Genomic DNA, 72,089 nt, shown 5'->3' with positions numbered 1-72,089 from the left:
AGGTGATGAGAGCTAATTGATGCTGCACCTACAGAGAAGAAAGTGGTGGGATTGAAGCATGTTTAACTTCTCCACTATGTCAGGCAAAGGCAACATCAGAGTTGTGCAAGAAAAGCATCACATCAGGTCGTTTTCATTCTTCTACTTTTTCTGACATTACTCATCAGTCATTGAGCGATCTTTTTGTGTCGAATGGGCCATTGTTTGGGATTGATTTTGGCTTTTAGAACCATAATTTGTGACAAGCACAATCTATATATCACTCTCAAACACAATATTCCTGAAGGCATCCATCAGCAGAGGGAACTCCTTCAGCACCTTGGACAGAGCCCCAGTCCAGAAAGCGTGCACTAGTTTCTCCTGGCCCACCGTCCTATTCCTAAAGAACAAAATTGAAACTGAAAGGCAGAAAACCATTGCTCATTTGCTTTCCCTAGTTTAAAACTTTTGTGTCTGACCACACCAGAGTCATTGACATAGAAGCAGATTTTATGCCTTCGACAACAAATACAAAACATGTCCTTGGGAATGGAGCAGTAACGATTTTCTGACCTATGGGATAGATTATTAATGAGTTTTTTAAACATGAGAGAATACATTAGAGATAACTCCAGCCTTGCTGGTAAACTGTCAATACCAGACAGTGACATGGACTGGCTGGTATTTAGAAGTTTTACTTTTTGTGTCTGTTTAACAAACTAAAAATGTATCTCCCATCAACTTTTAATCCCACCGAAAGCTAGATGAAAATGGGATAATAGCTGTCCAAGCCATATCTTACAGCATATTGCTGAGAGTGATGGATTGCGGATTGAAACGAAAAGTTGACAAATGTCTTTCTGAATTCCTCATGATAAGTATCTTGACCACGAAGAGGCTCCCCACTTATTTATTAAAAATGTCTTTATGTTATCTGCGGTCATATGTGTATCAGACATGTCACAGCACAATAAAACGTCTTCGGAGTCTTTCAGGCTTAAATTACTGTGCACTTGCTTAATATACAGGTTTTTTTTAACAGTATATAAATACAGCATTGAGGTCAGAGAAAAACAAAAGTGTCTGCTCAACAACAACACAGTTTGAATAATGAGTGACATGACTGTAATACACTGAAGAGATATTGATTGTTCGGAAAAATATGCTGATAGACCAATCCATCATTTTCAAAAAGCTGCCCCATGCATTATTTAGCTCTGTCATGTTGACAGCTTTTAAGATGGTGATTTCTGACTAACCGATACATAAACACCAGCCTCTCCTTTGCTAGAGAAGTACCTATAGGCCTTTAGTGAGGGATGAATCTCTGTTTGGCTCTTTAACAATCAGCCATGCATAGAAATAATTTCAGCAGGTGGATTTTAATTCACAATTTCCAGAGGCGGTAATTATTCAGTTCAGTTTCTCTTTAACTCAGCAGTATGTATGTGAATGATGATGAGGAAAACGTCAAAAGTAAAACCTGGTGAATCACAATTTGACGTTTTTTTGCTCATTGGTGTTTTTTGTGGCAGCTGAGAAGAGAAACAAATGATCTGTGTCTGGCAGCTTTAGAGGATTTAAAAAATTGATGGAAACACACAGAAGCCTCCGCCTTAAGCGTCCAATAAAGAACAACATACTCCATCTTAATTTTGCTGAGTGTTTACATCAAAGCGTACGTATATCATAAAAAGAGTGAGCGTCAGCAAGAGATGTAATGGAAGAAATGGCTGTAGGACTGCTGCTGTCACCACAAAGATCTCATTTTTCAAGCAGAGATACTTCAGATTAGGAGTCTGATTCAGCAAATAAATGTTTTTTATATATGAGGACTATATGAATAATTAATATCATGTTTGTTTTTTCCCCTGTTACAAGTATATGTCTGTAGACCAAAGTGAATATCTGACTGTGGGTTGCTGTAGTTGGTATACGCTGTGTCTTACAGAATCTGGACATTTATTTTATCATTAAGAATCCTGAATTACTTTTCTTTTTGGTGTACTTACTTTACTTTTACGCTTTTCTTTTCTTTTCCCAAAAGACTTTTCCCTGACAGAATAGTTTGTATTCACATGTGTAGGCGGATTGAGTTTGTGCAAAGTGAGTTTTGAGTTGTGCCCCTTTTGCAAAACACATCTTCAGGCAGCATTGAGATATCTAGAATTTGTTCTTAACTGGTGTTTAAACCTGTTATTTACTGTAGAAACTGTAGAGAACTGATGTAGTTCATTGTAGTTGCACCTTCAATGTAGTAATGTTACGTTGCTTGAATTACCCAGTTTCTTAAAATTATATATATAAAAATAAGAAATGGGGCCAGGAAAGAAGAAAGTGCTATGTTTAGGTGTTTTAGGGAGGGAGTTTAAAGTTGGTACTGAGTTTATCTGGGAGAAATCATAACATAACACAACATAGGGCCAGAAACACACACCGTTTTTTAACCCTGTTAGGTGTAACACTGTAGTACCACTACTGTGCACAGTGTGACTTATTGTTACGTGGTTTACATGTGGTAACCCAGTAGTTTGCAGTAGCTGGTTGATAAATAGCACAGGTATTGTTAGATTCAGCTAATGGGATATTTGGATGTCTACGTGCAGGAGTTAGGATTCCTCAGGACAGGGAATATAACGTTTATCTTCCTTTGCTGTGGAGGATGCCACTGCTTTCAATGTCTGTGGAAAGCTCTAACTCAACATGACTGACATGCTGAGTAACATATGAACAATTATAGTACCAGTAGTACATTATTATGCCTCAGAGGTGGAAAATGTAGTCTTTATTAAATGTAAGAAAATACATAAAGTATATTAAAGAAAGCCTAGCTTCTTCACGTTGTGAAGAATGGATCCTTTTAACATTTAAATTTAGAGCAACACCAAAATGATCTGAGTTTTATTTCTTATGTTTAAACAAAGTTACAAATGCTTCAGTCAGTCTCACTGGATGCAGTGCAGGGAAAATATAAATAGTCTCACCGCTACAATGCTTGTGCTTGTCAACCGAACTAGACTTTAGCCGTACTTGGGTACAGTATGAATGGCAAGCGTAAGTGCGCCCTAAGTCTTGGTGTGTGAGACTACAAAGTGCTTTACATGGTTGAACCAGGATTAAAACATACTGTATGTTGGCCAACAAGCAACAAAAAATATCAGTGCAGAAATACTGCTCTACTGTTATTGTTGCAGGTGGTCTCCCTACCCCATATATTAACTACCATGCTTAGGTAAAGTGCTTAGCTTTTTTTAAACAAATTTCAGAATGGGCACCTGCCTCCATGTCTTCACTTCTTTATCTCCCACCACACTACACTACACCCAGCTAATCTGGAGCCGAGGCTTTATTGACTCTAGTCCGCCATCTCACAGCACCTTGTTTGATACCTGAGGGACATGCAGTAAGACTCGACCTCCCCTACATCTCAGTCACGACAAAGCTAGTTCACGTGGCCTCCAGTCTACCCTCTAATCCACCTATATAATTACAAATACCTCTCCCCTCAGAAGCCTAAGCAATCTCCCAGAAAACACACACAAGGCTGGAGGTGAGTGGTGGCAGAAACCAGATCAGGAGGCGTCTCTGCTTCATCAAGTGTTTCCCTATCAGAGACTTAAGACACTTAAACAGTGCATGGGCACACACACATACACCAAAGTACATTTTTTTCCCCAGATAGATTCACATAGATGTACACACAATACTAACAACTGAACAAAAGATGAAGAAGAAGAAAGAGTGTGATGAATAATTCTGTTAAAACAGCGAACCCACAGTTCTGATGATGATTGTCGGTACTGCTGATTGACCGATAAATGCATGCAAATCAAAACCTTTTTCTTGCTACCATTTAAATTGCTGTTTATCTCTCCGACTGGGTTGGAGTGATGGAAGAAGAGTTCCCAATCACCCACCCATCCATGCTTGAAGCCTCTGGAGGGAAGAGAAAAAAGAGGGGGAGGCTTAAGTAAACAGAAGAGAACAAATGAGCTCTGTGACGGCTCAGCAAGCACTGCCTCCCTCCTTGCCTGTCTGAATGGCCGTCCTTTGTTGATGGCTGAATAGGGGCTAAATATCCCTTGAAATCAGAGCCAGAACCACCTCTCTGGATGCTATATTCTGAGGCTAAAGCCTTTCATATGTAAATAGTAACTGGGTTAGGATTGGTTCTACCCCAACGGTTGGTGTGATATAATGGACATCACATTTGGGGTCAGAGGATGAGTAATGGGGCAATATTTGGGCTTCTCATCTTCAGGTGGCCTTTGGAGTTTTTGGGATTTTAGCGCTTTGTGCTTATTCACGCTGGTTCAACAAGAGCTCATTTCTGGAAGCGAGGAGACCAGGTGATGTCCCACGAACTTGTGTTTAGCATGGCAGGAAGAAATGTTTGGGGTGAGACCAGTGCTTGGTTACAATTCACTGAAGGATTAGTGTGTGTGTGTGTGTGTGTGTGTGTGTGTGTGTGTGTGTGTGTGTGTGTGTGTGTGTGTGTGTGTGTGTGTGTGTGTGTGTGTGTGTGTGTGTGTGTGTGTGTGTGTGTGTGTGTGTGTGTGTGTGTGTGTGTGTGTGTGTGTGTGTGTGTGTGTGTGTGTGTGTGTGTGTGTGTGCGTGCGTGCGTGTGTGTGCGTGTGCATGTGTGAGTGTGTCATGAGAACACGTTTGTGTGGCTTGGCAACCCATTCATTAGGACCTAAATCACCAGCTAATACCCTCTGAATTCCCTAAATGTGTTGGGCCCTCACAGCACAGGCAAACAATCTGTGGTGACTTTGGTCTGGTGTTGTTAAAAGGCAGCTGACATTTACACTGAACACACGCAAGTTGAAATACACCTCTCAAAAGCTAGAGTTACACCCACTGTACCATCTTCTCCTGTGGCCATTTTTACTCTAAGGTTAAGACACTGTTTACATGTGAAAATGAGTCCCATGCCAGTCAGCATTTCCAGGTTGTTTCATAAAGCGTGAACAAAGACAAATCTCTTTTCCTTCTAAGTGAGTCAGTTTCAATAACTAAATCATGGGTCATTGTTCATAAATGAACCAAGGTGAAGGATGATTCCTATGTCAAGCACATCACTGGTTTATGCATTTGAAGTTGTCTGGCAACTTTTGGAACTTTTTTACTTTGTTACATCCATGTTATGTATTGTCTTATTTTGGCTTATAAAATGAGCAGCGATATCTGTATCATAATTTTGGAGAAACCAGCCACAGTGCAACACAACACCCTGACCTTTCAGGTTCATCAACTCTGGAAAACATTTAAGAAAAGCACTGTTTTTTACTACTTGTCCTCAGTCCTAAAAGTCTTCCCAAAAGGGTCAAAAAGTAGGAACAGCATTACCGAAACTTAAATTTTTACCACCATGTACAGGAGCAGAAAATAATTATAACAATATGTAAATAGTGTCCTTCCCAAGGACATTACATTTTTTTATGCAGCCATTTTCTGGGGGTCAGGGCAAGGACAAATACTAATTTCCCTGCGACATATATTATCCAATGCACCCTTTTGATTATGCCACTGTACCTAAGCTGTCAGTACTCTGCTCACTCTTTTGCTCCCACACCTGCTGCCATACTTCTTACCTGAAAGCTAGACTGACTGCTGCTGCAGTTCATGTAACGTCGGACTGTGGCTTAATGTCATAAATATGCTATTGCAGCATCTAAGCTAACCTCTTTAGCAGCCGCCATTATAGTTTTGAACGCGTGGTCATCCCTCATGTCGTCGTCTCACCCCGCTCCCCCATCCCCTCTCAACTGCCAGTAGCTCATTACAGGAGGCTGATTGGCCAAATGACTTTCAGCTGTAACACCTTTTGGTTGGGGCTGCACAAGAAACAAAAAGTGAATTGGGTTACTTCGTATGTAAATTCCTTACACCAAACACTCAATGCTGTACAGTATATTCTACATTTAATGAATTATCGATTGCACTTGAGCAGGCTGACATAACTGTCTTTATCATCTGTGTTGTTCGAGTATGTAAAGATATCCTTACCAAGCAAAAGTCATTATCCTCCTGAGCAATAGAAGATTGTCAGCAGTGTGAACTCACATCTCTTGAGCTGCAGTAAAAATGTTATAAAACCAACTCATCTGTCACATAAGGAACAAGGAATAAAACAGAAAGAAATGGAATAAAAATCATGTCTAACAAAAACATAAAAATCATCACTTAAGCTGTCTCAGAATGAAGAGAAGACATTTCTGTCCTCATATAGAACTAAATTAAAATTACAGCAATCTTTCTGCAACCCACAAGGTTTTTTAAATGGAAAAACTTCACAATATCCTCACATTGGTAGTACTGTAATCATAGAAAAATAGACCCTAAAGCCTTGAACAATCCTTGACGGACACTCAACATTTACTTGAGAGCAGCCAGAACATTGGCTTTTGTCTGTGGCAGAAAATGAGGGCAATTACCTGTGCTTCTTATAATGCTCAATGTCTTCTGTAATCTCACCGCGGAGGGGCTGAAAGGAAAATATGAGGGGTTACTTAAGTACATCTCCACATGAAGTACAGACTTTTTTGTTTGGTGGAGGTAGAATAATAGAGGTCATCAGGTGAAGGTGATTCTCACCTGAGGAACATAGATGCTGTCAGCTCTCCGTAATGCGCTTTCTGGGGCTTTGTATAAAGGTGTACACAGTCTTGAATTGTCTAAATGTAATATTCTAGAGGGCAAGGTTGCAACACAAGGGCTGAGAGTGCAACCGGGGCTACTTCTCAATCTTTCCTCCGTGTGTATAATATCTGCAGAAAAATAACAGTATTGAACACAGTCATTTGGACAATTTGGACAGACATTTTAAACAAAAACTCGATCGTGCAGTAGATGTGTGGTGTTCATGATAATATCAGCACAAATCTTACCGTGATAGAAATGTGTCCAGCAGAAATTACACTATTTACATGACGACTAGATTGTAGTAGTATAATTATCACATTTTACTGCATTAGATATCTGAATTGTTGTGATTATAGTAAAACCCGATGCACATCCACATTTAAACATCTCTGTTTGTTGCTATTTCTGCTACATCTCCTAAAGTAGAGTTAAGTGGCAGCTTTGAATTCATTTGCATCTTGAGTGAAGGAGACAGAGCTCAGAGATAAATACACGTTGACATTCAGCAGACTCTTTAAACACCACACACAATTTACTGTGAGCTTTAATTCAATGCTTCATGGTTTTACATACATGCACAGTATACATATGATGTGATGTTCTACTTCTATGTAATCTACTTTTCCCCTTTAGACTGGCTACAACCAGTGTCTGGGTTACATATTGCCTATAATATACATTGGATCAGCAATGACTATATGTCAACATGCAGTATGGACCTGCAGCTTCACAAAGAGCACAAGAAAAACCTATTATGTTGTATATACAGTTCAGATTAAGGGAAACGATGATCTAGTCCGATTTCAGTGCATGAAATGTAAATTAATTAAAGATCTGACATGTAACAGTATGGCTCATTAGTAGGGGAGTTTTAGGGGAGTTGTACTGTAGTTTATCTCACTAATTAAACTGTCCTATTAGCAGATTTAATCGCTCATCCGGTCCCATCCAAGCACTTCTCTGAAAATCAAAGCACTCTAAAATCAAGCTTGTCTCAGTGTTTCTCAGCCTTCTGCAGCAAAGCAATCAACACATTTGCCCTTGCCTACCCTGTGTCAGCTCCCAAACACGTGTGCGTACCCCAGACCACTACACAAAACACACAGTGTAGTGTGTTAGTAGCTTTTTATCTATACCGCATTAGCATCTTTATATTAAGCAGTCATTTAAAAATAATAATAATTACTGTGAATCCATTTCATCTGGAACACTACACACACAGTCTGTATTTTTTTTCATGGTTCAGACTCGGCCTGTTAGTTTCAGTGAAATGACATCTTGATTTTGCTGCATGTTTTAGACAATAACGTGCATTTGGGATGAACGGTTTGCAAAATCTTGTGGAAAGCCTCAGACCAGAAGAGTTGAGGATCTTACAGCTGTTTCTGTGTCCACATACATTTATGCAGGGATGTGTGAATTATCATCATCATTGCTGGACTGGGTAGTGTTTGGACATCAGGATATAGCTGTGGAATTAATAGAGAAAGGTTGAGAGGTTTGTCAAATTATTACACACACACGCACACACACAAACACACACACACACACACCCACATGCACACACACACACACACACACACTGTTGCTTCTGACACACAAAACCCTCTTTTGACTCTTCCTGAGGACAATCGCTGTGCAGTGAGGTGAGACTGCAAGAGGAAAAGCATTTATCCTAGCGGAGTAGTGCTGATGACCCTCCCTGCTGGCTCCCTCTTGCTCTCTTTCTCCCTCAGGGATAACACAGGAAGCTTTTGTGTCGGCTGGACGGATTCGAAGGGGGTGGGGGGGAGTTAGCGGCAGGCGGACTGCTGTCACACCACACACAGCTTTTTCAGGACACAGGCTGTACTTTTGACATGTGTCTACTGACATTACCCATGATGCCGCCCCTCCTCTCCCTCTCCCCTGGCTAGGGTTGTCTCCTCGCCTCACAGAGGTAATGGTGTGTGAGACAGGTCGAGAGAGGGAGAGGGAATATGCTGTGTCTGTGTATGACAGAGAGAGAAACTCAGGCTGAGAAACAGGGTAGACAGAAAGAAGAAGAGCTCCTGCAGTTCTAGAAACTGCCTGTTTGCTCCGGCAGTTTTTCTCACAAGCAGATCTAAGTATAGTGCGTTTGCAAACATACTAAGGCACATATTTCTCTGAGATTCAGCATGTCTCTATGTGTGAACTATATTTTCACATGTAAGGCTTATTTTTCCTCACATCTATTTGAAAAAAAAAAAAAACAACGTAAAAGTTTTTGATGACGTCTTGATGCATAAATAATGGTCACAGACAAGTTGACGTATTAGTTTAATTACTGTTTTGTTTAGTAGCGCTATGGCATTTTATTCTAATGAAATAGCCACAGTATTTCCCACAGAATGTATTCTATTTGTAGAGGAAGATGACTGGGGAAACACACAAGCCAGACAGAAGTTAGCTTAGGAAAGCACATTGTTATACCACCTCATGAGTGACACCTTTGTTCGGCTCATTTTCTGTAACCAGTGAAAAGCACGGGGGAATTATCGAGCTAGCTAGCTAACTATCCAGCCTTTCGTATTATATGGACCTGCCGCCAGCTGTCTTCTGGGAGAAATCTCCAGTACGCATTAGCTTAATGGCTGCATGAGGCACTTGTCAAAGTAGCTAATAGAAGAGATGAGTACTCAATACGTCTAAATGGAGAACTCCATCTCTACCATTTACTAGTTAATCTACATTGCAACTTTCACCTATGGCCAAGAGAAAAAACCTCTGGATTTTCCTTCAAGCTCAGACATCTGGACGAGAACTGCTTCTCCTTTGTGTCAAAAGAATCTAGCTGTGGTTGTTCAGACGTCTGATCAGGACGTCTCCTGGTTGTCTCCACGTGAAGGTATTCGGGGCACTTCCATCACGTCTGTGTCAGAACTTACATGTGTTTCTATGTGCATGTGTACAAAGACGGTCCGGCCGCACGTGCATGTAAGATCATGTGGCTATGAAAAAACATTATTTCATGCATTGGTGTGAGAGCTGTGTGGAGGGCAATCACAGCCCACTTTTCTTTTGAGTACAGCACCTTTAACCTCAACTTCAGTCATTAAGTTTCCTAAATTAAACCACATGTACACTCCCTGATCCACCTTGTTATCACTTGTAAATGACTCATGGATGGTACATGTATGCATGTATAGCTCAGCCATATGTATAGTCTTACACCCACACAGTTAGGTGAAATACATGGCAAAGAAATCTCCCCATATTGCACCCCCCCCCCCCCCCCCTTCTCACGCACAGTCAGAAATCACAGCCTTACAGCCAACACCCCCACAGAGATGAGTACTCAAAACGCCTCAATCGAGAACTCCATCTCTACCATTTACTAGTTAATCTACATTGCAACTTTCACCTATGGCCAAGAGAAAAAAACCTCCCGATTTTCCTTCAAGCTCAGACATTTGGACGAGTACTGCTTCTCCTTTGTGTCAAAAGAATCTAGCTGTGGTTGTTCAGGCGTCTGATCAGGACGTCTCCTGGCTGTCTCCACGTGAAGGTATTCGGGGCACTTCCATCACATCTGTGTCAGAGCTTACACGTGTTTTTGTGTGCATGTGTACAAACCTTTCAGTCAAGGGAGGTCTCCAAGCAAATGCTGAAGTTGAAGCACAGAGTTTAAACCTCACCAGACGGGAGATTTGGATAGTCTTATCTAATGACAAAACTTCAATGTATAATAATAATAAGCTTTATTCATAACAGTGTTATGCCAAAGCTCATCACCCCTGAGTAGAGCTTTGATTCTCTGCCATAACCAGTCACACTGTAATTTCTCAAAATTCACTCGGGCTTTAAACAGGTCAGGTTCATGCAAACTTCCAAGATATCTATTCAACTTACACGAATGGGCTCAGGCCCAAAGCTGGGTCAGTTTTGGAGCGAAACTATTCAGGTTCATGTCGGGTCAGACGCGTTCATAGCTCTACCCCTGAGTAGCTACAATGTTCGTGTGTCTGAAGATATTTCTAGTGATTCATGCCAAGTACTCGTGGATTCAAGAAATGGTGCCATGACTGCTTTAGTCAGGCTATCCGAGGACTGAATCAAGGTTTTTTTTGACATTACATTTTGACTTTTTTTTTAACTTTTTCAACATACTATACTACGACTTTTTTTGCATACATGTTTTTATTACTGATTCAACTAAAATAGTAAATATAGCCGCCCCTGCCATCCCTCCTTTACAAAACATATCAGCATTTATCATCAGTGGCAGATTTGGCTGATTATTTGATTAGCCGCGCTGACTAAATCCAGTTCTCAAAGCAGTATTATATGCAGTGTGGTGTTTGACCGCTGCTTTGAATTCCTGTTGGTTGGAGTCTCCCTCCTCCACGATGCTGCCACACTGACTGCAACACTGAATGGGCAGTTTCCCCTTTTGCCTCTCGCTTTGCATAAAGCCCATAGAAATCCCAGGAAGAGACACACACTCATTTGCCTGTCACATTAACTTGGCACCTCACTTTCCTCTGGCTCCTTTAACAACTGTGACCTGCACAAACAAATGCACTGTTCATACAGCACAAAGCCCTGTCAGGCTTCCGGCTTCATTTCAGTTCTCCCTCTCTACAATGACCTCCTCTAGCCTTCCCTTCCTCGTCTTTTTTACATTGTTTCTTTTGGAATTTAGTTGCTTTATTGTATAAATTAACTAAAAACTAACTAGATACGTTGTTAGATTCATTAAAACAAACTTGTTTCTGAAACAAGGACTCTATCTCTAGTTTTAACACAGTAAAAAAATCTCATTAATTAATTTAATCTTTATTTGTATTGTTATGTGTTACTTTTATTTTATGTGTGACTGACAGATGTTACATACATCTTCACCGAAGTAGATACACTAACCATCTGATGGCATCTAGACCTAGTGCCCGCCGACATGGGATTAACGATGTGGCGTCCGATATAGTACATTTTTTAGCTGAAATGGACCTTTTCATTGTGGATTGTGTGCCGATTGTGCACCGCTATGACAGATACACAGCAGGCGACTGTCTAAAAAATAAAAAAATATTTAACATTATTATTTTGTATTAAATTGTCAGACAATTCTAGAAATGAACACTGAGAAAATAAAGAATATATGAAAAGAATAGATAAATAAACATCATGTTTAGTATGGGACCGGTGGTCAGGGAAGCTGTCCGACTGAAGCACTCGGAGTAGAGCCGCTGCTCCTTAGCGTTGAAAGGAGCCAGTTGAGGTGGTTCAGGCATCTAGTAAGGATGCCCCCTGGGCGCCTCCCTAGGGAGGTGTTCCAGGCACGTCCAGCTGGGAGGAGGCCTCGGGGAAGACCCAGGACTAGGTGGAGAAATTAGATCTCCACGCTGGCCTGGGAACGCCTCAGGATCCCCCAGTTAGAGCTGGTTAATGTGGCCCGGGAAAGGGAAGTTTGGGGTCCCCTGCTAAAGCTGCTGCCCCCGCGACCCGACCCCAGATAAGCGGATGAAGATGAGATGAGATGAGATGTTTAGCATCGGTAAATTGCTGACCATTTAAATAAAAATGAAAAAAATAGCTTTATGACACCGTTCCTAAATCACCCCAAAAATATTATTTTCTTTATATGTTCTATTAATACATCATGAATATCAGAAAACATATGCAACGATACTGATAGATACCAATATGTCTGTGATAAGCCAACATATGCAGATAACATTGGGCAACCAACATATACAGTATGAGCCTGGCTCTAATCAAGACAAAATCCATAAGACACATATCCATAAATTCTCATTATCAATGTATCAGTTCAAAAATGAATATCAACAGTTAACATGAAAACTATTGCATAGGTTGCATAGTGATGATATAGAAGACAGAGATACAGTCACATGATTATGTGGAATTAACAGTATTTTTAGGAAACTCTTCATGTTGGACTGTGCACAACATCTTTTTTTCATCCAAGTGGCACTTTCGATCTGTGATCCTAATTATCTGTGAGGACCTCCTCGTTACAGCTCCGACTGATGGAGGAGGAAGGAAGGAAGTTTATAATCATGTTCAATTAGTGCTCCTTCACATTTTATCCAAGCCTTTCCACTGTGCTAATGACTTATTTGTACCAATTATTTGCTTTGCTGAGCTTGTTAACCCCCGTGTTCACCTTGGCAGTTAAAGTGATTGCTGGGAGGAGTGTTTCACAGTTTCCCCTTTTTACAGGTCCCATGAAATGAACAGTTGTTACTTTGTGTCTGTGAGCCGCTGATCTGCTGTCTGTCACCGTTTATCACTTTCTCTACATCACAAGATGCATTTTTCTCTGTGACTGTGCACTCATTACACAACATCCTGTCTGTTGAGACACCAGTTTGAGCTATTATAAGTTCCCTAATCTTCCTTATGCCATGTCCTGGATGTGAGGGACGGGCTGATCCAATACTATCACCGATATCATGTTCATCTATCTGTATTCCAAAAGATGTTTTTACTCTTTGTTTATTCCTCCTCCTCATTATGAGTGGGTTATAGAGGAGTCGATCGATCCTCTACTCTAAAGTCAGTTTGTTTTGTGCATCTACTTTTCAACTCTCAAAGGTATTTTAGACTGATCTGAAGTGTTACGCCAGTCGTAGAGTAGTTTTATTGCTAGATTGGTCTGGACATCTAAGACTATTTTAAGCCTGAAAAGTTAGCCACCCTGCCCCCAGGCTGACTGTGGAGAGCCTTGTTATTTGGATGAATTTAGACGTCTATAAAGTCCCACTAGCAGTGAAGTCTAAAGTCAAAGTCTGTCTTTGTGAAACTGGCCCCTGGCCTTGATATTAAAGGAACATTCCCGGAAAAAGAGACATGTACAAAAACCAAAAAAGATTTGACATGGTTTATTTTGTTACATTTGGACAGAGCAGACTAGCTCTTTAACCCTGTTTTAAGTCTTTTGCTAAACTAAGCTAAGATAACCGTCTGATAGCTCCAGCTACGTATTTACTATACACATGAGAGTGGTATCCATCTTCTCTCACCTCAGACTTTTCCATGGCACTTTATTGACATGCTATACGATGAATAATCCATCCATCCATCTTCAACCGCTTGTCCCATCAGGGACGCTCGCGGGGGGGCTTACATCGGACATGAGGCGGGGTACACCCTGGACAGGACGCCAGTCTATCACAGACAAACAAAGACAGACAACCACTCACACCTACGGGCAATTTAGAGTCATCACTTAACCTAACACGTGCATGTTTTTGGACTGTGGGAGAACCCACGCAGACACCCTCTTGCTGTGAGGTGACAGTGCTAACCACCATGTCACAGTGCTGCCCTTTTTTTCTTCTTTTTTTTAACAATAATATGACTTTTTATTTATATTTTTATGACATAGTATACTATGACTTTTTTATGGCCTTTTTTCATTACGTAATACACGATAAGACTGAATTATTGGCCAATCAAAGGTTTGTATTCATTGCAGGTCAATTGGATTACATTATACTTTAGGGTTTATGTTATTCTGGCCACCCCCTGTACTGAGAGAAGATGGATACCGCTCTCATGTGTATGGTACACAGTCACTACTGACATAGTTGATATTCAGCCTACAGTCAGCGGGCTGTTTGCCTGCTACAAGAAGCCTTCTCCACTGTTTTGTTTTGTTTTATTTTGTATTGTTTTGTTTTGCTTTGTTTTGTTTAGAACTGAATCCTTTCATATCCTCTTCCAGTCCTTCCTGGACAAATAATTTGGAGTTTAGGCATTGTTTTTTCAGCAGTCTGTGTGATCAAAGACCGAGGGGAAGGCTTTTATAACAGTAAAAGCATTGAATTATACATAACTATGAAAACTCAACACTCACACACACACAAACACACACACTCACAAGCCCTTCTCTAATTTGAGCCCCTGATCCTGAGTGGGCTCTTGTGTCCGGCAGAGACTGATGAAAGCTTCTCATCTTAAGGACAGGTCAGAAGATGAAGCGAGGCCTGAGCGCTATCAAAGGGACCAAAATGACCTCTGGGAGCTGAAGCACCAGCGCGCCCTGCCTCTACACAAGCTCCCTTTAATCTCACACTGCTCTCTCCGCAAGCACTTGGTTATCCAGCGAGTGAGAGAGAAAGAAAAAGAGCGTCTCATTTTTTATCTCTTTGAAAAAAGAAAAAAAAAATGTGGCACCTCATACACTCCTCTCCATTTTTCTTCAGGCTACTTGGTTCAGCCCAATCGGTGTGGATACACAGAGAAGACAGATGTGGAGGGCTGTAACTGCTGAAAATGGGATGGAGTAAAGGAGCCGGTGGAAGTGGAAGATGAAAACATAAAAGGTCTGTCTCAGAGAGAAAAGGCTCATCATTTTGCCCTCCATTTCTTCTTGCGGTGTTATAAAAGAGAGATGAAATCAGAAGGCTATCAGGTAAAACCTTTGCCTCCCCGCTGAAATGGACCGAGGAGAGAAATGGAAAAGAGAGAGGTAGAGCGCCCCGCATCACTTCTCCTTCACAGCAAAAGCCCTCGACTGTCAAGAGAACAAAAAACATCTTGCATCAGGATTTAACAGGCCGAGCCTTTCAAAGTGGTTGGAAGCTTTTTACTGCAGCAGTCAGCTTTTAGCAGACATCAAGGGAAAGTGCTCTTTATGAATAGGGTGAAATGGCTCTTTAATGGGAATTCAAACGTGTTTCATTTGTATTTTTCGATAATGCGTCTAGATTTGGGCGAAGTGTCAAAACACATAAAAAACATCTTTACATTCAGTCTCTTTTTTCACGTTAAGGTAAAAACAAAATGGATGCGCCGAATTGTGTAACTACACTTACTACATGTCAGTATGTACCAGTGTATCAGTGTACATAATGGTAGATAAAACACACAGTCCTCTTTCTGCCTCCCAAAGTTTAACCAAAAGTAATTTGAGGCTTCGGCAGTTGCCATTAGTCAAATCTAGTGAGTATCTTCAAAGGTTTTCACACTTTTTATTGCTGTGCCTCCCTGTAGCTCAGAGAAAAGACACTGTCAGGGGAAACAGGCAGACAAAAAGAAGAGAATTGCACAAAAAATGACCAAATCAACAAAAGATACCCACTTAATTTGTCCAAATCTGACTTTCAAAGCTTTAAATTTTCCTCAGTTTAGCTTTAGAATTGCTCAGTATTTCTCTATATTTAACCAAAACCATCTTTTCTTAAAGGCACTATACTCAATATTCACAGCATTAATATACGTATGTAGCAGCAAACAAACATTTTCTCTGTAAAGATATAGTGGAGTAATGGCGTCGTGAACAGATAAGGAAGTCACTCTCCCACTGTGTGTGTTGTAATTTGAGCTTCTCTGTTGTTTGTTGTGATAGACGGTCCGGCCGCACGTGCATGTAAGCTCATGTGGCCATGAAAAAACCTTATTTCATGCATTGGTTTGAGAGCTGTGTGGAGGTAATCACAGCACCTTTAACCTCAACTTCAGTCATTAAGTTTCCTAAATTAAACCACATGTACACACCCTGATCCGCCTTGTTGTCACTTGTAAATGACACATGGATGGTACATGTATGCATGTATAGCTCAGCCATATGTACAGTCTTCCGCCCACACAGTTAGGTGAAATACATGGCAAAGAAACCGCCCCATATTGCAACCCCCCGCCCGCCCAACCCCCCTTCTCACGCACAGTCAGAAATCACAGCCTTACAGCCAACACCCCCACAAGAGTGAAAATGAATGCAGTCACCACCTGTGGTGGGAGCAGAACAGGGGAGTGGGAAAGGACGTGGGAGAGGAAGACGGAAAAGACATGGCGACTGTTCAGGGCGGTGAGTCAGTAAAACAGGATTCACAGAAACTTATAATTAGTCTAGATCATGGCTAATCTATGGAAGCCCGTGCTTGACAAAATACATGACAGCAAAAGCCAACGGTTGCAGTTTCTGATCGTTATTGGCATGTTTTTAGTTTTATCCTCAAATCAACCCACTGAAAGCCATAAATTCCCAAAGTAATTTCTCATTTTCTGAAGTGTGTGTGGGTGTGTGTGAAATGTGAAGGCGACTGAATGTGTCTCTACTGGTTCTGTGATTCAAGTGAGGCAACAGAGTTGTCACTGTGTGTGTGTGTGTGTGTGTGTGTGTGTGTGTGTGTGTGTGTGTGTGTGTGTGTGTGTGTGTGTGTGTGTGTGTGTGTGTGTGTGTGTGTGTGTGTGTGTGTGTGTGTGTGTGTGTGTGTGTGTGTGTGTGTGTGTGTGTGTGTGTGTGTGTGTGTGTGTGTGTGTGTGTGTGTGTGTGTCCCACGAACTTGTGTTTAGCATGGCAGGAAGAAATGTTTGGGGTGAGACCAGTGCTTGGTTACAATTCACTGAAGGATTAGTGTGTGTGTGTGTGTGTGTGTGTGTGTGTGTGTGTGTGTGTGTGTGTGTGTGTGTGTGTGTGTGTGTGTGTGTGTGTGTGTGTGTGTGTGTGTGTCATCCCTCCCACCATTACTCCTGTCAGCAAGCCTGAAACCACAAAGCATCCCGTCTGGAAACAAAGCCATTAACTCACAACAACCGTCTTGGTGTCTCTCACACCTTTTTTCTTCAGTTTAGATCTCCTCTCTCTTTCACACCCCACTTGTTTCATATCAGTGTGTGTGGTGACAATTTTGTATTACCAGTCTGTGTCACAACCATGACATTTAACAGTTCCCATTACCAGAAATTACATCTACAGTAACTACTTGATATCTCTGTCTGCAGTGGCATTTGTAGATTCACACAAATGGGATGCTTATGAAAAACTAGTCGAACACCAAGCTGTATTTTATAGATCCAGTACAGAACCAGGTTGGTGTTTAGACTGGCGTTTAGTTAAATATTTATACTGGTATATAAATGGAGAGTCTCTTGAGCCAACTCATGACCGACATTTTGGTAGCCTGTGAGAAACACGTAACTACTATCCCCAACATGTGCGTGAAAACTCTCTACAGCAAACTTGTTAATCAACCTGGCATGTGTTTTTATTTTTATCTATATAAACATATTTTGCATAGGAGCGTGGAATCTGTAGGCAACGGGACAAGATTTGGGTGGTGGAAGTGTTCTGGTTTTCCGTTTGAAGTCTGAGTAGTATTTACCAATCACGTTTGAGCACGCGCAAAGAGGTGGAGCGCATCAGCCGAAATGCAATCATGGAATATTTTAGTTTTTCATTCATTCATCTTCAACCGCTTATCCCTGTTGGGGTTGCAGGGGGGGCTGGAGCCGATCCCAGCTGACATCGGGCATGAGGCGGGGTACACCCTGGACAGGACGCCAGTATATCGCAGGGCACATAGAGACAAACAGAGACAGACAACCTTTTACACCTACGGGCAATTTTAGAGTCATCAATTAACCTAACACGTGCATGTCTTTGGATTGTGGGAGGAAACCGGAAACTCCACACAGAAAGGCCCGAACCTGTAACCTTCTCGCTGTGAGGCGACAGTACTAACCACTACACCACCGGGTAGCCCTATTTTAGGTTTTACTAGCTTTTTTTTAAATATTAATCTGCACTCATATGCACATATATGTTTATAGATACACCGCAAACAATGACCGCCAATCGCAGGAGTAAGTCTTGGCCCGGATAGCCACTGGCTACACCCGAGAGCAATTAGCCGTTTAAAAAAAGAAATACTTCGCTGTGATTCAAAAGTAAAAAGTGAAATAATGGTTATGATGATCATCAGGGGGTGGGGGGGGGGGGACCAGTAGCTCAGTCCATAAGTGGCTAGGCTGGGAACCGTAGGGTCACTGGTTCAAGTCCCTGCATGGACCATGTATGGATTGTGGACTGGTGGCTGGAGAGGTGCCAGTTCATCACCAAATCCACAACTGCTCAGGGGTTCCGTGAAACACTGACAGGGAATATCCTGCACAATGAATAATTTTGCTTTTGTTTTGATGATATACACTCGACACCTGTGCACTAAAAACTGACTGCTTTACAGCATACGTCACTGGGCTTAGGCAGACTGCGTTGCGTGTATCCTTGGCCTGTCAACAAATCCACTAGCATCCCCTGATCATGTAACCACGACAACTTTTACGACAGTAGTCAAAGAAAATACTGTTTCCCAACTATAGGGGGAGCCTGAGCGCAAATCCTACATTTTGTTGCTTTAAGTAAAGGATCTGAGTACCTTTACCACGTCTGCTCGACAGTGAACATGCCAGAAGATTAGCTTGCTAGCAGTAATGCTCATCTACACATAAACTACATACAGTAAAGGACTTTCTCAGCCTGCAACATGTTTGTTCTGACTCATAAACTCAAGTTTCATTGAATCCAATCTGAATCTAAACTTAAACATCTTTCATGCTGTTCTTTTTCCTCTTTTAACAGATCAACATGGAATTCAGGATCATGCCTAACAAACTTCACAAAGATGAGTCACGAGGACTTAAGGAGTCCACGTTAACACTGAGGTAAGCCTAAACGTTTACACTCAAACATTGATTTACTCTCTAACTCCTGGACTTTTGTGAGACATGATGTTAAAGGATGTGTGTTTAGACCCTTTGTTGCACCCCCATCCAATCAACCTTCGAAAACCTTGACCAGGTTTATAACTCCAATTTATTTACTATATTCTGGATCAATTTAAATATATTCAGTCTAAAAGCAGAAAAGTAAATGTGCATATTTCTTTAATTGTTGGATGTGATGTTGCTCTTAAGTTGCTAAAATCTCAGAAACACATCTGATGAACCATTGTCACTAGGTCAATCACAAGGAAATGGGCCATTTTACAAAAACAGTTTTATTGATTTATTAACAACTGTACATTTCTTTTCAGTGCCGACAGCAATTTGCTACATACTTTGGTGTGATTCAGAGGGGCCGACGCATTTCGCCCCTTTTTATTTTTTTGTGGGAAATGCTGACAGGATCAGGAGCACAGTGTACAAACCAGCATTATTCACTGTTCTCTGAGCGTCAACATGGGAAACGCTTGATTCACTAATTTCTGTTTACATTTAAGTGCCATTCCCTCCGTCCTCACAAGCATGTACATATCTCTCTGCCAACCCAACATATTCCAGGAATATTAAGATACAAAGGGCAGAAGGATTCCAATAGCGCAGATTGAACTGTTTGAGTTTAGTCTGTAGTCAAGAAATCAATGGTGCAATTCCACATCCATATCACGTCAACTTAGCAAAAAGCTCATCATTTTCATCCAGTTTGTGCCTGCTGCAGTACTTCTGCTGCCAACTGAGGTCCAAGGGTTAGGCTAAACATTAAACATCTCCCATAATCTAACAAGGTAAAACAAACAGGGAGAAAGATAGCACATACAGAGCAGTACACTTTAAAAAGGTCTTTATATTTATATATCTATATATATATAGATATATATATCTATATATATATATATATGAATTAAATTTACATCCATCTCTTTTCCTGAATCATAGTGTCCCGCTCCGTCCCACAGTGGTCCAAACCAGCCGAGGCTCTGCCGGAGTCAGAGGACTCCACGTGTTCATCGTCCGGTAAGAGCACTGTGACAAAAGGCCATTTTAAAATCTCCACAAAACGTCCTACCTACAAGTTTCATGCTCCTGTTTGATTTCTGAAAAGGTCAGCCGGGAGAATGTGCTTTAAGAAAATCAAGGAGTAAAATTGTTAAAAAGATCGTATCTATGTTCTGCTCTCCACTCAAATGTCATGGCATAAGACAGAGTGGGCCAAAAAAAAAAAAACTCACAAGTACACCCAGGACATGAAAATATATATATTTTTATAATATATATAAAATGTCTTTTATTTAATCCGATATGTACACTTTTCACAAAATGTCTCGAGAAACAAGGTTCTCAGAAATGAAGCGCCGCTTCATCAGGTTATACCCAAAGATTCTCAAGTCACAAAAAAAAAATGTGTAACCCAAAATGAAACCCTCCAAAACAAAAAGGACAGAAAAACTTCCTTCCAGCACAAGCGTCCATCTGCAATGACAGCTCCATCGATTTCCACCAGGTACGACTGCCAAATCAGTCTTTCGTCTCAGCATGTTGTAGTCCACAGATGGATGGTCCGAAGGGGAAAGTAAAAGTCATCAGAAGTGCTGAAGCGGAGCGGGAGCCTCCTTTCTCTCTAATAGATGACCTCATAGACGGTGGCCTTCTTGTCACCGGATCCTGTCACGATGTATTTGTCATCTGCTGAGATGTCACAGCTCAGGACCGAAGACGACTCCTTCGACTGCAGAAGTACGGGAGGAACTCAAGTTAGGGGAGTACACATTTTCATTTATATGTGGTTATACGTTTCTTTTTCTTGATCCTTTAATTAGTGGGTAGAGGTGGACTAGTACGCACATTTGTTCAGTCAGTATAATTATTGTTGAATTAGCTTCAAAAGGTGTCTAATTAGGTCTTTTTATGTTCTGCATGTGCTGAGACAAAGTCTAAAATTTCAGTGGTGCAGTTGTCTTCTTCTAACCCATTTAGCCAGAGCCTCTGATGTCTCTCTGAAAGCATCGTGGTCCAGAAAGAAACAATGAAGCAGTGTCATTGTTTCTTACTGATAATGAGAATTAACTGTCAGTCAAAAATCTTAAACTGCACTGCACATATGCTGCACTTGTCTTAATAGACTTTTTAAAATGTCCTTTAAGTTTGAGAATTGGGCTGAAACTAACAAGTATTTTTTTTTTCAATTTGTCGATCTACTGTATAAATAAAAGCGTATGGCATCTTCTCAGAGACCAAGGCGACATCTTCACAGACCAAGACACAAAGGTATCTATTTACAATCATCCAAAACAGAGAAAACTAAGTAATGTTTTCACAATTTAAGCAATTAATACATTATTGAAATAGTCGATTTGTGTCAGCCCAATTGAAGAATAAGCTTGTTTGAGGACCCAACAAGTACTTCTTCACATCTGAATTATCCGCATGATTAATGAGACAGCAGTAAAATTACATCCTCGTCTTGATTTAAGATCACTTAGTTTATGCAAAACTATAATGTTTCCTTGTAATTTAATTGTGTGTTTGTGTTTGATGTAGTTACCTGGAATATGCTGGCGCCATAAGGAGTCCTCCATGCGTTCAGCAGATTGTCCTTCCCTGTGCTCACAAACCATTTACCTGCAAACACAGAACAGACATCTTGAGAATATAATCTAAAGGTATGTGTGTCGATGCACATTCATCTTCTGAGAGTAGAGATTCACGTTATACCTTCAGCCCACAACAGCTAACATGTGACTAATATCCGTATCAATGGGCATAAACCTTATTAGGGAAAATACCATTACACAAAACAATCCTAAAATGCACAGAATGAAGAGACACACTATTTCCACTCTGATAATTATTTAAATCACCCTCTGATTAATTACCCAACTGACTAGTTGGGTAATGATTTAATTAGTGGCAGCAAGAGCTCTGAAGCGGCGAGCGTCATTTGAATTAACCAGTTCTGCGGTGGCAGTGATATGAGACAGTGCTGCGGGGGGTCTCGTGAGGAGAAATTAATACCAACATTTCTGGGGAAGAAAAAAGTGAGCCATAGTAAAACCTCATTTGTCTGAGTCTTGAACTCGACACCAGCTGTTCTGCCCAGCAGGCAAAGTGATCTCAACTAGAAAAGCAGTGACAAATTCAACAAGCATATTTGTAAAACAGCTTTCTTATTAATGCATACAGCTACATGTCTTTGTTAAGTGCAATTAAGACTGTGCAGAGTGGCGTGAGCAAGCGTCCAGCTCGCATTTCAAACCGGTTCTCACAAATAAGCAGCACTCACCAGGAGTTCTGTCACTGAACTTTTGAATCATCTCAACGTTTACAGAAATGGTTGTTCATTTGTTTTTGGTGCAGTGAACTTGCCAGTAAACAACTGTAGCAGTAAGATGTCCAGTCGAATACTGACGCTACAGCTAGACCAGTGGTTCTCAACGTTTTGGAGTCACAACCTCTCAGAATATGACAAACTAATCTATTATTTTATTCCTAATACAGAGTATATGCAGGAATCCTGAAGGTAAATTTTATACATTTGAAGACCTCATCGCCTGTTCGAGGTCTAACCTGTTACATAACGACGCACTTTAACTTACATTAACTATTCATTGATAGCAAGACAGGGCAACTAAATAGTCTTAGGTTGCGATAACTCCTTTGAATGAATGGGTGGGAACAAAGCCCAAGAGAATTAACCGAGTGACTAACCTAATCCAAGGTTTATTACAAAGAGTAAATTCAGACAGAAACTCAATCTTCTTCCCTGCTGCTTCATAGTAAAGTAGAGTCCTCCTACGGCTCTGCTCAACAGTCATCCAATAACCATGTCACCATCTAGTTTAAAAGATTGGTTCTAATCGAGATCCCCGGTCAGGATGTTATCATAATAATTAAAAAACATCCTCTGATAACCATGAATATCAGTACCAAATATAATGGCAGTCAGCCAGAGTTGCTTTAATCTACAGCAAAACTATACCTAACAAGGGAAAAACCAAAAAAAATACCTTTAAATCTCCATCTTTTTGCTAGTGAATGCCTAAATATTTTCTGCTATTCCTCATCTGTCTGTGTTAAGGAGCCTGTTACTCACCACAGTAGGCAAACTTGAGTGAGAGGACGCAGCTTTCGTGCAGGTGCAGCTGGTACTTGTCAGGTTTGGTGTGGTGAAGCACCTCCACGTTGCTGCTCTCCATGCCCACAGCCAGCCATTCTCCAGTGGGACAGTAGCCCAGCGAGAAGATCTGCAATCAGGACACAACAACAAAGTGTCAACAGTAATTCTACCATTTCAACCAAAAATGCACTGAATGTGTCAATGTGTGTAGTTGGAAGGGCGCAGTTGTTTTCTCTCTACCTGTGAGGTAAAGTCGTGTTGCTGGAGCTGTCGTCCCTCCCTCAGATCCCAGGAGCGGACAGTGTTATCGAGCCCTCCGGTCCACAGTTTGGTCCCATCGTGGGAGATGTCGATACAGCTGGCTCCATCTGTGTGGCCCTGGAACTGCCTGAAACACCACAAGGCACCAAACATTAAGTCAGGAACAGAGGGAAAAGCCTTCACAACTCTAACAATAAGGATGTCTTGTGTCTTATGGTGGCCGTTGTTTATTCTTCAAACACAATGAGCTGTGTGAGTCAATTAAGTCTTTCAGTATGTGCCTAAAGTGAACCTTATTGGTAAAAGAAAACAAAGTACTGACCTAACAAGGGTCTGGTTATGGAGGTCCCACACGGCGATGTTTCCATCCGAGCAGCAGGAGAAGCAGACCTTAGCATCAGGGCTTATTGCCAGAGCGTAGCAGGCGGGAGCAGAGGAAGTGAGCTCGGCCTTTATGCGGGGTGTCTGTGAGGCCAGGTCCCAGATGGTCAACGTGCTGGCCTCGCCACCCACTATTAGGGTGCGGCCGTCAGGCAACAGCTTGCAGGAGCGGATGTAATTGTCCCTGTTCTGGAAGAGAAACGAGTATTGTCAAGATCTTGATTTAATTTTTCTGTAAATGTGAATGAGACAATTTGAGGTTAGGAACAAACTCAATTACACTTCTGCCGAGCACAAAGAGATTAGCAGCATACACCAGTGTGTCCACATCAAGATCTCTGCTTAAACTCAAGAGGAGCTTTTCTTTTGCAGGTGATGTTTTCAGGCTGTCTCTTTTTTCGTGTTCTAGTGAAGATGTGGATGTCAGCTTTAACAAGAGATGCAGGGAGAGAGTGGGGCTGCAGCTGTTGGTCTGGCTCCAAGAGAGCAGCAAGACAGATCAATAAGAGTGTGGACGCTCTTGGTCGAATTAAAACAGCACCCCAATGGCTTTATAAGACCCAATTGCACTCTGGACGCACCTTAAGGGTGTTGGAGGCCATATGAGTTGAACGGCATGAAGTTGCAGTTCCAAAATGAGAAATGGGAGGCAGTTGGAAGTAATGAGCTGGGTAATGGCAGACAGGGTTGGCCAATCAGAACATCATTACTCAGCAGGCTTTTTTTCTCACCAAGGATTATTTCAGCACAGCACAGACACTTTGCTGAATTATTCACAGCTCTGTCTGTTGGGATCTGTGGGAGAGCTACGGTGGGATGTGGAGTCAGGCTGCGTTTGATGCTCAAGAAAATCTTAATGAAGGAGACCGATTGCAGAGACCTCATGAAACATGAGCACATTAGGTTTCTGTTCTAGGCAGATGCCTTTGAAACATCCACAGTAATAACACGGATCTGAAACTCTTGAACAAACACATTTACTGGTAAAACAAAAAGAAGAATGATTCGTTACCAGGCAGTCGAGTTGGGACACGGGGCTCTTGCTGCCTGGTTGGCTGATGTCCCAGATCTTGACACAACCCTTGCCGCCGGTGTAGACGTGACGCGTAGGGTTGCTAATGGTGACAGCGCAAACCACTTCACCGTGGCTCAGTGTGTTGATCTGGCGAGCGTGGCGTGGGATGCCCGGGCCTATCAGTGCATCTGGAGGGAAAGGCACGGGCTGCATCTGACCATCCGCACTCACATGAAAAGAATAAGCTCTGTGGGGAAGAGGAAGGGAAAAGACAGTCGGTTTGAGCAAAGCTGCATATGCTATTTGGTATTTGGCTATATCCAAAGCTGTTGTACTCACGGTTTTCCTCCAGAAATGGACGTGAGGCTGGCTGGCAGGCCTGGAGCTCTCATGTGAGGATGAGGGTCAAACCCTGCCTGCAAGAGCAAGAAAAAACAAGCATTAACAAGCAACTGATAACGTACAATGATAAATTAGACTAAGCTAATATTCAAATTAAAAACTATGCCTCACTTTATCTGCTAACGCCCTGAGGAACTCTCGTACCATCGTTTCCAGGCAAATCCCTTGAAAAGGCGCAGATTCAGCTTCATTGCATACAGAGAAGCTTTACACAAGGCTACAACATCCCACTTGCTAATGCTAATGAAAGCCTGGGAGATTTTCAAACATGGAGATGCATTTTTGGGGCGAGCCTTTTTTTTTTTTTTAAAGCCTTTAGAATGCTAACTAACTAACATCAAAGTAAAGGAGCCAGGCCGACTTTGTACTTTCTCATGTACACACAACAAGCTGCAGCCAGCCCAGCAGAAATATTCACAATGAGTTATGGAAATGCAGGATGAATGCTCAAGTTTCTCAAAGTCATTTGGCAAACAGATTCTTCAAAGTACAACTGTGGAGGAGAATTCATAGAGCTGTGGTGTAGAACTATTGGAATATATGAATGAATACATGTGAAGAGGAGCTTTGTTTATTCATATTTAGAAGCTGGAATAGTTACAATTGGCGAGCGTCCATAGGCGGCAGCAGCTGCAGCACTCATCTGTGGTGAAATGAGACCCGGATAGACGCCCGGGCTGGTCAGGGATCCGTTCATGTCATGATGACCCATCATCGCAAACGGGGAGGCATAGGGACCCGCGATGGACAAAGGTGTACGCAGGGCCGGGGCAGCTGGAGAAGAGAGAAGAGCTTTTAAATTGATTCATAGAAACTCTTCAGACGAGAGACAATAATTAACAACTGGAAACGCAAAACTAAAGTTCATTACATATCGTGTGATATGCTTGAAAGCTCCAGAGCAACTACTAATGAACCTATTGTGCCCGAGATCAAGAATGAACTTTCAATCTCAAGAGTATTTTATCATCAACTAATCTGCAGATTTCTTTCTTCATTAATCATATGTTCTATAAACTGTCACAAAATAGTGAAAAATGGCCATCATAATTTCCTTAAGGCTAATTTTGTCCAAGCAGCACTCCGAAACCTAAAAATTTTCAGTTTATCGTCTCATACAAAAAAGAAAAGCAACTCTTAAATTCCATCTTAAATCATTTTGCAAGCAAAAATACAAAATATCAAAATAGCTTAGTTGTTAATCAATAAATGGCTTCAGTTCTAAATGAGTAACAGTGAAGGTGTGCACAAGCATTTAAGTACCTAGTGCCTCCATGCCCGGTGGTTTGCCCATTGTAAGAGGCCGCAGTCCTGGAGTGGTGCTGGTTCCTGGTGTTGGGGCCTCGTTCCTCGGTGTCGGTGTGTTGGACTTCAGGCTCGGTGTGGACGACTTGTCATTCTAAAACAGAAATACTCTTTAACCTCTGGATGAAACCTTTTTTTGGATCCGCTTACTGAGAGTTGTGATGTCTCTTTGTCTCACTTTTCAGCCACACACACACACACACACACACGCACACGCGAAACATGCCAAAATCCCTAAGTGAGTCAAAAATACCCTACAAGCAGGGAAATCCAGAGTGACAATCTGAGTGGACGGCTCAAGGTAATCCAATCTAACACTGACACTTCATTACAGCCACAGTCTGTGTGTGTGTGTGTGTGTGTGTGTGGGGGGGGGGGGGGTATAAACCTTTGCTTAGAAGTCAAGCTTGTTAAGAGTGTCGAGACAAGCAAGATGGTGGCCCAAACACTTCTCTCATAATTAATCCATCTCTTTCTTCCTTTGCAGATGGAGTTCAAGTGGAGGGGAGGGCGGGGTGGTTTAGCCTGGTGACACACTAATGAAGGATGGAGAGAAGATGGGTGCCATGGTAGGAGGAGTGTAGTGATGTGGACTATAAATCTATCCTAATCCTCAGTGAAATGGTTTATGTAAAACCGATGCACAGGGATTGTTTTAGCCTGGTTAGTGAGAGCTTCAGTATTAGAGAAAGATGAGACGTAGCAAGAAAAGAGGGAGACAGCAGTTCCCTCGCTGCCGTGTCTCTGGGTTATTTATGGCCTTGGGCCGAGGAAGAAATGACCATTTATTGGGTAAGCCATAAAGGAGATTGAGAGGAGTGAGCCACAGGGTTTGATTTCCTGAGAGTGCATCTCTGCCCCTTCAAGCCCCTCATAGCAGTCAGCTGCTAAGCCTCCTGCGTATTAGTCCTTCACACAGACACCCACTTCACTTGACAAATGCCCTTTAGCATGTCAGTCCACCCTCCACTGTAACCGCCTTATTTCATCTCCTCTCTAGACTTTCAGCATGTCACTCACATGGGCGTGGTCCTTTGCTTTGGAGGACGGCGTGCTGCCCGAGGAGGCGACGGAGGCGGGGCTGTTTGGGGCAGCATCCTTCTTCAGGACTCGTGATTTATCCAGGCCGTTTTCTGGAGGGGAGTGAGAGGGGCTGACTCGAGGGGTAGCTGGATCCTACAGAGTTAAACGAGACAGACAGAGAGCAAGACTGAGCAAACAAACCGGAGGAAAGCCACTGGCGTGTACATGTAGGTCAAACAAACTGGGGCCTCATGTGCAAACACAGATAAATATACTTGTGCGTGCTCGTTCTCTCCCTCACACACATACACACACACACTTTTCATTCACCTGTCACTCCCTTTTCCCTTTGTATTCTTTGTATTACTTAATACATGAATGGCAAAAGAAATACAACAAGTAAGCACACACTCATGGCACACAATCAATATTATGACAGACATTTTGGCATGACTGCGAAAGGTGTTGAGGCGTCTACAGACAAATGACAAAAGAGTGTTTGTTTGAGGGTTTAGTTTCTGTGCAGCGTTCACACTGAGGAATGTGGCGGAGCAGCTCAGTTCAAACACAGTCTTACCTCATTGGAAACATCCACCACCAAGTCGTCACTTTTGTCTCCGTCACTGTCCTGAAATGAAGGAGTGACAGGCTTTACATTACAGGAAGACCACTAACAGTACAGTGAGCATAAACCAGTGCAGTCCAATTTTTTGACTGCTGGATCAACATCACAGACCAGATTTATGGACTTTTCAACCTGTTTTTAGTATTTATTTGCTTTACATGCTGTGAAATGAGACAGTTCTATCATTTCCTTATTTTAGTCAGTTGTTGATGTTTCAAGTAACTGGTCCATTTGGACTCAATTCATATTCATTATATTAATTCATATAATATCACACTCATCTGTAGACAAACTACAAATATTTGCACGTTCAGCTGACATGCTGCGGGCTGACTAAAAGGCTTAAGGAAGCAGTAGCTTAGCATTTAATCGGGATTAATTAATTGGAATTGTACCAACTGAACAGTGTCTCTATTTTACCTCTCATTAAAGCCAAATTACTCGACATTCCTTTTCTGGAAACTTTCTAGGAAGTTATAGACCCATAAAATGAAGCACTGACATAACTGTGGTGGTTATATAATAAGACACCAGGTAATAAACTGGCTGTTTAATAGTTTTCTTGCTATATTTTGGTTTGCTTGTGTTTGACTTCTGTCTTGAAGGGTTTTCAAGAGCGGCCTTATATAGTTAATCTAAGTTAAAATATAATCACTAACAGGCTCGGGGCCCCATTAACAGCTAGAGTGCAAAAGCTACACTACAAACAACAATACTAATAAACACTCACATATCGGCTCATGCTGTCTTTGTCGTCCACTTTGCGTTTCTTGGAGTCGAGGCTGTAGTCTGAAGATCCGCGGTGCTTCTCACTTGCTGCCCGCAGGCTGTCTGATGGCGACACCGAGTTATTCTGCCAACAACATGCATCAAGACCGCATCTTAGCATCCTCAAAATACTGTCAATATTCCCATAATATACTGCACCACGTGAGGATATGCTTCCTGTTAACATTACTGTGTTGCATCTCGCAGTATTACAGTTTCAGCAAGTATCATGTGAGAAAGGGAGCTCTGCCAATATTGTAAATGTCATAGTACTCCATCTGAAGCCACCTTGACATGATCTGGAGTAACAATGGTGTGATTCTTGTAAAGTAATCACATTTAGTGCGAGATGTAAGAAGAAAAAAATAGAAGTAGAAAGCACTGCCCCTTCATCTGCTCAAGTTTCAAGTGAATGTTTTTGGGCTTAAATGCAGAAACTTACAAACCCTCTGAAACCAAAAACTACCAAATGGTGCGTTTAAGTCCAGACATGGCTTCGAAGCCTTTTCCTTTGTCAGAGCAGTGACAATATTGACTGTAAAGCTAAAACACACACAATGCTGCTGGACTGAGCTGGACTGATTTGGGATAGAAGGTTCAGAAGAGGATTCTGAGACCGCTTAGCCACACTGTTGCCAAGGCAGTGGAGCAAGTAGGGAACAGACGAGGCAGCTGAGCAAACCCACAAAACGTCTCTGGAAGACAAAAGCATGAACTCGCAAGCAAGGTGATGCGCAGGACGGTTTTAGATGCGGTGAAGAGCAAATGTGAGGTGGGAGCAGAGTGCAGCATTGGATATTCAGAGTATATACACACACAGAGAGACACACACACAACCTGACATCTAATCCTCTTGTAGACCCTCACAGTGACCTGGTCAGAGACACGCTTGATGCAACATTAACAATTCAAACCAAACACAGCTCGCATTCCTGACTTTCCGTCTGTGACATGCAAGTACATGCAAATAAGGACATAACTGCCTAAAATATCGCACGGTGTAACTGTAAAACCCATGTTAATGACTGCTGGAGAGTCCCAGAGTGTGTGTATGTGTGTGTGTGTGTGTGTGTGTGTGTACGCTGTGGCAGGTCAGTGACTGAACAGCAGAAAATGACGGCAAAGTTCATGAAAATCAAGCAGAATAAAAAAGAGGAAGGAAAGAAAGAGGCCATTGAAGGAACCTGGACAAGAGTGCAATGTGAAGACACAAAGAGGGTGTTGCCAGCAGAGAAAAGAGCCATGAAAGAGGCAGAGTGAGAAAATAAGAAAAAAAAAAAAAGAGGAAGAAAGACAAGAGGGCAAAACAGGAAAGGAACTTGGCAAGCAATGAGAGCGTAGCAGTGTGGCAATGAGTTCTCCCCACTAGTGGGAATGCCCGGACAGGCTGGCAGTCTCTCAGAAGCTGCAAACTGGGTTTTTGTAGTCTGGGCACTGGTGTGGTGGGGTGGGGTGGCAGTGCCAAACAGGCCGACAGGGGGTGGGGGTGAAGGCAAGCAATCCCTGAGGCCAGCTGAGACTGTCAGCTCAACAAATCCCTGCCTTCATCAGAAACAGACAGATAGGGTGAAAGAGGGAGAAGGAAGATGTCTGACCTTTTGGCTGCAAATAAGGGAAGAGACAGACGAGCAGCAGAGAAAGGTAGCAGTTTGAGTGAAAGAATGATTTAAAAAAAAAAAAGACCTCCTGAGCCAAGGAGTGTAGAGTGTGACGATAAAAATCCCACTGTGGTTGCGCAGTTAATGGCACACTTTATGCACATTTCCACAAGCCTCCTTCTCAGGTCAGAATATGGACGTTTGTTCAGCTACTGTTGTGGAAAAGAAAGCCACACAGAGAGCTGTAGTCTGGCTTGGTGTGAAGGTGCCGTCTGAAATCTCTTGCAGCATTACAGCCTGTCTGTGTATCTAAGCCTGTGACCTTTAAAGGATTGCTTAGACTCAATAACCCTGCAGTTGCCTCGAACTCTGGTATCAGATGACCTGAGACAACAGGACAGGAAGACCGTGTGTGTGTGTGTGTGTGTGTGTGTGTGTGTGTGTGTGTGTGTGTGTGCGTGTGTGTGTGTGTAGTGGAAAGGAGAGAAGGGGGAGGGTGGCGGTGGGATCAGGTAAGGCAGTATTGGCAGCCGCTCGTCACCATACGAGATGGGGGAAGAGTTTGGGTTCCCTTCAGACATGAGTGGTCCCATTCAGGATGGCCAGTCAATGGGAACTCAATCTGTCTGAGCAGATCCAACAGGGCTTTACGCTCCAGCTAACAGAGCTTTAAGCCAGTCCAATAAACAAGGACTTTAATGTGAGAAGGAGGAGATAGGGACAGAAGAAGAAAAAGTGGAAAGGAGTAAATGCGTGAGATGAGAAGAAGGAGGGAGGGCAGAAAATAAAAATGTGGATATACAAAAGAAAAGGTGGATAAAATGAGTTGAGTATTGGACACATGCAACAGTGAATCCTCTAAAGTGGTGAGTGCAGAAGACAAGCAGAGTCAAAGTCGCTTTTAATTGTGCTGAAATTAAAGGAGGTAGCTGACTACTAATCCTCGCCCAGTGATTGGAGTCATTTTCCACCTGGATTAGATGGCACTGGCTTATTTGGCCAGACTTCATTATTTGATTTCAGCCCCCCCGGGAGTACAAAAATGTGTTACCCCCAAAGAGAGCACGAATTTCTGTTGAACAGTGGGCTTAAGTCTACGTAAAGCACACCTAATCACCAAACACAGTGAGCCAGAGACCGGCAAAGTCAGGAGACACACAAGACGGGGAGTCAACATACCGTGCTCGACTCGCGTTCTTTCAGAGGATTGGCCAGCGGCGAGTGAAAAGATGAGGGACCAGGAGAGAGACAAGCAAAACACAAATTAGTACAGGTGTCACCACAACTCAGCACTCCAATCAGATAATCAAACTATTATTATTATTCAGCTAAAAGATTTATGTCTGCTACTCTGCATAGATCACGCTTATAGAAGTTTATACATTGTAATTAATAGCTCTATTAATGCTTAATAAATCATTTACTGACGCTTTATGAATCAGATCTAAGCCGTTATTGAGGACAACTTGGGCCTCAGATTTCCAGGTTGTGAAAAACTGACAGACTTTATTAGTTCATCAGGTAGACTCTTTATGGACCGTTTAGCCAAATCCATTTATTGACACAACATTTACATCTGCAGACTTATTACTAAATACTTGATTTAATCATTTAATTTCACGGGTAAAGTCTAGTTCGTTTGACCAGTGTGAGTGCAACCGTACCGCGTCTAGGAGCAGTACGCTTGCCGTTCACGGCCCGTTTGGGAGAGGTGGTTTTGTAAAGCACGTTTGCACATGTACGAGCACAAGCATGCGCACGTGTACGAGCACGAACACGGGGCCTACGGCGGTTCTGGCGTTATTTTAGATGCGCCTGTTCGGACATAGAAAAAAAGAAGGGCGGACCATGCGCAGACATTTAAAACAATGGCGGTGAAAGGATCACGTTGGTGTGATGCGGAGGTGGAGTGTTTACTGCAGATTTGGTCGATGAAAAAATTAAAAAACAGTCGACAGGACGCACAAAAACTCTGAGGTCTATGGAAAGATTTGAAACATAGCGACGCATCGCGATGACGTCAATCAATGCTTGTGACGTGTTACGGCGTGATGACGTATAGGCAGCAAGAAGCATTCGCGCGAGGCCCAGGTAGTGTGAGTACAAACGGGCCTGGGCCGCGGGGGGAGAGGGAGGGGGACAAGTACCCTAAAGCATGGGGCATGGTACGGATGGACAGTGTGAGTGCGCCCTTAATGACCGAATCAATGTGTAACTGAAGTTTATCACCCTTTGTTAATTATTATATAACAGAGGATTTGATGACTTGACAATTAATGACAAACTAAAAAGACATTTAATGGCTTGTAACTGATCCTTAAAGCATTATTATTTTTTATAGGACCATAACACAACTGATAGACGTTTTCCCTAGGGTGATTAATTCAAGCGGTACTGAATTTCTAATAATAAAAAGGTCGTAACAATTTTTATATTAGACAAACATTACCTCCTACATTTCTGATAAATTACTCAACCTCTTGCAACATTGAGACTTAATATTTCTACACTACATAAATACTGACTCCCACCATAACTCTGTACACAAACACATTTAAGAACATGTTTCTCTGATAAGTGTGTGTGTGTGTGTGTGTGTGTGTGTGTGTGTGTGTGTGTGTGTGTGTGTGTGTGTGTGTGTGTGTGTGTGTGTCAGGCTGTGCTCCTCACCTCTGTGCTCCAGGTCATGGTGGTTCTTCTCATCCTTTACAGGCAGGTGTGCCTGGCTGCCAAGAGCACCCAGAGCCAGCAGGCCGGAGCCAGCGCCCGTCACAGGGGGGATGCCGGGCGGCTGCAGCCCTGAGGGGTGTGGAGGCAGCTGGACTGGGGGGCCGTGGGCTGCGTGAGAGAGGTGCTGAGCCTGAAGCTGCTGCTGCTGTAAACAAACGCACGGAGACAAGACAGAGGACAAGTGGGTCGGCTGGGAAGTGAATCCATGAATGACCGCACTCTACTCATGCATTAGAGCTGGCTTTGACAACATTTAGTTCAAGGCCAAACCGTTTATGCATAATAGCAGACTGACAGTGACTGCCAACATGCTGATCCAGCTCATTCACTGTGTGAGAGGAAAACCTCATTCTGCTCATAGCTGGAAATGAACAGTACGGTTATCGTCTGTCTGAAAGGGTTAGATAACTGAAACAAAATACATTCATTACATGAATTAATTATTACTTTATCTCCATTCATAAGGTCTTTAGCATTTGTCTGTGTATTATCATCCTAAAATAGACCATGTTTTGTATCATGAGGCAGAAATGTGTCACATTTAATGACTTCAACCACATTATAGCTGATTTATAACGTTAATTACACACTAATGAACAAGGAAGGGAATCGAGAAAGGGAATTGTATGCCTTTGTACTTCAATTCCTTCTATTGATGCTGTCATGTTTTTCTGACAGTTACACACTGCAAAACATTGACGTCAAACTCCTGACATGGCTGGAGAGGTCATGACGCAGAGAAGAAGCGTTTAGCGTAGGCAGGCTCGGCATTTATTCTCTAAAAACCTAAAACTTAATAAAAAAGAAAACGATACATCCATTCTGTTCAGACTCAGATAACGCAGTTGTGTCGACGCTGACTTTTTAGTTGACAGAGTCTAAAACACAAATATATTTAATGTAAAATGACAAAAAACTAAGAAAAGCAGCAAAGCATCACATTTAAGGAGCAGGAACCATAGGATATTTGATGTCTATGCTTGGCAAATCAAACCATAATTGTTGTGGATTAACTTGTGAATCAGCTCTGTGCAAAGGTTTGCACATGAACTAGCTGCACCTGAGTTCCTCCAGGTTTATACTCCTCTCACTCCGTGCTCTACACTTACACTTCTACACTGTCATTTTACAAATTGCTTATCGTTTCTTATTTATGGTGCGAGATCTTTTATGTGACAACTATGTTGAACTCAACAACATGTCACGTCTGATCGTCAGAAATGATACCGAGCGTTTTTGCTCTCTACCAAAACACACCGTGCTTCAATCATAGTTGGGACGGTTAAAAATCAATAGGTCTACACTTGAAAACCTCAAAACCTTTCAACACTCTGGAAAACCAAGCAAGCATACCCACTCCTCCTGCAAAATGCTGTTAAGCACAGACACTGTGGAGAACACACACACACACACACTTCCCAAGAGGCCGTGGTTGTCTGTGTGAGAGCGGCAGTCAGAGAGAGTAGATAGACAGGAGTTAAATAGCCACTCAGGCAAGAGGGAAGCAAGTGCTTTAAAACAAGGTTAAATAACACTTAGCACATCCATCAACTGCCTCTCCAAAGAAGAAAAAAAAAACTTGATTGCTATTCTGCTCGCTGGATAGAACTCCAATAGCCTCATCCATACATTCATTACATAAAATGGAGAAACTAGACGAGGGTATATCTAGTGGCTTACCACATTTAAAGGTTTATTTAGCAGCTGGCCATTATTCAGGCAGCTCATTATGTCGAGCTGGACCTGAAATCGTACTATGATAGCAGCAACTGAGGGGCAGCATTGTTAATCGATATTGTACTGGTGTGCCGCAGAGCCTATTTGTTGTGGAAGAAGGAAAGCGAGCAAAAAAAGAGAGAAAGGGGCAGCCAGAACAAGGAAAGGAGGGAGAGGCCGAATCAGAAAATAACAAAAGAATGAAAGAGAGAGTGAGCGAGGGACTGAGGCAGGGACGTCCCTATTGAGTGTGCCTAATGAGGAAAAGCGTGCAGGGATCATTATCAAGAAGCCTCATTAACGAGCTATGGCTGAGGAGAGGAGAGGCGAGGGAGGGGAGAGAGAAAGAGGGGGAAAAATTCAGAAAATAAATTGCTTCCAATTCAATATTCATGGATAAAGAGCTGGCTTCCTTTCACACTTATCTTTTTTCATTATGTGTAAATGCCGCCGCAGCTCAGGCAACTTCCACAGGAAACAGGCAATTAAAGTTAACTAGGCGAAGCTGGCTCCCTGCAGAACAGTACTGTCAGGTGGAACAAGCGTCAACAGCACCAGCACAAACCAGCTGGCAGACCGGCTTAATAAGTCTGGCAATGATCGCCACATTACCTACTTATCCTGTGCTTTACAGCAGCTTCTGTGGCTCATCATAGTTTCTTCAGTTGGCACGACAAAGATCCGACTACATCCTACGCTAAAAACAGACCTGAGCGAGTTCAATAGTGACGGGAAGCGTTTTTGAGGTTAGAAATAAAGTGCCGTCGAATCTGTGACACCTGAGCGAGGCAGACAAAGGACAGGATGCCAAAAATATCCCAACACACCCAAGTCATGCTTCCCTCTCCTAAGAGGCATCAGCTCCCCTTCACAAAAGACGCATGTTAGACTGTCAGCGGGCAATTCAACACACGTGATCAAAACAGATGCTTTCTCTATGTTTGGTAACCTGAACACTGACCATGAATGCTGGGTGGATACTATGAGGCGGCGGCTGCTGCTGCTGCTGAGTCAAAGGAGAGAGGAAGAGGAGAGATTCAGTCAGAAATGACTCAAGCAACAAGCAAGGAGAGGACAATGAAAACTTTCCAGAGTGAATGGGGAGGTCTTCAAATTGCTCGTTTTGTCTAATCAACAGTCAAAAACATATCAAAAATATTCAAGGAAACTCAAAATATTCACATTTTAGAGGATGAAAGCAGCAATGTTGAGTTTATTTTCTTTAAAAAATAACATAAAATGGAGAATCAGAATCAAATCATTGTTTCAACCAGGGTCTGAAATGAACTTTATTCACTGCCTGCCACTGTGACAGTATGTTTTTGTCTGCCACTCAGAATTTTATCCCAAAAAAACACAACTTTAAATACATGGTAAATTCACAGTTTGAGTTTTTCAATTTATGAGCAGCACCTAGCTAGCTTAGCTTTTTAGCTAAATTGGGACACTTCTATAGACTTTTGAAGGTGGAAAATCTCTAATTTGATACAGTAAAAACACTTGATTTTGACGCGGAGACGGCCTCAACTCAAATGTATCGTCATGTTACTCATAGATAATGAAAGCGGTAACTTTCTCTGACCTCCAGATAGACTTACAGGAAGCAATTTAATCATTATAGGCGTTAAAGAATCGATTCAAGAAGTCGTTTATAAAGAATCACGATACGTAGGTGAATCATATGGATCTTTGGCCTATAGCGTTGCTTTTATACAGCAGTTAGGAGCGACTTTAAAACGTGTAGCTCTATCAAAGAATACCCTAACATTTCATAAACATGATTTTCTGTTCCTGTTCACCAGAGAGGCCGATGGTCTGTCAATTTAAAACACCACTGCCAACAATTTACCTGCATTTGACGAGCGGCAGGTGCAAATTTCAAACTCTGGTCTCAACTCTAATGAAAACAAGTTAAAATAAAATAAAAACTACTAAGCTTGATTCCAGGCTGATATGTTTTAAATAGCATGAAATACAAGTTAAAAGGTTAGCGACCCAAAATAAAGAAAACCATGATAACTCCACGTACCATCATCCTGAAACATGACAACATGACAAAACCTGAGACATTAACAAATGTGTGGATGCTTAGAAGTCAAACCACGTGTCTCTGTGGAGTCTCTTACTTTATAAAAAGGCCGACTCATTCAAACCAGATGAAAATATGACCTTTTTGTAATAAAGTTAATATGCAAATACAACATTCAAATTTCTTCACAGAGGAGATCACTGTTAGCAAAAACCATAATCAGGCTGTAAAACTTTGCGTCGTGAGTTCCACAGCATTTGAATAAGGGTTGATGATGAGCAGCGAACCACCTGTTACTGGCTCGTTAACCATTATCCAAGTACAAGCTTGGCCTGCGTTGACTTTATGGAAATGAGACCTCCGACACTTGTCAAATCAAACTCCTATCGTGTGTCGCCCCGGGCCAAAACTTATGCAAAACATGTTGTAGTGCGAACGAGACATTTGCATCTCTGTCTAAGTTTCCCTGTCTCCTTAACGAAGCTCAGCCAGCTCCAGTTATAAGTAACTCGAGAAGTTAAGTATGATGGAAACAATCTGTTAACGTCGGGTTCTTATATATTAACTACTAGTTTACTTTGGACAGTTTACAGGTTTTTCTGTCCTGGTGCCAACAGTCAGAAAGCTGTCACATCGCCTGATGAATACAAGTGGATTTTTATAGAAATGATGCTACATTTTAAACAAATAAAACCTATATCTTACTTTAAAACGAGGATAAGAGCTGTGACAAATGATAATATAGTCATTTTGATCAATGAATCCTTCAGATCTATTAATAGTCAAAAAATCATGAAGATTGCCCATCTCAGTATCTCTATATTACTTGTTTTATTTAAGCTAAAACTCAAAAGATATTTAGCATTTTTGTTTGATAAATGACACATGATTATTTAGATTAACTGAACAGTAGGCAATTCATTTTCTGTTGATCGACGAAGCATTTCAGCCTCATGTAAAATAGTAATATTCAGTCCTAGAGGTCTCTATTTGCATATATAGTGACCACATTGGGTCTCAGTCACACCAAGAACCCTAACTATATCATTTATAAAGTCGTTCTAACTCAAGTGGATGGCTCCAAACCACAACTACGACGACAACAGTGGCGAACGATATCGTCAGGGTCCCTTTCAGAGCGATTTGAAACACTGACAGTGTTTCCTAAATGCCATCAAACTAGCTTATATAAAAGAGGTTGTCAGAAAATAGCAGATGCAAAATTTATAAAGCAATTGATTTAGCTTTTATTTATCATTCTTATTAATAAGAAAAAGAACCGTTGCAAAGTAGCCGCTGCTGTACGTACAGCCGGAGGCGAAGAGAGAGACGGTGTTGATTTCAGTACGTAGCCGACACTTTGTTTCTTATCATAGATTATTGTTTGAACGTGGATTCGGATGGCCTTTGAATGACAGTAATGCAGAAGATAAGGCTCAGTTTTATTGTTCTTCAGTGTGGATGCTCGGTTTTATCATTATAGTTCTTGGTGTGGACGGCCCTTAAGTGTTTGTGTGTCTGGAATCAAACCTATTTTCTGATCTTGCTGCTGTAGGAAGCTGCCTGATGTAGTCTGATGCTCTCTGAAAATCACCCGAGTGTAAGGACACCACAGCAGCTCCGCCCCACTCACACTGCGGGGACATGGAGATTGATCACCTGCCATGTCTTCGCCCCCATAATTAAAGTCTGTTTTCCTGTGTGTGTGTGTGTGTGTGGCCCTGCCCACCCTTAATGAAGGCAGGGTCACTCCTGTTGTTTCACTGAGCTGGTTGAAAAAAAAAGAGGAAACAGGAAGTAATTACCTTGAAAACTGGGGGTTGTGCTCCTGGCTCATTTAACCTTAATCGAATTTCAATATCTGCCTCTCATTAGACTTGACCCTCTACCACCGGGACGAGCTAACCGCTGACTAACCTCTAAATACAGAGAGCTAATCAAAAAGGGTCAGCTATCCATCTGCTCCAAGCTGGCCATTAAAAAGCAGCCAGGCTAATAGTTTTTAAACAAAAGCAGATGGAAGATCAAATCGCTACAAGTATTTGGACAGAGTGGATTTTGTGCGTGTTTACGGTTATGGCTACTATTAAGAGGTCAATTACTGATTTTTGAAGTGCACTCCTCTATTGAAGTTTAGATTGTTGCAGATGCTCTCAATTGAATCAATCATTTTAATATAATCAGGGTAAAAATAAGAATGTTTATACCAAAGTTTGTCCCAGACCCTTAAAAAAAACCTACTGAGAAACACTGGAATGAACACGTGATATTGTTTGGATCGTAATATTGAGCAGCCGAGTGGAGAAGAAGTCGCAAAAATCCGATCTGACTGTTGACAGCTACGATATCTGTCTTTTTAAATCAAAAATGTAGAAAATATTAGGGTTCCCAGATGCGATTATAAACTGAACTATTGTTTTTAACTGTCTGTCAGACAAAATAAGCTATTTGAAGACTGACTCCGGGCTGAACTGTGACGGGCATTTTCTGATATTTTATAGACTAAATGAATCATTGATGAATCTAAAGACCAATAGGCAGATTAATCAATGAAAAGAATCATTAGATGCAGCCCTAGCAACAACAAAAGGCTAATTTAGTCTGTTTATAACATGAAAGTACATGGCTAGCAGTGTGTGAATGCTCTTGAGTCAGAATAACAGTGTTCCTGCTACATCCACGCTGCTGTAATCTCTGTTACAACCACAATGCTTGTCCCAACGGCTCTAATTCCTCCTTCTGCAGGGTCAGAGGTAAAGGGGAGTCTGTTGGCTGGAACCTTTTATCAGAGATTAAAGTGAGAAACACTGTGATGGGATCTCAGCCTGGACTGTTACTATATTAGTGTGACTCTAATATACTATATTATAGGAGTGACTCTACTATACTATATCATCAGAGTTACTCTACTATACTATATTATAAGAGTGACTCTACTATACTATATTATCAGAGTGAATCTACTATACTATCAGTTGCTACCATATCAGATTTACTCTATTATTCTATACTATGAGATTGCTCTTTGACTCCACCTGAGGAGCACAGCTGCTGTGTGCTGACAGGTCATGGTTAACAGACAATCAGAGAAATGACAGCAGTGAACCCTATTGACAGCACTACTGCAAACATTTCAAACTTAAACAAACACAAAATACACCACTGAAGACAGGCAAGTCTGCACTAGTGAAGAGGACATGGTGCTAGTTTGTATTTAGTCTGAATGTCCAAATGCCTCAGACGTGAGGAAGAAAACGGTTACAGCTAATTACACTCTTTTCCTTTTCACCCCTCTTCTCCCCATGAATCTATTAGCCTTTCCCAGGTTATCCTTCACATGCAACACTTCAGCTGAAGCGAATAAAAGGTGAAATAAACCCGCAAGCGTAATTTAGCACGCTTGAAATGTCTGTACTGGAGTGCCGGCCCTCCTCTACGTGTGCAGTTTTGCCCCTGGCCTCAGGTCAAATAAAGGAAGAAAAAGGGGGTATACACACAGTCAGAGGCAGATTGGGAAGTCCACGTACCCCGATGATCGCATTCAGCTCAGTCATTGTCACCTGCTTGGCCCGTTCAACAGCCTGAGCTACCTGCTGTTGGTGCTGAAAGACACAAAGACAAAGATTAGATCCCTGATGGAGAAGAATTGAGGGGAAATATGCTCCATAATGCACAAAACTTATTTACGCGTTATGGAACACAATAGTCCCTCACAGCAGATATAATACAGTATATAAGAACAGGGGGTGTTGACGATTAACCAATGATTCATCACTGTTGAGAATTGAATCATATTTATATAGTGAACAGTGTTTGTGTATCCCTGAGGCACCATTTCCTTCTATGTGAGTGATTTCAGCAGCTGGACTAATTTCTCTGAGTGACAGGATAACTGTAGCTGTGTTTCCATTCAGGATAAATTTGAAGAAAAAGTGAACTAGGCTGCATAGTTTGTTTAGGAGTCGACATTATAGGCTTTGCATGGCTGTAAATGCAGAACAGAAGAAGTCAAGGTTGTTAACCGGGAACAGAACAAGTTGCCTCTGTCACCTAATAATCTACGATGTGAGTTAAATGTTCAGAACTAATTCGGCAAAGGTGTTTCCATATCTCATTTAGCGCATCAACCCTATTTTTAAAAAAGGCAAAACCCGTAAAAACTTTTATGCGCATTTGAGGATGTTTTATCGGATTTTGACGACGTTTCCATTCAGCTTTTCTAATGCAAATCTTCAAAATGTGCATTAAAATATGTGTATGGAACATGACTTGTGCCGAGCTTTACTGTGAGGAATGAATATAAAACCGTTCAACTGAAATCTTTTTGTTAAGGAGATGGGGACAGCCGATTTCAGTTTCTTCATAAAGATATTTGAAGCTTAGTTGCTTGTCTAGTCTCGGTGCAGAGCTGCACTCTTTGGTGATTCAAGTGATTTGCTTGTTTTTATTTAATTTATAATTGAATGCATTATTCAGTGGGGTTGTGTTTCTAAAATTGGCAATTCAATGACCTTATCTTGGTGAACATAATTGCTTAAAATCTGTATTCCTATAACACATTGACTGGATGTCTTGTACTATATAAGAGGCCTCGTTTCACTCCTAAACATCCCTTTGACAGGCTCTCTGCACAATGTCAGCCTCACAATTTCCTGTACATTTACTGTGCATGGTGAATGAAATTACTCTAATTCGTAAATACTGTAACCTCGAGCGACACTCACCTCTTGTGACAAGAACGGCATGATCTGAGCCAGGATTGCATTGAGACGTTTGGCAATCTCAGTCTGTAGGAGGAGAGAGAGAGGACATGTAAGAATGATAGTCTTTCAGTATACTGCAGGCTACAGGCAACACTATAAAGTTCAACTGCCTATAAAAACAAAAGGGTGCACACACAAATATTGCAGCATCCATCTGGATAGACCCTGTATTTCTTAACTAAATAGGGGCCGCCTTAGAACAAATTTACTTTCCTGCCTCCATTAGACTCAGGCCTTATTTCATTAGGAGGCTGAAATATGCTAATACCATCTGGCTGGAGAGACCCTAATGAGGTCCATACTTCATAATTACGGCCCATAGAGAGGGGGTGGGGCAGGCTGAAGCAGACAGGTGAACTCTGGTCCTATCTGTCAGAGGCATCTTGGCTATCGACCACAGAATATTAGCTGGGAGCGTAAGATGATACTGCAGGGCTCGACCAGCATAGAGCACTTTAAAGCGCTGCATTTGGACAAATGGATATGCTGCGCTGCCCGCCTACCGCTCTTGAATGTCCCCAGACATTTTGCCCAAACCCATTTACTTTTTTTAATCTGTACTTTCTACATAGAGGGGTAGGAGAAAGAGGAGGAGGGGGAAGAGAAAGAGAAGGAGGAAGAAGAGGAGGAGAAGGAGAGAAACACAAAGGTGGAAAGCAGAATAAAGGGATGGGGAGTGTGTGGGGGTGATGAATGGTGCAGTGAAACGCTCTGATTTGACACTAAAGTAATGTAGTTTGACTGAACCGGGGGAGGTGAACTAATTGATTCTGAGAGATTAGGGGTGGGGGCCCAGCAGGTGTGTGAGGGGTGAAGAGGTCCTTCCCGCCGTTTTATACGCTGCTGCATTCCTCTCATTTTCTCCCTTAACCTTGTTTGACTGTGAAAGGGGGAGGAAGAGGAGAGGGGAGGAGAAAGAAAGTGGAAAAGGGGGACAGGAGGTGCCGGTGGCCCTTTTTCACAGCTCTCTCTGTCACTCTTTTCATTTTGGAGGGGAAACAGGAAAAGAAGGAGCGGAGGGGGATCTTTGCTGGCCTGTCAGGAATTATCTCACAACCTCCTGTCTGACCTTAGACGCACTGTGCTTTCTCTCTCTCCATCCAGCCTCCCCCCCTCCCAGCACTCCTTCACACCCCTCCCTGCTAATCTCCACCACTCTCCTCTGTGCCCTCCCTCCTTCCTCCTCTTCCTCTCTCATCTTCCCCCTCTACTGTTGCTGGGGCAACGCTATCTGGCACGGCTGATCGTTATGTAAATTGGGCTGAGGCCCTGACCAGAACAGCCTGTAAAATCATATTAGGCGCAGCAAAGAGGCAGGTCATTAAATTGAATTTTCGGCCTGTCGATCTGATCGGCACGGGAAATTAATGAGGGATAACTGGGAGATGGGAGGTGGGGAGGAGGGCTGAGAGAGAGAGAGGGGAATAGAGGGGGACTGAGAGAGAGACAGGGCTGAAAGAAAGAAAGAGAGAGGGAGACGGAGCTCTATGGAGACTCATAAACCATCATCATTAGCGGGGGCTGGATACAATGACACACAGTAGGATTAGAGTGTTTCAGTATCACACCACTTCTCTGGAAATGGCTGTAAGGGGAGCAACATGGGGCTTGTAGGAAACAGCGGTATTCTGATACACTCGGCTATTAGAGCAACACCATTACAAACCCTCACCACAAACCGATTCACAAAGAAAGGCTTCCATTTGTTCATAGCAAATCACCACTCCAGAGCCAAATGCATTCATGGGATTCAGGTGCACTTTGCCTTCTGTGTTGAATTGTTTAGTGCTATGTGCTAAAAACACAGGTTCATTCTGACAGGCGAGCTGGAGCGCCAGGTGCTCCGAGAGCTGAGATCATGTTGAGTTCGGTTCAAGGTTTTTTAAGGTTAAATGTTCCCGAACCCTAAGCTTCCTCTGAAATTTAGTCAAAACATTACTTAGGAAATAAAAAACAATGGAACCGACTTCCTTTGCATCCATTTTTCCTTTTTCTTTTTGTGGCCCAATTAGTGACAGCGTAAATTTGACCATACCTCAGCTACAATTTAAGAGAATGTGAGGGCAAGCATGAGTCATGCATGAACCATAACAGTTGCCTTTATCAGCGACATCTCGTCCTTCCTTTTCAGATTGAGTCTCTGCACTCTGTTATGACGGAGTTCACATGTCGGGAGGGGCAAGTGGGCACATGGCTTATTTACACAACTTTTTCCCAGCCGGGAAAATACTCATAACACATCACATCCAGTGACACAGAGCTCTCTTAAATTACTCCCGCTTTACTTTGGAGGCACTATATTCCACAGTGCGTTTAGTGGCAGAGACAGGCACTGCAAAGAGTTATTGTCACTTAAAGGCACTGAAAACAGAAGCCTTTGAGCCGGCAGAAGCTTTTCACTGCAGCGCCACAATTACAGGTACTCAGGGTTGTCTAGTAGCACCAGAGCTTGAAGAGGCTCTCTCTCCATTGCATCCCTCTGTCAATGGTGCATTGAAAGCCATTTGGCTGTTTGTCGCTCTAGGCATTAGCCCCCAAGTGGAGAGCAGAGGCTCTGACGAGGATTCAATTGGCGAGGAAACCAAGTGGCATATGATGGTGGTGTTGGTGGTGGTGGTGGTGGAGGGGGGATGTTTGGGAATTATCTTCTCAGCCAGAGCAGAGGAAGAAAGAGGCACTTAGAGGTATCTTGTTCATTACAAATGCATGAAGAATATTTTGCAAGTGCATGTCATTCTATTTTGAGCTTATACACGCAAAACTGAAGAGACATCCTTTCCTACAGGGGAGCACATGGAAATGAGCAGTTTTCCAACAGATTACATCTGGTTTAAAAACGTCATGTAAACAATATTCTTTAAAGATTTCTTTTTGAATGATGTAGTTTTAGTGTTCAGACACAAACACACACAATGTCGTATCTTTGGTTTAACCACAACAACACTAACACATAAAACCATTATCAGTTGGTTGAGTACACACACACACACACTCACAAACACCAAGCCACTAATTGTGTCACACTGTTCTACCAGCCCTTCTAACCTAGCTATCAAACTAAAGCAGGTTTCACAGCCTCCAATAGTCTCCTCGAGCTCCCTTGAGAGAATGTGTGTCCTCGTAGTCGGTTTGTTTTGGCTTAGAGACAGGTCGGCCATCATCACCTTGGCAAACAATTCCAGGAATCCTGTATAAATTATTCATTTGCACAAGCTCTCTTTCTTCCTCTGCTCCTCCTTTCACCCTCTTCCTCCATCCAGGAAACGGACTCTCCTTGATAAGGCACTTTCTCCGTTTCCCTCATTTACTCAACAAGTGAGGAAATGGATACTTTACAACAAATGCACAAAATGGCTACCTGTGGTGCAACAAGTTAGCAGCCACATATGCTATTGTAGGGCCTTCTTTGATGGTTCTTCTATTTATGTTCCTTTTGCTTTCAATTTACCAAAAGAGAGAAGTGAAATCAAAATGCAAGCAAGCGTACCAGAGAGATAAACACGGACCACAACAGAGAACAGAGGTAGTGAAAAACAAAGCAGCCCCCACCACACCCACACCACAAAGTCAGCAGGGCATGTTGCTGAGGCAGCCTAATGAGCTGCGCTAATTAAAATCACTTATTGACAGCAAGCGAGGGTGATTACCTCCACCCTGCACTCTTTGCCATCATAAGAGACACTGTCAAAACAAATTACCCCCCAGCAACCGCACAGATCCCTTTGCTAGCAACCATTCAGCTCAGCAGAGACGTAGGGGAAGCTGTGTGTGTCTGTAGGAACTCCAATTACTGTGTGTGTGTGTGTGTGTGTGTATAAAAAGACAACTACTGTTACCATGTAAGGGATACAAGTATATATTTATATGCGCATATGTGTTGGGTTTGTGCTCATTTCCCTCCTTTTCAATCCAGCTTTGTAGTGATAACAACACAAAGTGAGTTTATCACGTCTTTTTTTTTTTTCACGCTGCCATAAATCTTCAACACGAGCAAAGTAATGTGCCTGCCTGCATCCAATAATCCAGCCTCCATCCCTCCCCTCCCTCGCAATAACATGGGCAGCTAAGGGCTGTCTGTTTACCTCTCGCTGATGTCATCAAAAACACGAGAGATAGAGAGAGAGAGAGAGAGAGAGAGAGAGAGAGAGAGATGGCAGGAATCATGCATTATTCAGAGAGCTCCGTTGACTCCACGGGGCTTATTGATAAACAAAGGAGATTCACCGGAGAGGACCAGTCGATTAACCCATTTACCCAGAAGTCTCTCACTTTTTTCCTGTCTCCATCCCCCTTTGTTTTGTCCACTGCCACCAGCATCCACCCATAACAACCAGCTCCACCCCCACCCTGCAACCTCCTTGTTGGTGATAAGTGCCTGACAGGGTGGGCGGGGGTTATACCAGCTAGTTAGCACACACACACACACACCTACAAGAAACGTCTCCACCTGATGAATTGTGCAGTGTGCTGCTCTTCCAACTGGGCTACCCTCCCACTGATGCCATTAACCTTCTGGATCTGAGGGCCATGAAGCCTCCGCCCCGCCCCACCTCTCTCTCTCTCTCTCCCCCTCTGACAGACTCCCACTCTCATACATCATATCACACGGCTAATGACACAAAGGCCATCATTCACATCACATCGTTGGAGTGTGTGTGTGAGTGTGTGTGAGTGTGTGTGGTGGTGGTGGTGGGGGGGGTTACAGACAGAGGAGGGGGAGGCAATGAAACGACATAAGGGCAAGAGGAGGAGGTGGAAAAGGAGAGAAGAGGAGGCAAAGGTGACTGGGTGAAACAGAAGGCAAGCCAGAATCAGAGAAAATGGAAATGTAAGTGTTGAAAGATAAAAGAGGGGCATCTTGAGATTACGGTAATCTTTTTTTTCTTCTTTTCAAGCGAAGTGAATAAAAGATTATGCTAATGTCTGTTAATAGAAAAGGAAATGTGGGTTTCACACGGCTGACTTACAGGCCTCAGGTCAGATCTTTAGCTGAACACAGTTGTTTTGCAGCGTTGTTTGTTTACAGGTGTAATCTGACTTTTACAGAGCATTTAGGACCACTGTGTCTTGTCCTAGCTCCACCAAAAGTTAACCAGCCAAACTGCACGAACCCTTCTTATCCAGTAGACACATCTAATAACTTCATATGAGATACTTAAATTTCCACCTCCACCCACCCTTCGGGTGTGGAAGACACTAAACGTGCTGTTATGTGACACAGCATTTCTGATTCAATGCAAACTGTGGGCTGCAACGAACAATTATTATAAGTCATTGACAGCTTGTTTATGTCACAGAAGACCAAGATGTTCAATTTATAATAATATAAAACTAAAGAACAGCAAACCTTTGAGTGAATTATTGACTCGTCCAAATTGCTTTACAATAATTTTCTGTCTAATTGTCCTTCAGTAAATTGTTTCAGCGCTACAAAAACACACACTGAGTAAGAACACTTATTTCCAATAGAAGTACCATAACAGACAAAAAAAAAGGTAATTGAGGAAAGCACTTAATGTGGTGCAGAGGAATATCAGAGCAGCGGACAGAAAAGCACTGCTGGAGCCACTAAGCTCTGTGCCTTGCTGGGGGCATTCTTGATGAAAAGCTAACTGAGTAGTTGGGTTGATGGATGGTTTTCGACAAACATGCCTCCAAAACTCTGGACGTGACAGGCCAAAGACAAACTGGAAGCAAACCAACGAAGAACCCTGATGCGACATGGTCACTAGCTCTAAGGCGAAGATGACGTTAACATATCTGCGCTCCCGTTCTTTCATGCCTCCAGACTACTGAAATGGCTCCTTGGGTGGTGAAGGGGAAACTGCGGATATTTTTTTTTTTTTACCCTATTCATCTGGAGAAGTCTTTCCACTGCAGCATGATGCCCAGTGTTGGGTGGCAGCTGAACTAATGAGCTTTTAGCCCGGTTGGCACTGGGGAGGCAGACACAGAACAGTGCAGGCATACGTGCATACACACACACACACATTTAGAAGGACAATCTCACAAAAACACATCCTCTCAGACAGCCTGCCAAATACTTCACTTTAATCTTATCAAACCATCCCCATCAGGCAGCGTGCCCTTCGTGATGTTTAGCCTGTCAGCATTTTCACCACAGGAAGCCAGTATGTGTATGCATCCTAAAGCCATTTAAGGATGAGGGTAGAGAGTAAGGTCAGGTGTGTGTGTGTGTGTGTGTGTGTGTGTGTGTGTGTGTGTGTGTGTGTGTGTGCGTGTGTGTGTGTGTTTATATTCCTCAGTCACTAGGGGGGGAAAAAAACAAGAGTGTTTTGGCTATACACAGATCATCCCTGATATGGCTACATACCTGTTTGTGCATCTCAATGTTGAGCCCATAGGACATCTCATAGTACTGTAAAAATAGATGAGAGAAGAGAAAACATTAAAACACAATAAAAACACCCTAAAAGCTTTGTTTCAAAGATTTTTCCATGATGCCTTTTTATTTGCAAATTAAATCAAATAAGTAATTAGACATGACTCCAGATATTGATCCTTCATGATGTATTTATACAATAATATATAATTAAGAACAACAAAACAGATATTTTATCCGTCCCTGTGGTGAAATTAGTCGGCATCACAATCACAAAGGCATTTCAACGTCGTAGTTACCAACAGTAATAATCAACACATACCTAGATCTAAAAAGGTCACAGACACAAAAGAAAACACATATGAATACCAGGTTATTTGTGACTTTTCTCTACTGAGGAACAGAGAATTTGTCAGGCTTTCAAAATATGGTGGTCGACTGGAATGACATATGTGTCCGTCCTCTGGAGTGACTCCCAAACAATAAAAGAGACAAGTTGAATACTTGTTGCGGCGCAAAGGGCAAGCTTTTAAAAACACAGTGACATTAACTGAAGAGGCTGACAACTTCATGTTCTTTGTGCAACCACAGCTGACAGACGACCGGCTACTGTGCTCATTTACTCCTAGTGGGCACTGCCAGTCTTTGAGCTGAAAACACTGCGTGGCTTCCCAAACACGGCCGAACGCCAATGCGATGATTGAACGCAACATTATCTGCTGATGATTGCCAAAAAAAGCTTGTGAGCCCACCAACAGATACAAACTAAAGCCTAGCAGTTTTGTCTGCCTTGTTTATCAAACACATAACAACCAGCTTCCATTTATTATACACACTCCCACCACCTTCTGGTTCCTCACGGGGAAAATAATATTTAACAAACGTACTGCTGCGTTTGGTTAAAGTCATTCTTTTCATGTACAAACAAGATAAGCACACACATACAAAACGGAGAGAGAGAGGTCTAAGTTACAACACTCGTCAGATAAAAACTGTTCTTTTTCCATGCGTGCACGCACACAACGCAGCTTCTACTGAATTAGAAAGAACCTTTGAGTTGGGTTGTGTTTGCAGAGGTATGCCACGCATTTCTTTTGTCTATTTGATCATCTGGGAGCTCTAAACTGAATGTAATGTGTTGTAATTGCAATATTGGAACAGTTTGTCATTGAACCCATCACAGCTCTTTGATAGAAAACAAACACCTATCTTAGCTCTCAGTAAGGTTTCTGGAAAACTATAAAAGTGCTGGCACACAAAGTAAACACAGCAACACGAAAGGGCTGTGCTGCTGTTTAAGAATCCCCTCCGGACATTTATTAAGTCCTACAAGCAGTCTGCGTAAAGTGGAGGAGTACAACTTGAAATGGGGGAAGTATCATTCGTACACTTTGGACATTTAATGGCGTCCGGCTCATAAACGTAGCATTTAACTAGAAACATGATTGAGGGATACATCTTGGTAGAAAACGGTACCTATGTGTAAGCAAGGCTGTAAGTTCAAGTGCTCTGTGCGTCACTGTCTTTCTTTTCTATTATTATTTTGTCTTTTTTTTTTACGTTTCATTATTTTCTAAGTTGTATTTATAGTTTAGTTTTTGTCCAAGGTCGCACGATGTCCCCCTCTGATTCAATTTTGTTGCACGTGTACCTTTTGTGGATATGTGTGTGTGTTCAAATTTTCTGAAAACAATAAACTGTTAATCATACAAACAGTCTGCGTGGAAGACTTATGATGTTTTTCTGCAAAAAAAAGTATAATTTATCCAATAAAGACTTTAAAAAGATATATACATATATTACTGCATTAAAAATGATATCTATGATTATTAAATGTTGTCATTTCTTCAGTTTTTCCTGCATGTCTCCTACTTCACTGAAGCCCATTCTCAGTGTATGCCACATCACACCTGTATACTTTGCTAATTTGACCAGGATTGAGTTCAAGCGAGTTGTGACATCACAAATCAGGCTCGTAAACCCGCCCCTTCAAATCCGATTTTCAATAAGCCCAGAGAAACTTTCCACTTTCAGCAGATGATTGTGAAAACAGCCTTCAGTCTCAAAAGTCTGCACGGTGAAGCTTTAACATCCAACTGTAGGAACTACAAGAAAATCATAGTTTTTTAACTGGAGGGGACTTTAATATCATAGACTACTGACTTTTAATTGGAGCTGCAACAACCACTACTACTTTTTTAATCATAAAAAAGACATTTTCCTATTTATTTGTGGTCTATAATGTGTTTAAAAATGCTCATCATCATTTCCCAAAAACCCAACATGATGTCTTCAAATGTCTTGTTTTGTTCAACCAATAGTCCAAAATCCAAAAGTATCCAGTTTACAGTCATATAAAAACACAGAAGGGCAGCAATGTGCTACATTTGAGGAGGTGGAACCCGGAAATGTTTGATATTTCTGATTTAAAAAATGACTTGAAGGTCTTAAAATACTTTCTTTTGGTGAACTAATCGATTAAACTAGATGGTGTGACATCACACTGGCATCTTAAAAAAGCCTGTTGTCCAAATTAAAGATTAAAATCTTTATTTTTTGTCTGATGAAATAAAAAACAGTTATCCTGTGTGATGTTCTGCATGTATTTCCAATGTTATGATAAAAAAGTCTAATTTATATTGTGTTATTGATTTCAACGACAACATTTGGCCCCTACAAGTCATCCGTTATCTTTATGGTTGTTCTCTCCGTATCTGAGAAACCCCTGGGTGTGTCAAAAGTGCCCCATAGCTCACCTTGGGTGAGTTAAGAAGTTAAAAAAAAACCCACAGGAAACCCTCTGATTCATGCACAAAGCCAGCAGACCAGTCATTAACCCCCAGTGGGTCATGGTGGGTGTGTTAGGGAGGGGTCGTGGAGGGTCATAAAGCATGCCCCAGAGCCACAGAGGGGGGTCGTCACACCCCACAATCAATAGCTGGACATTTGACCCCTGCTGGAGTTTCAACCACCTCCTCCACACACCCCCACCCTGAACCTTCTTATCCAATGAAAACGGCACATTCAGGCGTGAGTCAACAACACCAAATACTAACATGGCTTTTGCAACAACAAAAAAAAAAACACACAAGGGCTGCACCACCTGTGACTGTTCACCTGGGGCTAAAGGGAGGATACGGCATTAAAATCAGATCCAGTGCTTTTACGACGGCTGCTCTTACCATGACGTAGTGACGCTGCATCTCTGTCTTTTCATTGGCCAGTTTATCGTACTCCACTTTCAGACTTTAGGAAGAGAGAGAAATAAAATGATGCGTTTATATAAATAGCAAGTTTGACATGTCACATGCAATAAAACACTGTTTGTTGTGTGCATTGTGCCAAGTTCAGAACAGATATATTTGTCTGTCAGTGTAGATTTAGACAAAGCTACAAAAATGGAAGGAGACAGAAGCAGCTTCCTCTTCCTACTCTTTCCAGGAAGTGGATGCTGTTTACAGTAGTCATTACCTGTGGTACTGGGCCTGCAGGAACTGAAATTCGTCTTTGATCCTGTCGCAAGACTCTGCAACTGTGAACTTGAAACCAGGCTGCCCTGGCTGGTGAGGTGCCTGAAAAAGGTGCAAAAGTTGGAGATACCACAGGTGTAAACAAGTCTATCACAGTCCAGAGAATAGTCTCATCTTCCTCTAACCGCAGCTGCCTCCTCTCTCTCTCTCTCTCTCTCTCTCTCTCTTGGTGAACTGTGAGGTTTTACTCCCCCCTCTTGATGGTTGGTCCTCACATTTCCCTTGAGCCTTGAGTGGCCGGTCACCTCAAAGTGATGTTATCAATGAGGGAGGGGATTAAACCACCTTTTAAGAGGAGACCAGACTAGGCTGCAGTGAGAAATAAAATCTGATTATAGCAGGAAGTGATGATCTACTTCCAGGAGTTCAACCAAAAAAGCTCTGATCTTGTGGCCAATAAACAAAGATCTCAGCTCCTTCTAATGCTGCGGGAGTGGAGCTGCCTCCTCAGCACAGCAGCACCATAAATAGTAAGGTGTGGATCAGCAGCTCCACACTGACTGGGCTAATTAGGCTGTACTTTGAAGGGCGGTGCATTTGCATCATTTTACAAACGGTGACAAAGACTAGCTACTTACCGGATGCCGGCCTTGTGGATACATGTCGCGTCCTTTACACACAGGGGAATTCGGTGTGTTTTCTCTCGCTTTCCGTTAAGTGAAGGTGCGGTAAAATCACCGCCACCCCCTCCCCTGTAAACGCAGGATGGCGGCGGACAAAGCCCTGTTCTCGGCTGCGAGGCGCACACTCAAGACCCCCCACCCGCGGACCACTGGATGGATCACTTCGACTCCTTTTGGTGCCTACAAACAGAAAAAAATGAGACACAGCTGAGGAGCTGGATCACTCAGCAGCAAAGCCACCAGCGCACCTTTGGTTGTAAATCGACAGGAATTAAAAGCTTTATGAACTTAACCGGGCTGGTTTATGATTCACTCTGTGGCAAAATGAGATTAACACGTTGGATCTTCATTATAACCTTGGTTTTTTCCCCTCATATAATAAACAATAAAAATAATCTATCACTCTGGATTTTTGCATTAGCAGTGAAACAAGGGTGCCAGAGAAAATGTGTTGGATCCGGAGCATCTCACAAACCCCCTAAAGTTGATACTTTTGGTCACAACCTCGGCGACATTGATACTTTGTTTCTGTCGTGAATGTAACGAGTTGTCGTCCAACAAAGGAAAGAACACACACACACACACACAACTGGGTTTGTTTTGATGGTCCGGGGGGAAAAAATCTGAAAACAAGGAGCTGCTGCTGCTTTCAAAGTCGGCTGCCATAAAGCCACACCACCACCACCACCAGCAGCAGCACCAGCAGCAGCAGCAGCAGCGACACCACCCGCCTTGTTAGCGGCTCTCTTCATGTCGCCCTATTTTACCTTTGTCTCCGGGCTGATTCCTCCGCTCCGCTCTTCTGCACAGGTAAAAGAAAAAAATAGTATCCAGACACACAAAAAAACCTTAATATCCTTCACTTGTAACCTTCACCACAGGGCGGAAAATGTCCGTCGCCGTGTCTATTTTGCACACACTTCTTCTTCTTCTTCTTTATGCCCCCTTGAGAGTCCTTTAAAACCCCGGTGATCCCGAGGCGGAGCGCGTCTCTCCGGTCCGGTCGGGCGTCGCAAGAAAAGCCCTCGTTCCGGACAAGTTGTTGCCCGCATATAACTTAAAAAAAGCTTATTAGATCCAGTAGAAGTACGCGAATCTTCCAGTAAGTCCAAAAGATAATTTGCTGGCGACTAAACAGGGTTTTTTTTTTTTTTATGTCCTTACTGTCGGGTATAACCCAGTTCCTCCGCAAGCGCGCTGTACCACACACAGACTGTGCACTGACACGAGGACCCGACTGCCGAGAGAGGGCTCTGCTCTCAACCAATGGGGTTCACAGAAGGAGTTTAGCCAACGGTGGCCAATCACGGCGCGGCTTCCCCCACGTGGGGGTTGTTCGGCGCGCCGGCTCTCTGATTGGACCGCGATGTGTGTGACCTCACATGTTCGCCATTTTGGATCTGAAGTGACATGTTCAACTTGTTCAAAACAAAACGGTGATATGTTTTTATATATCCGTGCATTTCACCCAGGTGTTTCACACTAGGAGTGTTTTCACCTGTGAGTTTTTAAGATTAAAATAAGATGCAAATTAAAGCTCTTTATGTTGGTGTAACAGGAAAATAACCCCACTAACCAAACACAACTTTAGCATTTTATTAAAAAGCCATATGTGTTTAGGACCGTGCGCGCTTAAAAGTGAAGCCATTCTTGAGTAATGTGAAACCGGAAGATGACACTTTCTGCAGGAAAGGCCCCAAAAAAAGAAATAAATCCTGCAAAAAAAGAAAAATAGGAGCTCATGGAAATGCTCTCAAAAACCCGGAGTCTACACAAAAGGTGCGCATACTGCTTAATCTACAGCAGAGTGTCTTTGGAGTGACTTGAATTGATCGACCTATTTCTAACGAGACCTCAAGCATCTACACGCTTCCCTATCAGCAGCACTAGGTAGGCTACAACACGTCTGCGTGTGAGGATATCAGCCTATCAAGTGTTGCGCACCGTGGCCGGCCCCACGTGGGTCCTCTTCCTCCCCTCTCCGCTGCTCTCTATCCAATGGTGCCGCGGCTGTCTCCCTGCGCGGTTTACGATTGGCTCCGGGGTGGAGAAGCTGTCAGTCAGGAGCCAGGGATGTCAATTAAACCCACGTTGGGTACGGCGCTGACAAATGCCTGTGCTACTCTCCCTCCTGCCTGCGAATAGTGCCTGGAATGGCTGCTTAATTAGCTCCGAATGGCTTTTCCTTTCAGCTCAAACAATCTGTCACTACCATGTGGTAAAAAGAGCCTTGCATAAAACAAAAGCAGGAGGAGAAAAAAAAGCCAGTAGGGGCTAAATATCAGTTTGATCCCCCCCAACCCCCATCCCCTCTCTCTCTCTCTCTTTCTCTCTTTTCAACCCCTCCTCCATGAACACATTTGCTGCAGAACAAAGCTTTTACCTCACTCAAACATGGGCTCGCTTCAACTCATCTGTTTCTGCACTCATTTTCTTAAATTGTGTTTGTTTGTTTGTTTATCCGGGATGTCCGTTCACGTCACTCACATTTTCATTTTTTAGAAAAATGGGGGGTTCTGGGTTAAGTGTAACAAGTAGAGCGCATTTGGATAACCCATATGACCACATTTTACAGGTTTATTGTTAAATATATGTCATTTACTAATCCTTTACTAAGGTTAAAATAAATGTATCCCTACTCCAAGATGATTTTAAACGTAATGTGTTAGTATGTATGTGACCAAACATAAATATCTGCAATTATTTAAAAGAAAAATCAGTTCCTTCCTGAAATATGTCTCGATTTGATTTCTTTCTTTATTTTCATTTATGTTTTTAACGCAGAGCAAGGTATTTTTAATATGTAAACAGAGCTACTCAGGCATTTGTTGTACATGTGAGACCTACATTTAATTGTATTCAATTTTATATATAATTTATAGCACAACAAAGTGCCCAAAAGCCAAGGAGTATAACACATTTGAACATAACTAGCTAGCATGCTGCGAGCTTTGGCTGTTGCCTAGCAACAAATGTATCCCTCCTGCAGATTTTTCTGACACTAGTCGGGATAATAACTCATAAACCGAGGGCATGTCAGTAAGCTACACACTCACCGTGAGACTTTAAAGAAGATTCCCTCACAAATCTTCCCTAATGATAAATGATCTTAGTAGTCCTGGCTGTAATCAGCCGTTTGACTAAAAGACTGTAAACAGTATGAGCTACAAACTTCTCTCACTTCTCAAAATCCAAACTTCCAGAGGAAACTGTTCTCTCAGCTGCTAGCGAGCTCTGATTTGCATTAACAAACAACACCATGTTTTGACTTTGACATAGTGATATTCAAAACGTATAATCACACAAGCTGAATCCTCCCATCTTCGTAATATGAAAATGTCACTTACAATTTCTTGAAATGTGAAATAGTAAAAAGCATGAGCAACTTTGGAAAATGACAATGAATAGACATTTGAGAATACATGTCCTTCTTTCCCGTAATGCACCTGACTTTCTAGGATATTGTGATGAGACATAACACAGGTAAAGTGTAAGAACGGCACAGATCTAAGACTTTATAAATCCGGCTTTAGTATGACACTAAACATTTGGAAGTATACAAGAAAAGGCTGCACGAAAGTTTGTTATGTAATCTGAGATATAATGTGGTGATAATCTCTAATATGCTTGATATATTTTAATAACAAAGTATGAAAAGTCCACTGAAATAATTTCCTCTCTTCCCCTCACAGCAAAGAATAGTGGTGACAAAGGCAAACCGTGGTGTCGCCTCACATCGCCCGGGTCTTGACCTTGAACACACCGCACAGACTACAGATGACGGCCAACTAGCAAATACTACAGGAAGTAAGCCTGTGAATGTTCTCATTCGTCCAGGTCATCGTTATCCTCAAAGCAATTTCAGTCAAAAGCAACTGGACTGGTTGTTTGTCTAGGAAGACCTTTCACCTCTCATCAGAGGCTTCATCAGTTCATGTACGCATCTGACCAGGCTGGGACTGGTCCAACTAACTGGTGTGGAGATCCAGGTATTTAACCTCTCACAAGGCCGATGATGTCACTGACACCCTTTGTGCTCCAAGTGCCCACGCCCGTCGTTAGAGTGACAGTCGTTGGTGGGCAGTTGGTTTCGACTTCGTTAGTGCTCTATTGAGTCTGAACGACAGTCGTTGGGGTCACCCGGGCCATGTGTGAACAGTTGTCCTTTGAGGTTAGATTGTTTTTTTGACTGAAATTGCTTTGAGGACTACAGGAAGTAACTCTCCCAACCAGCAGGTGGCGGTAGTCTGTATTTGTCATTTATAAAAGGGAAACCCGAAGACCGACAGGACGGATTAAAGATGCACGTTAACCAGTTAGCACATTAACAGCACAAGCAGAACAAATGATATTAACCTTGTGTGAGTGAACAATAACACAAACAGTTACGAGCCGTTTCTGACAAAGAGTTTAATGTCTTAAAAATAATCTTTTGTTTTTGATCTCACAGCTCCTGGACTTTAGACGTTTGTTAACTTGCCTCACTTCTCTTTCTTTTCTCGAGCACCGACTTAACTGCCAATCAGAGTGATTTCTCTCACCGACGTGCTCCGCCGGATTCAACACCGATTCAACATGCCGATAACCGCCGACGAGGGTTGACTAGTGCCAACTGTGCGGGACACACCACAAAAACAAGGTCAACGGTCGCTCAACTTTGACAGTCGGCCATGTTTGTCCTTGCCTCAAAGTTTGAATCCGTAAGAATTGAGATACGTTGTTTCTGCTATGCTTTAGCTGTAAGATGTAGCTGCAGGCGACACCTCTGGGACCTCATCTCCCAGAGTTCCATTGGAAACCGAACACTGTCGACTCTACGACGTCAGTAGATTGGCAGCTCTAACCTACATGATGCGGCCTGATGCCTTAACATGCTCCACACTGATAGGAGGTCCGAAGAGAGAAGGGGAACGACGTAAAAATGTCACTAAGTGTGCGGTGCATTAGATTTTAGTGCACAACAGTCGCCACAGACGCTCAGATCGTATCGGCAGAGTGGGTCATATGATCAATCCCCATTGTTTTAACTCACTCTTTGATAGAAAGGAACTTAACTGACAATTTACTAGATGAAAATGTTACAACTTTAAGAAAAATGGACCAAATTCCGGTTCTACCAGCAATTTAGCCTCCGTTGTGGGACCAGGGGCCGGTTTCACAAATAAATCTAAGATTGGTCTTCAGTGCTAGACCGGTCTGACAGTCATTTTGTTGCTAGATCAGTCAAGAAATTTTAGGGTATTTTGAACCTAAAAAGTTAGCCACCCTGCCCCCAGGCTAACTCTGGAGCCACTGTATTCATCCCCCGATGCATTAGAAATGGTCGTAGACAAATGAGTGCCTTCTACCCACATGCAGGAGGCTAAAGGCATTATAAGAACCTCCTGAACAGAGCAACAACATCCAAAACAACATGTTTTATTCAAGTTTTTTTAGTTCCATACCATTTTCATGAACACCACTGTTCAGTTCATATGCACAATTGATCTGCAAGTTTATTTTCTTCCTCTCCACCTCCTTCCTGATGGTATATTTTCAGGTTATGTCCTCTACTTATACAATCGTTTGTCACACACAGTGAGTCTGATGCAGAAATGATGACAGAATGACACTCTCAAATTCCAAAAGATGACGTGCGTATGTATTTGTGAAATGTATCCCACCATCCCTGTCTTATTCTTGGTTTAATACGAGCTGAAGCGTAACGTCTTCCTCGAGCCGCAGCTAAATCAAAGTTTACTTTCTTGAACTGACATCCACCCTGTGACATGAATCATAAAAATGCAGCGAGCTGAAAGCTGTTGACTGTTTTCATTCAAAAGTTCTTCATGCCCTTTACAACCCTCACACTTTGTGACGGATGCATGTGTCATGAATAACATGGCTTACAGACAGATGTGCAAAGTTATATCAAAGCGTAATCAGTAATCACCTTCAGAACCGCGGAAAGTCGTCATTAAAAAGCTTTTAACGGCGTGCGTGTGGATTCGCTCCATGTCCCTTTACGCTCATAACTTCTGAGATCGATCTTTATCAGGAAACTGAGCCCAGGTTTTGTTTCAGACTGTGGCAGCTCAGATCAGAGGTTCCCTTCACCTCACAGGCTCTTTCTGTGTGTTTGTGTGTGTTTATGTTTGCTCCAGTTTCCTAAACTAAATCACCCAAAAGGTATGAATGTTAAGGTGTCTCTATCAGAATATGGGGAACTACTGTCTAAACACTTTTTTCCCCCTGGTGTAAATTACTGCAACTCTTGAAATGATTTAATGTCTATGTGTACTTTACAGTTTACTTTTACTGTTTAATGAATAGTTTTAGGGTGTTAAAAACAGAATAAACCACATTTTTCTGACTGAAGTGCCTAAGAAGAGGGGCAATGCTAAAACCTCTTCCTCCGCCTCAAATATGGGATGTTGCCACATCTAAAGAGGGAGCAAATTGCTACGTTTTTACGATCACTTGTAAGTCACTTGCCAAGGCACTATTTAAACCTACAGTACTCATTTTCATGTCACTATACACGGAAATGTCACTGAGATGGGTTTTGGGAAGTTTGTTTCATGTTAAGAAACTACTTACTTTTATCAGCAGTTATTGTTATAAACAGTACTTTATATAGGCTTCACTCACGTTTCACGTTTTTTCTGACTTTCCTACAAGCAAAATGACATTTTCAGTAGAAACACTGGAAACATACACCTCAATCTTGTCATTTTAACATAAAGGAATAAAAGAAAAGTATTAGGATATTCTCTAATGTCGTCAAACGAGCCATCTTGCTGTGCATACCCCTCAGCCAAGTAAAATCATCCAATCATCCACATAACACATATCAGTAGAGGTCTTAATGGGTCCAGACTACAAAACGGACTTGTGGAAAACTGAACCTGGCATGCATACTGTACAATAATTTTAGAAAAAACAAACAAGACCAGATCTCAAAGGGACCCAAGGACAGTCAAACTACAGAGATCTGGAGATAATGACACCAGAACAACCTGAAATGACCCCAGTTGTGGCTCAAAGCGGTAGCAGTAAATGTAATTTTCCTCTAAAATGTCATTGTTAACACTCTCCATCTTGCATAACAAAACACGTCTTTTTCCTGTGATGATTATGACGGGGTACTATAATTGACAGAATTGATTGAACACTGATTAATGACGGGATATTTGTGCCACATAGAAAATAAAGATTTTAAGTTTATATTAACACTACCAGCACACGATAAGCATATTAACACTGTCCGCTCTTTCAAACCTAGAACTGGAGCAATACAAAGGGATACAAACCGACCCGATTGAACAGAATATAATTCAAACCTTTCCCAATTCAGCTCCTGGGTCTGGTATCTGTGGGTAGGAGCTGTGATGACCTGTACTTTGCAGTGTAAATACAGCGTACAACCCAGTTTTCACTCTTTCCAAAATCAACTGCGAGTCATCATCTGCATCATCATCTATTCATCACATCTTGAGCGGGCCAGTTCTGTTGATTTATGCAGGATTGCTGGTCGATTGTGCTGATATTTGTCAGTTTGCTCTGCGCTGAGGATCTTGGGATTGGCATTTGTAGGTGCAGTGTAAGGATGTGGGTTATCTGGGAACTGGCAAGCACAGCGGCGGTCTCCACAGGTCCGAGACTCTGATTCAAGAACCATGTACAAACAGTCATTATCATACAGCTTCATCTCACACACTGAGGACCATGGACGTGTCTCTAACACACACACACACACACACACACACACACACACACACACACACACACACACACACACACACACACACACACACACACACACACACACACACACACACACACACACACACACACACACACACACACACACACACACACACACACACACACACACACACACACACACACACTTTTCATCCCACTCAATAGAGAGTGCCCTAGATTAGGCAGCAACAAAGGAGTGGGCTTCACCTCTGAGATAAGGGGGGCCAGTCCACCCTTGTAGACCTCTGCACTGTTTATTTGCAATGGAAACCCAGACGCTGTGAAACTCCCACTCTGAGGCACTACACAAATATTGGGGCTATTTGCAGAGGTGGTTTTAATTCTTTACAGAGCAATGATTGGCTCTTTTCACTCCCATCTCTGCAAGAGCTTGGCCAATGGAGTCCTTCGACCTCCTTCAGCCCACTCCCCACACACCAACTCACACCAGCCTCAAAATAAATATAACCGATGTACAGTATATTTTCAATGGCTTTAGTGGCCACTGAAGACTCAAATCCCATTTATTCTGCTTATGGTATCACATTCTCTGCTCAAACAACCCCTCAGTACCAAAACCACAGCTTCTATAACGAACCGATGCTTGTTCCTGTTTCTGCTGTATACAAGGATCTTGATACTTCCTGAGAAGAGAAACCATGTTCAGTGGCCTTTTGGAGGCCTGCAGTGTGAAAACAAGGAGGGGCTGTCCAAAGCAATAAAGCTGCACTCGAGATATTTGGTGTGGTATGTGAGAAGGTAATAAATGAAGAGGGATTGCGTACTGCTTCAAAGGCTTAACATTGATTAGCACTTTTCTTCTCCTATAAGTAGCCTCACCTTTGTGAAGTTGTTTGATTATCAGCATCCATCAGATTAATTACTTCATCCATTCAACTGTCCGCTCTTTCAAACATCCCAGTTGTTTTTTTCATTGAAGGAGTGCAAAATGGGGCCTATTTCCACAGTGGTGCGGTTGGTGGGATGGTTGCAGCAGTATTGTGAAGCACCCACTGACTGAGGATTATTGACATGCTTTCACAGGCGGGTTCAGGCCATGAAAGGAGACATTCCTCACCACAATGGACCCAGTGTGTGCCGCGGGGGCTGCAGACATGAACAGGGCCCCTAAGTGTATCACTGTGACTCGTCAGCCTGTAATCAATGCAAACAAGATGAAAGGGGCCTTATCAAAAGAGACATGAGCAGTGTCTGAACCAAAAAGGTGAAGGCTTGTTTTTGGCTCAAGTCCATGCATTTGTTTGTTCCATTGGCTTCTGTATATACTTGTGCGGGTACGTATGCAGGCCTAGGAATAAGAATGAATTTTATTTATATAGCACACTTTAAAATACAAAGAAATCTCAAGGTGCGTCACAGAAAGATAAAACAATCATAATGCAAAACAGGTCAATTTACATATAGTCATTAAATTAGCATAAACATACAAGTTAGGTTTAAAATATGTTGGATTAAAAAAAATACGTAATCAAATGGGCCAGGATCCATATGGGCAGAGCCTCTACACATGTGGATGTTTGGAGAAGAAATAAAATAAAGCTGAACACATGCAGTCTTTTCAACCACATGGCTACAGAAAGTGGCAAAATATTCTCCAAATTATATTTTATTCATTAACGGAATAAGCTGCGTTTTCAATACCTATGCGGTGATTTGCCGTAATCCCTCCTTGAAAGAGGTCCTTGTGCTCTGCAAAGAAAACCTGTGACAAGTAAGCTTTTTTAAAACCACAGCTGTCTATCAGGGCAATTCGTTAAGGTACTAAAGGTAAACAAGAGTGAAGAAGTGAGAAAAGACAGGAGGCTCCACAAAGTGCCTTGACAAATTTCCCTTTTGTTCCTGTCTCTTAAGAAGCTTGGAGATGTTAACACTCAGAGCTGAAGTACTGACTTATTCCAGCTTGTACGTTATAGGTATGACATACTTTATGCAGCAGTTACTGTCTACAGCTGGTGTGGTTAGGATAAAGAGGATAATTCAATCAGCAATAGCAGTTCAAACCCTTAAATAGTGGTTTGTTTTAAAAACAATAATAATTTAATAAGAATGAGTCATTTGTATGGCATTTTTGTAGTACCAGTTTACATGTGAATGCAGGTCAGTTGTAGTGTTGTTGTATTGGAGCTGAAACGTAACATAAAGCACTTATGCACTGTGTTAATTTGCGTTCATTTGGAGTTCACAGTACTGATACTGAAAACATGAATTTGCGTTGTTTCCCCAGACTGCTCTGCTGAGCATTAATGAATTAAGAACGGCTCTGCCTCCGGTGCTGACTCTGATTAATGAGCTCATTTAGTCAGCGCTCATGGTGACCGGGTCCACAGGCCAGCCCGGCGTAAGACTCTTTGGTGGGTTGGTGTTATTTTTTGTGATTACCGTCCAAGTGGCTGCTGTAAGAAGCAGGTCAACAAAGTGACCTTTTCCTGTCCTTCAGCTGGAGAGTGAAAGGGAACCTGGTGATGATGGTGAGGCCCACTTTGGCTTTACCAAGTGAATGATAACACAGCCGCGGAGGTGCCGAGTACTCCTTCTGCTGACACCAGTGAAAAACAGGTGTCTGGTCAAGCAACTCTGTCTCCCGGAAATTCTGTTTATTTTTAGTAGTCAACGCATTCTCATCAACAGGTCCGTTTGATATCTTACAAATGACTACGTTCTATTTAACGCTGTGAAACAAGTTTATGTCTCACTTCAGAAATATGACATCTAACTATTCACGCTGCATTCGCGCTGTGAAATGATGACAGGAAGTGGACTGCAACGGTTACGTTAACGCGCTGATAAGAATTAGAGTGAATGTTGTGGTTTGGCTTAGTGTTTTGGGAAGAAGAACACCGGATCCCCCCTGGTGAAAGTCCGGTATTTTGGGACCCTTCCACGTCTCCGACCTGCCTACCTACACAGAGTTCAGCTTCTTTTACTACAGCAGCGGATTTTCTTCTTTGTTCTGGATGGAATTTCTACAGTAATAAATACGTGGATCACACAGGTTATATGGTACGAATAGTGAATGGTGACAGCCTGAAATTACTACATTAATATCCCAATTGTGTTGACAATTTAGTTTGTTGTTTGTTGTTCGGTTAAACCTCCACCTAACTGCTCCCAATAGACTATTGACCTCATCCTGTACCCTGCACTGTGCAATATGCCTGTACTATGGGCACTTCTGTTTTTTGCACTATTTGGTCTTATTTAATCATATTTATTCACTCCATATTACATTATTACAAACAAACCAAACAAGAACAACTGCACTACATCATGTAAATATGTATATATGTCTATTTTCCATTTTCTTCCCTTTTATAATTTAACTTTATTGCTTATTTTTGCTATTTTTTTATCTTATTTTGTCATATTCTGTTGCTGCTGTGACAAAAGAATTTCCCCGTCTGCGGGACATTAAAGGTTTTCTGATTCTGAAGTGCTTTTGTTGCCTAAACATTGTGGTTCCAGTTAACACATTTTGGATATAGACATTTAAAGTCATAACACAATTTTTCCCTATTTTTAAGATGATCAAACTTGATTTAATAAAGCATTGTTATTATTCAACAATGGGGAGTTTAATGAAGCATTATTAAAATGTCCATGGTTTTGGAGTTTCATAGAGCGGTAGTCATGAATGGATAGCGAATGCATGATTGGATATTTTTGCATACATATATTAATTTTACTGATACTTTAAATATCAACATTTGTAACTTGACGGACATGTTAATTAATTCCTTATTATGTTGACAGAAAATTGAATGTGGCCAGCTTCACATATCCTTGCAAATTATTATATTAACATATATTTTAGGAGACAGGGTTGACTTAAGAGGACTACAGAGCTTATTATTTTATGTCTCTCAGTATGAGCATATTGTCACCAAATTCCTTTACTGACATAATTCAGAGTTCTCATGAAATTTGACAAAAATCTATTTATCTGATAATCTGTTTACTTGCAAGCTGGTAATTTAAACGTATCTTTTCAACACTTACACTCTTTATCAGCCGATATACGCAGCGATAATGACACATCTGCCATGTACTGGTGTACATGCTTCATTTTACAGTTTTTTTTAAGCATGTGCTTATGTTTCATTTCTCCAAATGCATTTTCCCTGTCTTTCAGGCATCTCATTTTGTACAATGTGAAAATCAATAGGGCTGCCTTCTCTTAGTCGATAAGTCGTTTTAGTCCTAGTTGACAATGATTTCTAAAGTAATTATTTAATGTTTTTTCATGCTGAATGACGTATCCAAACAAGTCAAATACAAATAGAGGTGTCCACGTACATCCAAGCAGAAATGGACAGGTGCTGAGCCAAAGGTGAGCAAATCAACAGAAAAGATGAGTTTGCGTCGCACACTGCAGGACTCCAATTATCACATACAGTATATTGATTGCACCAAGGTGCAACGTTTCAAGCAACACACTCCTATTTTTAGACATTTGATTATCATCTCTGGTCAAAACACGTTTAAAGTGGTGCTTCTGCATGACTCTCTGGAGAAGCTAAGAGAGAGAAAGAGAGAGAGAGAGAGAGAGAGTGAGAGAGAGAGAGAGAGAGAGAGAGAGAGAGAGAGAGAGAGAGAGAGACAGAGAGAGAGACAGAGACAGAGAGAGAGAGAGAGAGAGAGAGAGAGAGAGAGAGAGAGAGTTTAAATCAACTAAACGATTCGTCGACAAAATTGGACGAGCGTTGGACAAACTAAGAATTTCTTTAATCGAGGGCAGCCCTAGATTTTCTCATTATCAATGTCATTATCTCTGTAACAATTTTCTAGTTTCCCCTCCAATTCAACCCCGTCTGGTTATGTGTTCATGTGTTTTATCTGAGAAAGTGTCAGCTTTGGTGGTGATGTTTCAACATTTTCTTATTAAATCAAACCATATGAATGCTAATCATAAAACTGTAACAGAGGCTGCAGCTGTGTAAATAAGAAAATTGCTCATTATTGGTGGGCTTGTGCTCAACCGCATATCTTCTTGTTCCAATGTCACATTTCTATTAGAAACGAGGGAATAACCGGATCTACAAGTATGTGAGAGCAGTCTGACATCTTGGTGACATCTCAAATGTCTTCTCTATGTAATGATCTTTTTTTCATCAGTCACTCAGCAGGAAACCAGAATCCATTATAGACCAGAGCAAAATATGGTTTCCAAGGGAACAAGCCCCTACACGCAGGGCCTCAGGTCTGTATAGGCAAGATGAGATGTTGGCACTCATGTATACTTCAGAGGGAATTGTGTAGCATTTATGCAATCTTATTGAGAATATACAATAATGTACATGGCCTTGTGTGTTGTTTTTGTGTGCATGCGGACCCGCTGAGCCTTCTGAGATAAATGGACTGATCTAAATCACCTGGGAGATTGCAGCCAGGCCATCGATTTCATGGGTCATCAGATAACACCGGGGCTTGCTGAGCACATGCCCTTCAGCACGGGGCGAAGGCTATCATTTAGCCAGATCAATAGCTCTAATTACCCTGCTCCACCCCCTGCAATAAATTCAGAACTTATCATATTGTCTGCGAGGAACTGGAAGAGAGAAGTGCAGTACTGTTGATATAAATCACACCAAAGTTATAGTTTTGTATACTACAGGTATAATGTATACTATGTATAAATTATTTTAGCTTCATGTTTAGACTGAAAGGCATTTTGGATGGAATTGATTTTACTTTAACCCCATCCATCCTGCTGCTCTGTTATCATGAGTAGTCAACACTGCACAAGCTTAGTGTAATATAAGCATAATGTAACATTTAAGAAAATCTAACACTGGTTTCAGAATATACGATATCAGTCTGTTTATAGCCCAACGTGGCGGATGTAGGGGTGTCGGCTGAGTCACAGCAAGAATTTATGACGGTATAATCACTTGATCTGACACAGCAACCGCGGTAAGAGATGAATACATATTGTTTATTTAACCAAATAGACATCTTACAAAGTGTCTTAATACAGGAAAAGAAGCCAACTAAAAAATTACCACAGAGTTTAGTAAGTTGACAGAGGTTTAGACTCTGGAGGGGCAACGGCTAATATTTCAGGCTTCCGGTGTAGCCAGCGGATGTCTGGGCAAAGACTTCCTCTTGCGAGCGGTGGTCATTGTTTACAGTCCGATTAGCAACTTGAGATGATTTAAGGGAGATATTCCGTCTCTATAAACACTTATATGCAAATGAATGCAGATTCAATAATTACAAAAAGCCAATGAAAAGCTAAGTCGTCGTCAGAAAACAGCCGATGGGTTCCGCCTCATCTGCTCTCCTCACAAACTCACGCTCAAATGTGATTGGTATATTCTATTGGCACCACAAACGGAAACCAGAACTCTTCCACTGCCCGAATCTTGTGCGGTTGCCCGCTCCACATTCCTATCTGTTTATACAGATTACCTGTCCTTTATCAGGCCTGTTCTTTAATCCTACTCACTTGGTTACTTGTTCTTACATGATTAAGGGAATACCAGACCTCTGAATCCCTTGTCAAAATGTGAAATGCATGACATGATTCAGAGGTCTCGAATAGGGGTGAGAATCTGTCACTGCCGTGTGTGTTCATGAGAATGGGAGCCGGCAGCTAAACACATCTATAAAGGAAGCAAAACTTGTCAATCAAAGCAAAGAGCGGTAAAGACGCGGCGAAGGGTTACGACTTAGAACAGAAACTAACTATGAGATAAACACACCGCTCATGAAAACGCAGACTGTCAGTTGCAAACGTGGCTTGTGTTTTATGTGAGACTTCACCGGATTTGAAACAAATGAGCTCACACAGCACGAAACGGATGTGTGTTTGCATGAGTTTCACCTTCACTCACTGGTTTAGTTAGATTCTCTTCTCAGCACCACTTCTGCTTGACGTGTCATTAACTCACACTCACACAGCCAAACAGCATCTCGTGTTAATATCCTCAAGCCGTCTACTTAAAAGTGTTGCTGTTGTCAGTGTTATGCCCTCCCTCTGTCACCGCTAACATGCTGAGTGCTGCCATCCTGATATCAGGTTTCTCCACACTCATAGCTCTGGAGTGGTCCACTTATCACTGAGGCTGGCACGCTGCCCACTACCCATCACTTTCTGTCATTCACTCTCTTGTTCAGACAGAGGAAACAGCTCTCTCAAAAATAGATATTCATCACAATATACAGTAACTGAAGTTGGGATTGTGTTGTGCTTACAATTGCTTTAAGCTAAGGTGTGTTTTTCATGGCCACATGCATGCTCGGTTGGACTGTCTATCACAACAAACGGCAGAGAAACTCACACAAACAGATGGAGAGTGAGTTCCTTCTCCGCTCAGGACGCCATTATTCTACCATATCTTTACATTGAATATACAGTAGTTGCTTGCTGCTATATTCATGTTCTGCATATCGAGTACAGGGCCTGTAAAATTCCCTGAAGCTCCCAAAGAATTGTATGAGCTGCATTTAGATTATGACTCGAATAAATTATACAGAAATGAACAAAAACATCTTGGATCAGTGACACTCATCAGTTAAACCGGTTTCATGTTTTTGCCATTAAAAATGTATACATACGGGGGAAAGCACATAGTAATGGTGTGTTTATTGCAGGTTACTTGTTCCAGGGGATGGCTGAAATTGCCAGAGTTTGAGACTTTTCTTGCACTTCTATGCTTCTATTAAATGGTGATGTTTCAGGTGATAAGCTTTGTGATATTGCCGGTCTTTCCATCAGGTTTTTCCCGGCTGGGGGCCTTTCTTTGTGGACTTTGCATGTTCTCTCTGTGTCTGCGTGGGTATTCTCTGGGTTCTCCGGTTTCCTCCCACAATCCAAAAGACATGCGCGTGTTAGGTTAATTGATGACTCTAAAATTGCCCGTAGGTGTGAATGGTTGTCTGTCTCTGTTCGTCTCTATGTGCCCTGCGATAGACTGGCGTCCTGTCCAGGGTGTAACCTGCCTCACGCCCGATGTCACCTGGGATCGGTTCCAGCCCCCCGCGACTCCGACAGGGACAAGCGGTTGAAGATGAATGAATGAATGGTTCTGTGAAAGATTTTCCACATTACCAATATCTGATTAACAGCTCTTAATGTTTAAGGGTTTTTGTTACAATTGAGCTTTTTGTGTCGATACAAAAAGTTTATCAAGAGTGAGCCCTCATCTCTCCAAGAAACTCAAGCAACCCTGCTGTGCCTATTTTGGGAGGGGGGCTGCCTGTTGGGTCAGAAATAGCTTAATTTATGTGATGTGATTGGTTGTTAATACAGTGTGTGGATTTGCAGGTGTAAGCATGCATAAAATTGTGTGTGTTTGAGTGATATTAGTAAAGCCAGCCCCTCAAAGAGGCCATCACTCACATGTCTACCAATACATTTTTAGTTTATTCTTGTTGCAAAGTTGTTTTTAGTCGTGTATGTCTGTGTGTGTTAATGTGTGTGTTCATCACAGGTCTGTCAAACTGTGCTGCCACCATGCTGGCAGGCCAATGCAATGCAGGCTCATATCCAAACACATCCAAACAAGCCCAGCAGCTGGCCTCAGGGCCAGTGTAGCTGTTTAGCCCATAATAGTGACTGATTAGAATACCAGTGGCGAGAACTGAACCCAAAGCAGTTGTTGACAGGGGATATTAAGCAAAGTGGGGAGTCCAGACGAGGGGATTTGATGATGCCACCAGGGAAACATGTGCTGGCCTACGCTGGGGTTCTCTTTAACACCATAGCATCCAAACAGCTGATAACTCTATCCAACTGACTAGAGGAGGGTTACACTGCTTCACACAGTCACACTGGAAGAAGAAACCAAATGATGAGTGTCCCCACTCTTCCATGATATAGTTTTTTTTTATTGTTTTCTCGGCTGGTTTTCCTCTTTCCTAATACCACCACAACCATCAGTGAGTGAGTGAATTGCTTTGGAGATGAGGGCCAAACCAAAACTGCAAATCTTATGTTGCTGCTGTAACTGCTGCTAAATTAACCTTAATTATATCTTACCAATCAAGTTCCCCAGTGTTAAAGGGAGGATACCCTCAAAACCACTCTCATTAATTTGTTTGCATCCTCTCTGCCTCTACATGTCCAATCGTTCAGTGAACTGACTTCTTTCATACTTTAAATCAGCACAACTCCCAAAACATTAAACTATTCCTTTAAAAACTACTAGACCCTTTTTATTTATTGCTAATTTGCAACAGCAAATATTTAAGAAACATAACATCTCCCTAAATGTACTTTTATCATAATAAGTAAATATCTCAGTGACCACATCTGCAGATGGAGAAGCGACAATATCTCGATTTCTTCCCCCTACAATGTCCACTAATGACGACTAATTAATGTCTTTATGGTTACGTTCAGGCGACTAAAGGCACTTGATTAAGGTAACAGAAAGATGTTAGCCTTAGTTAAATATTTGAAAAAGTCAGTGGTGACGTAAAACAGGACATGTTTACATTCGATCTGTCCGTAAGCTCAAATTGTGTTTTAGTAGCCTAAAGCACACGTGGGCTGCAGGATGCAAACCCTAGTCTGTGATGTAAAAGGTTTTTGCAAGTTTGAAAGCATTATACCTGAAGTAAAAACAAATTTTACGCCAAACATCTAGTAGCACATACGTTTCAGGAGACAAGGTTAGTAAAAAATAAAACACTGCAGCTGTTTCCTTTTTGCTTACTTTCTGTTTTTCTAAAGTTTTTCTAGAGTTGTGAAGTACTATATCTAACAGAGCAGAAACACCATCAAAATTATCTTAAAACATAAAACGCACTAAAGTATTAATGAGTTTTTGGTCTTTAGGGAAATTTAATGTATTTCATTTTGTCACTGACAGAGAGCTATTAGCACCTTCCGACATTCCCCCAGAGATCCATCCTCAATGTTTGATTGTGTTTCGCTGCTCTACAAAGTGCCACCTCAGTGTAATGAGTTGTTCATAATTTGTCACCACTCTGCCTCTTTCAACAAAATAACCTTTTGTTCTGCTTTGCTGTCCACCTCAGTGCACTCTCCCAGGAAAGGCTTTTAGGGACATCTACTTCAGAGAGGAAGAGCCACACGATGCGTGGAATAGAAACGTGGAAGACGACGCGTCTTTTACTTGCATTATTCATGCAGAAAAATGCATTTAACTCCAGTCTTTTCAAAGCTGATATTATGTTAATAAGAAGAATGAATCATGCGAGATATACTGCACTAAAAGAAAGAATATGCTCCTACAAACATCAAAAAGACTACTGTTAATGCACCATGCTGCCCTTTCACTCCTGTATGCATCATTTGATATTAATGGTCCACTTTGGCTGATCTGAAGTCAGGGTTGCTGCACCAAGGTATCCATACTATCCTCTTCTGAGCAACAGCCGCACTGCTAATGCAGTCTTTCATGCGTAAGGACTACATCTCCCACAATAAAGGTGTTAATGCAACAATACTGGAGCAACAATATCAAGTAATTTTTGCATTTGAGATACACAAAATGAGGGTGAATGGAATTTTTTGTTGCTCAGAACACTAGAAAATAAGGTAACACTACAAAATACAGCCCAGGACTTAGAGCGTACCTCCCGCTCACTTTTGCGTAGGTTGCCCCTTATCCCCCCGTGCATTTACACTGGAACAGCTGGTTATTTCCCACCAATCATTTTACCTGGGAGTTATAATGGAGTTTCACCGTAAATCCAGGTAAAGTAGCACGTGATTGTACAGGAGTTACACTCTAAGACACAGCCTTGTTATACGGTACAACGCAGGAAAATGAATGGGTAAAGTGAGTGAGATATACTCAGTACTTGTGTGAGATAAGGGCCAACTTGCGTGGAAAGTGAGGGGGAGGGATGCTCTAAAACAAGGGTGAAGAAGGATGGATGGATGGACCAGCAACATGTTTTTTCAGGAACAATGTCCCAGTTACTCAAGATAATCAATCCACAGACCTTAGTTAGTCAACAGTTTTCATTGGAGCTACTTTCTACCCAACACATCTCAGCTGCAAATGATTGTGTCTACTGGGTTAAACTTGAAGTGTGTGCATCAGATACATAATTAAAGGTATGGTAAAAACTGACACAAGCTAAATATCTTTAAAATGCACCAGATACCAACTGGCTTCACATATTTTAATGCTCACATGTAAAACATGTACTAGATGAAATTATAGCAAATTAATTGTCAGAGTTGTAGTTGTTCCCGTCTCTCTGATTGTTTATGATTGGTAAAGTTATAAAAAAGAAAACAAAATACATGAAGAAAATTGCACGACTGCACCCACTAATTATTTGCGTCTTGTAGTTCTGTCAGTTCCCTGGAGATAAATACATGTCACAAAGGGAAAGCACTATTATGTAGATTAAGCTGCTCATACTCCCACCACATTTATGTGCACACAACTATTCGTGCACATTCAATACCCACCCAGCAGCACTGCATTTATCACAGCTCCACAGGTGCAATGAGAAGAATCCAAGAATACCGCTGAATATCCAGGTGAACCAGAAAACATACATGACTACAGGCTCCCACTGAGTGCGTGGATGTCACTGACACAAAGCATTAAATTATCTTACTACAATCACTGACATATGCACTCCATATAAACCTACTTAAACCCTCTTTACACAGGAAGCGTTATTATTCATTCACTTCTCATGTTCAACAGCAAACAGCTTGGGGCACAGCCCTCTGTGACAATAGTCGGGTTGGGTTAGTAGGGTTTGCTTTGTTCCACAGGCCCTCTTAGCTTGTTTTAGTCTAGCAAATAAACTCACAAAATGTCAAAAAAGGAAATGACCATATTCTTTAGAAACCACAAAAATTAAACCGTTCACCTTCTGAATCCAACTTTCTCTCTTTGACGCAACTATGCTTTATTAATTGCCTTGTTAACTCACTGAGAGACGCTTAATTCAAACTCAGACAGCAACAAGATAAAGCTCACCCCTCCCCCAAAAGAAAAACAACAGGTGATTTACTCAGCCATTCACTGATAAACTATAT

The 72,089-nt window shown here is 42.0% G+C and overlaps 1 protein-coding gene across 2 annotated transcripts; it reads right to left on the bottom strand.

The window, feature by feature from the left end:
• Positions 1–19,467: 19,467 nt before the first annotated feature.
• Positions 19,468–53,520, bottom strand: tle3b (TLE family member 3, transcriptional corepressor b). 2 transcript variants are annotated; one of them, XM_083911789.1, is made up of 22 exons: positions 53,113–53,520; positions 52,301–52,525; positions 51,664–51,764; positions 51,375–51,438; positions 48,184–48,228; positions 41,811–41,873; positions 40,584–40,688; positions 36,019–36,060; positions 33,282–33,486; positions 31,791–31,807; positions 28,976–29,098; positions 28,198–28,248; positions 27,618–27,773; positions 26,556–26,691; positions 25,894–26,066; positions 25,230–25,306; positions 24,888–25,137; positions 23,817–24,064; positions 23,474–23,621; positions 23,210–23,360; positions 21,662–21,738; positions 19,468–20,845 (listed from the first exon to the last, which is right to left on the bottom strand). In XM_083911789.1, exons 2-22 carry the CDS (start codon positions 52,322–52,324, stop codon positions 20,738–20,740), a joined length of 2,364 nt encoding a protein of 787 aa, XP_083767915.1. In that variant the 5' UTR covers positions 52,325–52,525; positions 53,113–53,520; the 3' UTR covers positions 19,468–20,737. The 2 variants fall into 2 exon arrangements, with proteins under 2 accessions (XP_083767915.1, XP_083767916.1); XM_083911790.1 differs by lacking the exon at positions 36,019–36,060.
• Between the last annotated feature and the right edge of the window lie 18,569 nt (positions 53,521–72,089).

The sequence above is a fragment of the Echiichthys vipera genome (assembly GCF_963691815.1).
Source record: "Echiichthys vipera genome assembly, chromosome: 1".
Classification (NCBI taxonomy): Eukaryota; Metazoa; Chordata; class Actinopteri; order Perciformes; family Trachinidae; genus Echiichthys; species Echiichthys vipera.
Note: the sequence above shows the minus strand (reverse complement) of the source record. Positions and strands in the feature narration are given on the sequence as shown.

What these genes read in the sequence shown, in the direction of transcription:
- tle3b (XM_083911789.1), bottom strand. Translation starts at nt 52,324, where the DNA reads ATGTATCCACAAGGCCGGCATCCG. An exon ending in CTGCAGGCCCAGTACCACAG is followed by an intron (nt 51,439 to 51,663) that starts GTAATGACTACT and finishes CTCTTCCTAAAG; the next exon opens with TCTGAAAGTGGAGTACGATA. An exon ending in TGCAGCGTCACTACGTCATG is followed by an intron (nt 48,229 to 51,374) that starts GTAAGAGCAGCC and finishes CTATTTTTACAG; the next exon opens with TACTATGAGATGTCCTATGG.